A 72,089-nucleotide genomic window follows, 5' to 3' on the forward strand; every position below is an offset into this window, starting at 1 on the left:
CTTACTCATAGCAGAAACAGACTTATAGCTGAACATGCAGAGATGCTTCTGTTCCTTAATAAGAGCTTGCTTTTGAAAAATTACTCTAATTGCTAGATTGCCTGTTATACTGCTAGTTTTCATCTTTCACAATTATACTCAAAACATACTGTACTCTGAGGAACAGCCTTAGCTAGGGCTGGACTGGGAATAAAAAGCAGCCCTGGGAAAATATGAAGACCAGCCCTATTTTCTGTTGAGTCAGTAGAATGCAAATGCCCCATTTTTCTTAAAGAGGATTACTGGGAAACTCCTTCCCCAATATTATTTTCAGAATTAAATTATATTACTTTGTATTAAATACAAATGTCAGATTGATGAGTTATATAAGCACCCTACAACTCAATTGCAACCAGTAATCACCCCTTTAAATTGTAGCTTTCCAGCCCCAGCTGCTGCAGCTGTTAGTTATTGTTGTTATTATTAATATATGTCATTGCAATATTTTTATTTATAAACATGTTCTGTAAACTTTGTAAAACTGTTTTATTATTTCAAAATGTCTTTTGAGATACAGTTCATAATTATAAAGAAGCTATCTTAAATCATTAGTCTGTATTGTGCTTAGTAAACTGTCATGACATAAAAAAGTATCAGTAATTGGTATCAGTGAGTATTTGAAATAACGTATCAGTACTTGTACTCGGTCTTAAAAAAAATGGTATTGGCGCAACCCTAATTGTGATCTAAGAATATCAGCTTTGATATTCGAGTATAATCCTTGCACCATTGGCGCAGCATTGCAAAGTTGAAGAGGCGTCATATGAAAACGAGCAAAGGGAATCGCGTCCGATGCTGCAATCATAAGGCCTAAAACCTCCATACACATAGCCACTGAAGGGTATGATAGAGACTGAAGGTTCAGACAAGCTGAAACTAATTTTATTTGTCTTTTTTCTGTTAGAGAAAGAGTCATGGACACTGTGTCTATTTGGAAACCCTTTGTCTAAGGAATCAATAAACTCTTTAGAAAATTGATCATCCAACCATGATTTTGAAGAAACAACAATAGTTGATTCATGTGAGATTCTGCTAAATGAAAAGATTGAGCTATAACCAAGCTATCATCCAAATAAGGAAACACCACAATACCCTGTTCTCTGATTACAGATAGAAGGGCACCGAGAACCTTTGAAAATATCCTTGGTGCTGTTGCTAGGCCAAACGGAAGAGCAATGAACTGAAAATGCTTTTCTAAAAAAGAAAATCTCAGAAATTGAAAATGATCTGGGTGAATAGGAATGTTAAGATAAGCATCCTGTAAATCTATTGTGGACATATAACGACCTTGCTGAACAAAAGGCAGAATAGTCCTTATAGTTTCCATATTAAAAGTTGGAATTCTCACAAATCTGTTTAGTGTTTTCAGATCCAATATTGGTCTGAAGGAATTCTCCTTCTTTGGTACAATGAATAGATTTGATTAAAAACCCTTTCCTTGTTCCTGTACAGGAACTGGAACAATCACTCCCATAAGTTCTAGATTTGAGACACATGTTAGAAAAGCCTGAGCTTTTACCGGATGTTTTGGAACATGAGTTAGATAAAACCGTCCCCTTGGGGGTTTGATTTTGTGTCAGGGCCTGTATGTTTGGATCTCAACTGCAGTCCGGAACAACCTTCTGAGTGAATATTTCACTTTAGACACTGAACTAATATAGAGAATTAGCCCAGAACGACTTGAGTGACTTTTTATTGAGAGGATATAGAATGTGTTCTTCAATAGTTACTTAAATGTAACAGATTACTATTATGTATCAATACTCCTTTAAGAGCTTGAGGATTCGTTAGCATAGATGTTGGAAGTTGGGGTATGATTCCAACATAGAAGGTAGCTGGTATTTAAGGTTTGAATAACAATTTTTACAGAGTTCCTTTTAATGACCCTGCAGGGAATTTATATATGTTACATCTGATTAAGCAATACGTTATATGCTGCTGAGGAATTCAGATGAGAGAGACTGAGAGGTATTAAGCAATAGCGCAGGAGCAGCAAGGAGATCAATTTGAGAGTTCAGACTACCTCTGGGTTATACTGCTCAGCGTGTTATACTGACATGGTGGTGCTGCTTTCCCAGTAGCGTGAGCTGAGCTGTTTGCAAGAGCAGCTGATGTTTGTGCAGAGAGATCTTGCAGGGGGCGTGGCGAAGGTCCGTTAACGGAACGCTTCTGAGAGAGTCGCCTGAAAAGTCCGATCAGCTGCTTCACTGTCTTCGTGAGGGCTGAGCAGTTGTGAGCCGGTGACGTATGAGAGAGTGATTCCCCTGGAGGCGTGGCACAGTTCCGATATGGAACGCTACAGGCAAAGTCGCTTGATATGTCTGTTGAAGTGGAAATAGACAGGAGTTATATCCAAATGTGACAATCATGCAGATACAGGTAGGCAGGGTGTTCTTACACAGGAGAGCACACAATCATAGGTGACAATTGCACAAGATTGCAGAATTCCTTGCAACAATTCCTCCTAGAGTTGTACTCCAATGTTGTTGAGGTTCAGGGTAATTATAAAGAATCTTTAGACTTTGATATACAATTGTAATCCAAAATAGGTTCTGGTCTGGTGAGACACAGATATGGCGTAGCTTCAGGCTTCTTTGCAGAATAACTAAGCACCTGTTTAAGGTGCTCAGATTACTTAAATAGGGGAGTGGTAAGGCAGTGCAGGAATCTCAGGGAGAAAAGGAAAAGATGGACTGGAATCCTCACATTTTGAAACCAATTCGATATTCCTGAAAGATAATATTCTGAATACAGTGATTTTGGACATATTCTGACCAAATTTTCTGAAAAAGTTTTAATCTGCCCCCTACCAGAAGAGCTCGGTTGGGGGCCGTAACTACATGATGTTTTCTGGACAGGATAAGGTTTCTTGAATTGTTTAGATTTATTCCAATTGGAAGAAGGTCTCCAGGTAGATCCAGGGGCTTTAGGAGGGGAAGGCTTTTGATCTTTGTTTTGAAAAGAACGAAAATGATTTGGAGCCTTGAATTTCCCTTTAAATTTATAGTCTTGAGGCAGAAAAACTGGCTTTCCTCCAGTAATGGAATTAATAATTTAATCTAATTGTGAACCAAATAGATTATTACCTTAAAAACAAAGAGATAGTAATCTCATTTTAGAAACCATATCAGCATTCCAATATTTAAGCCATATTGCTCTTCTTGAAAGAACAGCTAATGACATAGTTTTAATATTAATCTTAATAATGTCAAATACTGCATCACAAATAAAGAGATTTGCCTCTTGTAGTAAATGTAGAAAATTACAACATTCAGGGTCTGAAGAAAATTGCTGAGCAAGATTAGAGAGCTAAAAAGTAGAGGCGGAGGCTACATCAGCATTAGATATAGCTGGCCTAAGGACATAGCCAGTATGTAAATAAGCTCTTCTCAAAAAAGATTCAAGTTTTCTATCCAAAGGATCTTTGAAAGAAGTACTATCCTCTAAGGGAATCGTAGTGCGTTTAGCTAGAGAAGAAATAGCCCCATCTACTTTAGGGATAGTTTCCCATAGCTCCAAATGGGCAACAGGTTAAGGATACAATTTTTAAACCTATACAAAGAGTTAAAAGAAGTACCAGGTTTAGACCATTCCTTAGATATAATATTGGAGACTGCGTTAGGAACAGGAAAAATCTCTGAAATAACAATGTTAGACTTAAAGAAGGAATTTAACTTATTACAAGGAATATCCTCAGAAGGTTTAGCTTCTTCAATTCCTAAAGTGATTAAAACTCCTTTTAAAAGAGAACAAATTAGGGGGAGCATTCAATCCACTCCAGTTACTATATGCAATGTGTATGCCCCTAATGAGAAGCAAGATAGATTTTTAGACAAATCTCACACCTCCTGATGCAATGGTCCCAATCTCGAATCATTTTAGCTGGTGATTTTAATATTTCTTTATCTCCTCATACAGATACAGCGACAACAAAACTAACTAGCAAACAACATAGACATAACAATATTGCGAGAGTCATAAGAGACTCCTTGGCTTTGCACAATATTCTGGATACATGGGAGGCTAAATACGGACCTACACAGGACTATAGATATTACTCATATGCTCTAGGTTGGACTATATTTTTGTAAGTCAGACGCTGATACCTAATATAAAATCTTCTTCTATTCATCCCTGTGTTTGGTCTGACCATTCACTTGTCCAAATTGAACTGACAGACATTATTAACACATACAGGCAGCGCTCTTGGTCCTTGGACCTGATGATAGTTAGCTCCCCAACGATACGTCAGAATATTTCCAAGACATTAGAGGAATACTGGGCTATGAATGAGGCACATAAACCATATCTTAGGGGCTTATTAATTAAGGAAAAATCGATAGTTATTAAAGGAGCTGCTGAGACAATTACTAAACTACAAGCAGAGATAAGGGACTTGGAGATACGTCATCAAAAAACATTATCTACACAGACTTTTCAAGGGCTCCAAACAAAAAGAAAGGCTCTAGCCAAAATCTTAGATTCCAATTCTATCAGAGCCATACAGAAATTAAAAGCCCATTACTACATGTATTACAACAAGCCAGATAGATATTTAGCCTATAAATTATGTGAAAAGGTTAAGAGTTTCTCTATCCCTCTATTACAAAAGGCTGATGGTACACATACATCCCACCCACAAGAGATAGCAGATATATTTGCAGAATATTATACCTCTCTTTATGATGGTAAAAAGGTGGAGTGGACTCCTCATACACAGGATTTACTCAAGAAATTAGTGACTAAGGCCAACCTTAAAAAATTAAGTAATTATGACAGTGAGGAACTGAATGCAGACATTACAGTAGTGGAAATCCAATTGGCAAATTAAATACCTGAAATCGGGTAAAGCACTGGGGCCTGGTGGGTTCCTGGGAGAATATTTAAATTTTTTTAAGTCAGAACTAGTCCCTCATCTGCAGAAATTCTGCAACGATGTTATGCAGGGCAAACCTGTTCCGTCTGAGGTGCTGAGTGCTAAAATTGTTGTAATTCCCAAGCCGGGTAAGAACTCCGAGAAATGTCAGAGCTATAGGCCAATCTCCCTGATAAATCAGGATGTTTATGAAGGCATTTAAAGGTATATATTGTAGCCCAACAGCGACTATTAGGGCAGCGGGATTTCAATTCAAGACTATAGATGTTCTAAATGGCACCCGTCAGAAATGCCCCCTGTCGCCACTCTTGTTTGTCCTGTGTATGGAACCACTAGCTGCATGTATTAGAAATAACCCAGACATTTTGGGAGTGACAGTCAAAGATTCGGAATATAAGTTATCGCTTTTTGCGGATGATGTTCTTTTGACCTTGACTAGACCCCTAATATCATTATCCAACCTATACCAGACATTACAAGACTTTGCAAGGGTTTCAGGGTATAAGATTTACATAGATAAGTGCGAGGCGCTCCCTCTAAATCTTCCACCACATACCAAAAAGCTGATTGAGGCCAACTTTGAATTTATCTGGGCTAAGAGATCAATTACATACTTAGGCATCAAACTCTCAGACACTTACCATAATCTATATGAACTGAATTATGTCCCACTGTATAATACAATCAATAGGGATCTGAAAAAGTGGAGAAATTGTTTATTTTCCTGGTATGGAAGGCTTTCGGTGATTAAAATGAACGTTCTCCCACAAATTTTATACCTCTTATGGGCACTTCCAATAGCAGTACCTAGTTCGGACTTACACAACTTACAAACCTCTTTAAACAGTTACCTCAGAGGGGATAGGGGAGGGAGAATTGCCTCGCATATATTATCTTGGCACAGACAATTAGGAGGAGTAGGCCTTCCAAACCTGATTATTATCATGTGGCACAAGCTTCTCTACTTGAACCGGACTTGAAGCAGATCTGGGGGGATACGATTCCTCAGCAGATATATTATGGGACTTAGCACACGTATATGGTATTCAAGGGGGTAGAATACTAGCTACAGTGGACACAATTAGGGTGTGGAAATCACTTACTGGACCCTTGAGACTCATTCACACAAATTCTAGGACCAAACCAATCAAATTTATTCTGCACCCAGACTTACATAAACAAGTGGGGAAGTGGATTAATAAGGGACTCTATAGGGTAGCTGATTTCCTTAGTGGGAATCACATACAGACATACTCCCAAATTTAGGATAGAATCCGACCACTGAAACTACATTGGTTTCTTTACCTCCAGATCTTCTCTGCCTTACACAAATATTGCAAATATTGCAACCAAATACAACATTGCAACCAAATACAACATTAGAAAGTATTTGCTCCTCACCAGACAGGCTGAAGAAATTGATCTCAATACTATATTTGACTCTTCAGGGAGCTAACTCTCCGACTCACTCGGCAATAGTAGTTAAATGTGAACAGGATACTGGACTGGACCTTCCATGAAATAAATGGGACTTGATCCTGCACGACTCAAGTAAGGGTCTGATCAATGCGGATCTCAGAGAGAACTGTATTAAGACGGCCTTTAGGTGGTACCTAACCCCAGAGAGAACATACCATTTTTCCCCAAATGGAACAAACCAATGTTATAGAGGGTGTGGGGCAAGGGGGTCCTATATACACATGTGGTGGGAATGCCCCGGGGTCAAGGCTATTTGAGAGCAGCTTCAGAGACTCTTGGGCAGAGTTTTGCAGGAACCTATTGCCCTAACAGTAGCTCAAGCTCTTTTAAACCATAGAATCATACCGTATAACAAAGTAATCAATACATTCATTAGGACATTGTGTACTGCGATGAGGATTTGTATAGCCAGACATTGGAAGACATTGGAAGACAGGGGCTCCATCCTGGTCTGAGGTACTAGATAAAATAGAGCACATATATACCATGTCAGAAATAGCATGCTCTATACAAGGGACCAAAGATCAGTTTACTAAAATATGGTTTTATTGGATAATGCGAGAGCAGGTATGATGGAGGAATCTCCAGAGGTCGAGTGTTATTGTATAAGAAGTCACACATAACTAGAGACCCAACCTACTCAGATTCTCAGGTCTCACTCATTAGATTCTACTTCCCTCTGAGAAAGAGACTCGAGCTACGTAAAATACTCTGTAGTTGCCAAATAATAGCACCACAGAAATATTTAAAGTTAAGTTGTGTTTATTATTTATGTTTTATTGTAAGCTTAATAACTGGCAAAGAATTTGAATGTTTTTCATGATACTAGATGTGAGACAAAGGGACTTCAATGTAGCAACTGAATGTATATATAAAGATTGAAATTATGTCCTTGGATTAACAAGAATGTTTTTGATTGTACCTTGAATTCTTTGCTTCTAATAAAGAATTATTTAATATAAAAGAGAACGAATATGATCAATTTTAAACAACAAAAAAAAAGATTTATCTGGTTCAGTATCATATGAGGGAGCCTCAGTATCAGAGGATTCATCATCATGAGAATATATGTCAGTATTAGTTTGATCAGTATATACTTTACTAGATGAAGGTAAAATGTGGGCTGATCTCTTACGCTTATTTGAAGGCGGAATATCAGTCAGGGACTTTTTAAATTGAAGCAGCAATACATTTCTTCATTGCTAATGGTACGCCATCTATCTGTGAAACTGAAACAGAAGGAGCATTTGAAACCATAGGAATATCATTAGGGCGTGATAGGAATATAATACACAATTCACATAAATTTGCTGAAGATGGCACTTCAGAAGTTTTGCAAAAAACACACTTAGCTTTGGTAGAAATTTGTTCAACAGACTCAGGTCCCATGGTGATTTCAGGGACAGGAGCAGAATGTTCCATTATGGCATAGAAATAAATTTGTAGAAAAATAGTAAAACAAATTACAATTTTGTAAAAAAAACTCTTTCTTGCTGAAAAAGAATTTTGAGGATTGGAAAAGTCTTTGTCGAATAAAAAGAGTATATAAAAACACTATATAGAGCGCTTTATAGATTATAAACTTCTTGTCGCATAAAGCCCCTATACTAAATAAGGGCATCTAAGAGATGTTAAGGATTCCTATCTGAAAGGAAAAAAGAGCGCGAAATTTGCAGCAAAAAAGCACGTGAAAAAACGGTGCAAAAACATGACGTCATAAGGGGTGGGTTTAAATGAGACGCTACACGGCGGCGTGCTCATTAGAAAAAAAACAAGCGCTAAGGTGAGTAATCTGATTAGACTAACAGTTTTAAGGTAAGAAACCAATAACACTGCAATATCATTCCCCAAAAAACAAGCTCTGTTTAAGCAAAAAAAGAAAAAAAACTACTACTATCCCAGGGCAGCAATATACACATATATAAAGCAGTAAATGCCCACATTTTTAGCTAAGAGTGTCTGAGAAAAAAATAATACTTACCGTATAATGCTGATAGACACTCGTCCACTGAACGCAGACAGGCAAAACCAGTGCAGGAAATTATCAGCAGAGGAATAAATATATATATGAGAGTAAGTTGAAAACTGTAAAGGGAGACAGGAGATGAATCTCTGTGACCGATTAACAGAAAAGTCACATTAAGGTAAATACAGAGGTAGAAACATGATAACCTTAGCTAATACTCTCCTTACTTCCCTCTGGCAAAAATAAACTTCAATATACACTAAAGCACCTATCTTTGAAGCACACCATACTTTAACCATCTCCAAAGGAGGCAAAGTTTAAATTGAGATATGAGTGAGGTGGGTGGGGTATTTATAGGCTTTGAGGTTTGGTAAACTTTGCTTCCTCCTGCTAGGAATGTATATCCCTTGTGTAACAAATCGTGGACTCTTGCCACCTATATGAAAGAAAGTAAAATACAAAACAAACCAAAACAAGTTTGTCTCACCAGTGTGTCTCTTTACAGGCAGTCAGTCATGCTAACAGGTCTCCAGCCTTTCTTTCACTATGGAAAACAGCGTGCTCCCTGAGACACATACTATTCGTAGAGAGCTGCTTATAAAGGCCTGAGCTAACTTATTTAACTCTTTAGTTGCAGGGGAAAATTGCTCTCTCTAAGCGCCTGCTAATGTACACACCATCTCTCACCCTGTCACATATATATATATATATATATATATAAACTTGAATAAACGAAAATATCCAGAGCGAAGTGTAAAACAAAAGTTCCTTTATTGTATTCCACTTATGGTAAAAACAGACATGGGAGTACCATAAGCATTAAAAGTTTAGACACACGAAAGCATCAGGCTATTAGTATGCATACCTCCAGGACATCCAAGAGCGAAGGTTGGCTCGCATACTTTACACTCTGTGCCAAACAACGATACACTTAACCCCAGTTTGAAACTACCCGGTTGTGACTGAGGAAGGCGCTGGTTGGCTGTTGGAGACCACGTGGGAAGACACGCCTCCCGGCGTCTCGGCGGAACGCCACAATCTGTGTGCACGGCCAGGAGGATATCCCGGTTACATCGGGTCGAAGGAGACACGAAGGAGGCGGTGATTGGGCGCAGCTAAGGCTGTGTTGGGCATGGGCTGTCCTGTAAGGTCCCACTTTAACACTGCTAATGTTGAACATAATGACCGGTGACGTATGGCTGTTTGTTGAGTGAGTCCAGCAGTATATCGCTGTCAGCACACTGGGATACTGTGGGAATAGCAGGGGCCAGAGACTTTCACGTAGAGTGTTTGCTTTATATCATTGTGCAGTTGTGTGAATCCTTTTCTCTTCTGACTATATATATATATATATATATATGTATATAAATAAATCAAAAATAAAATTTTCTTCTAAGTGAACAACATAGGAATTTAGAGAAATCATTACGCACCTTTGACTTTTGCACAGTTTCGGGTTAGCGAGCAATCGATAAAATGAAAAAGCTTTCTTTAGCGTGTGTCAGGGTGCCAGGAATCAGACTGAGACGAGAAGTGCAAAAATAATCACACCTTTATTAATAGCAAAAAATAATAAAAAGTCCACAAATCAAATAACAAGCCAGGAGTCAAAACTAGAGCTGGTAGTCAGACAAGCCGAGTCAGGAGCTGAAGCGAGTAGTCAAATGAGCCGGGAATCAGGAACAAGGAGAACAGCAGAGTCAGGAACAAGCCAGGGATCAGGAACCAGGAGGGTCGTCAGACAGCCAGCTAATACACAGGAGCTCTCACAAACAGGTCTCACATGGATGATGTAAACCAGTCTGGCCATAAAAGGAAGTACAGGAAGTGAGCAGCATCTCCCAGAATGCACCAAAGTCAGCAAGAGAGGTGAGTAAAATGGCTGCCAGCAGCACATGGAAAACAAGTCAGGAAAAAACCCTGACAGCGTGCGCCATAGAATTCTATGGGGAGAGGGAGTTAGTGTGGTTACAATATCTGAAGTCCTGAAATTAGCATTCCTGAGTCTTTCGTTCGCATGCTAACTTTTTATTTAAACGTGTAATACCAGCACTAACTTGAGAGCGATCATTAATTTTACCTTGAGAACCATTAGTACTCATGAGTGATACAAAATTATAGCTCCACTTGTAATCTGGATTATTGACATTTTAATATAAAATATTTAGTTATGCATCATAAAGCAAATTTGCAATATGCTTTCATTATTTATTTTACTGTACCCACCTTTTGTGCATTTTAGCCTTGGAAACTGTATTTTTCAAATTCTCTGAGCTGGAACAAAAAACTCTGACTTTTCAAGGCTAAATATCCTTCCCTAATCACAATCTATCGGGAGCTTCATTTTCAGCTATTTTTGAGTCTGAAAAGGATACTTTTTTATTCTGCCTGATTACAATAGCATAGTTTTGGCTGATTCTCACAATCGCAAACGGTTTTTGGCAGCTCAAAAAAAGACCTACTTACACTATAGAGCCGAAAACTGCCTGGTGAGCTTTACAACTACTTTTGTACCCTGTTTTGGCTTATCAAATTTGGCACCGCAAGGTACTTGATAAATCCTTGGAATGGCTTTTCGTCCACCATTAGACTTTTTTCAAGGCAAATTACAAACATTTACATTGCACCTATGTTAAACATTCTGAAATAGCCACCAGAGACATTCTAAAAGTTTGTTAACATAGGTGGTATCAATTTATTAAAGGGACACTGAACCCAAATTTTTTCTTTTATGATTCAGATAGAGCAGGCAATTTTAAGCAACTTTCTAATTTACTCCTATTATCATTTTTTCTTCATTCTCTTGCTATCTTTATTTGAAAAAGAAGGCATCTAAGCTTTTTTATTAGTTCAGGACTCTGGACAGCATTTTTTTTATTGGTGGATGACTTTATCCACCAATCAGCAAGAACAACCCAGGTTGTTCACCAAAAATGGGTCGGCATCTAAACTTACATTCTTGAATTTCAAATAAAGATACCAAGAGAATAATAACATTTGATAATAGGAGTAAATTAGAAAGTTGCTTAAAATTTCAGGCTCTATCTGAATCACGAAAGAAAAAATTTGGGTTCAGTGTCCCTTTAAAGCTCTATTTACCCTGTTGGAGAGATTTATACAGTCAACAGGGTACATATTTACATATGTATACGGACATATACATATGTAAATGTAACGACTACGTCACACGATGTACAGCTAAGGGCATCTGCAGGAAACCTCACTTCAGTACCCCTACATCTACAAATGGCGGGATTTAATATTTCATACAGGCATACCTCATTTTATTACACCTTGCTTTATTGTGCTTTGCAGAAATTGCATTTTTTACAAATTGAAGATTTGTTGCAACCCTGATTCGAGCAAGTCTATCAGCAACATTTTTCCAAAATAAATACACAAGTATACACATAAGGCTTAGATAAGGCTTAGATGATGGTTAGCAATTTTTTGCCAAAAAATATTTTTTAATAACATTATGCTGATTTTCAGACTCCTAACCAAGCCCCAAATTATCAGATGTAGACCCAGGTCTACAGATTCCAGTTTGTGTAATCTGTCTTTTTATATGCAGGGAAGGGGGGAGTTTCTGCTCTTTCTGCTTTCCCAGCCATTTTCTCTGGGTGTACCAGCCAAACCTCATCAGCAGTGCTAAACTGGGAGCTTCTAAGTGTGTTTTTAAAAGGTTTTATACTGGATTTTTAGATCAATATCTGTTCATATTCTTCTTTATAGTAGTGTCTATTACATGCAGTTATATGAAAATTGGTGTACACTGTCCCTTTAAGGTATGTACACTGCTATGGTATAGCATTGGGATCACTAGGAAAAACTAGACTCCAAATTTGTCCGGTATGATAAAAACATTTTCAGAAGCCGCTGGTCGATAAATATATTTGTGTGCTTGTGTGTGTGTGTGTGTGTGTATATGTGTGCGTGTGTGTTTGGGTGAGTATGTGTGTGTTTTCATATATGTGTATGTGTATGTGTTTTTGTGTATGTGTGTATGTGTTCATGTGTATGTTTGTGTGTGTGTGTGTTTGTGTGTATGTATGTGTATATGGGTGTTTGTGTGTCTGTGTATGTGTGTACGTGTTTGTGTATGTGTTCTTGTGTATGTGTGTGTTTGTGTATGTATGTGTATGTCTGTGTGTTTGTAAGTGTGTGTGTTTGTGTATGTATGTGTGTGTATGTGTTCTTGTGTATGTATGTGTGTGTGGATGTATGTGTGTGTGTGATTTTAGTCTAGAGAGGGTTTCTTGTTACCTTTCAGTAACAATTCAATTAATTTAATCTAATGGCAACTATATCAGTAAAAACATGGTTTATTACATAATTACATGGCTCAGTAACTCCAACAGACTTTGATGTTCTATGTTTTCTTCCTAAATATATTGATTTTAAACTTGAATATCAAAACACACTAATGTAGTTGAGGATGTTACAAAGAAATGGTAAAGGAACCTGTAAAAAATATGTTCACTTGGAATTATATTTTAAAATGACTATAATACTTTAATAATTAGTTTAAAGGAGCTGAGTAGCTGTTTAAGCTATTCCAGAAAATACAAATCAGCAACTGCACGCATATTAATCATGCTTGCTAGAAAATAATTAATTAAACCTTTATTAAAAATACAAAAACAAAACACTTTTTTCCCCAGATATGAAAATCAGCAAAGTAAAAACCTGCCATCCTGCACCGCTACCGTTTAACAAGGTTATTTTTAGAGCATTTTGTAAAATGCCTTGTGGATTTCATTGTGAATGAATCAGTGATACAGCTGCCATGGAAACAGGGTCTTTCTATGATTGGTCATACAGTATCTATGCTCTTGAATTTGAACGAGCCCTCCTGAGCCGCAGAAGATATTAATATTTAATGCAGTGCACAGACATGATGAATCCTAGCAACCCTGTGGTCGTTGTTATGTAATTCTTTATTAAGAGAATAAACAAATTTAGGTCACTTCAATTATTTTATTTCCTCTTGTGCCTGCCATGTTGCCAAAGCAACCTATTTAGCAACATTATATTTATGTCATATCTTGATACCACTGGAACAGTATTTTTAAATATGGTTACTATGCCCAGTACATGATATTGTAGGAATGTCTGCTTACAGTATAAAGATAAATCTGTTAATTTATAATACATTGCATAAACTCAAGAAGGGTGTTGACACAAAACCTACTTCTATCCCCTATGTAATCCCTCAAAGGAAGAGAAGTGTGATAAAACACAATTTTACAACTGAGTTTACTTAAACAATTTTGAAGTAAAAATATTGCAAATAATTCTTCAGCAATAATCCTACTCCTACAAGATTATGTTGCCTCCATAATGTCATTGGTTAAGATTAGGGCTAAAACTAGAGTTGGTGTAAGGGCTTTGTCAGGGAACCGAGAAACAATAAACAGCAATAGGGATTTCCAGGACAAAGTCAGTACAAAGCCGGCGGACAGATGCCAAATCGGGTAGTCAGCTAAGCCAGGTCAGGGAACACATAGAGCAGGAACTACAGGAACAATAGCCTGAGCCAGGAACCAGGGAAAAAGTCAGTCAAAGCCAGAGTCATACACAGAGAACAGGAATAAAATACAGGAGTGCACTTGGTAGATCTAGACTCACGCAAGGGCGGAGACAAAATGGACTGGGTGATGGTTATATAGTAAACTGGCATTACAATGTTCACTGAGGGACAGAAAGTTTCCAGAAGTTGCCAGTAGTTGCAGAGTGATGATGTTAACAAGTTTTCCTATAAGAGGGTGTGTGGGAGGAATGCACAGTGTGAGAAACACTGCAAGAGAAACTAGAAACAGGCCTGCACTCCAAGTAAAACAAAGAAGGGTAAGTAACCCTGACATTATCCCTCCTTCAACGAACCCTCTCCCATGTGGGACAAAAGGCTTATGGAGAAAATGGACATGGAATGCATGGAGAAGTACAGGAGCGTAAACATCAGAAGAGGAAACCCAAGAGCATTCCTCCAGACTGTAATGCTTTCAGTGGACCAGGTACTGGACTTGAACCCTGAACTGTATTTGGTACTCCTCATGGTTGCTAACCTGAATGGGACAAGGATGAAGGGAAGTGGTAGTGTTACTTTTGTACACTAGCAGCTTAAGGAGTGATACATGGAAAACGTTGGAGATAAGCATTTTAGAAGGAAGGTCGAGGGCATAGGCAACCAATTTAAACAGATGGAGAATACGGAAAGGTCCAAAGTAACAAGGTGCCTGTTTCAGAGTAGGCACTCTGATGTTGAGGTTATGGTACGAAAACCACACACTCTCCTTGACTTTATTAGGAAGGAGTGGATAGATGCCTTTGATCCACCTGGAACTTTTGGCACTGCATATAGGCACAAAGGGAATTCTGATTCTGCATCCATAAAGAGCGGAGCACCCAAAGATGATCCTCCAAAACCAGAATGTTTTGGGAAGTAAACGAATCAGATAACACAGATGGCTGAAACCCATAGTTAGCCATGAACTGGGACATTTGGGAGAACAAGTTGATATCACTGTTCCTAGCAAACTCTGCCCAGGGTAGCAGATAAGCATAATTATTATTGTGATCCAAGACATAGCATTAGAGGAACTGCTCCAGGGCTTGGACCTCCCCGCAACACCATTAGACTGTAGATGGTAAGCTGAGGAGGATTCTCAACTGAGTGCAAAAGGCCCGCCAGAACCTAAAGACAAAATGACTGCCCCTATTCAAAAATTTTTCCTTAGGTATATCGTGTAAATGGAAAACCTCCCCAGCAAACAGCGAGACAAGCTCCAGAGCCATGGGCAGCTTTTTTAATGGTATGCAATGGGACATTTTGTAAAAATGACAGACAATCATGAGCATAACGGTAAAACCACAAGCCACAGGAAGGTCAACGATAAAGTCCATGGCTAGGTGGGTGCAGGGATGTTCCCTATTAGGAATGCGTTGTAGTTAGCCCATAGGAAGGTGTTGAGGAGACTTGCTTTGAGCACAAATAAAAGAGGCAGCGACATAAGCAGCAAAATCAGAACGGAGAGTCGGCCCCCAGCACTGATGAGAAATAGCCTGAGTCATCTGATTTTTACAGGATGACCGGCAGTTTTGGAGTTATGGTAGGCTAGAAATAGTTTGATGTGCAATCTCTCAGGTACAAAACATTTATTTAATGGTTTCTCTGGAGGAGCCATAGGTTGAGCGACTAGAATCTGCTCTCGCAAGGGAGAGAAATAACCAGAGTAGCCATGGAGTCTTCTCTGGACAACTCAGAAAATTGGTGAGATAACACGTCATCTTTCACATTTTTAAAACCGTGCAAATATGAGACCACATAAATGAATCATGAAAGAAACAGGGCCCATCTGACTTGGCGTGGCGTTGCAAGAGCCTCTTGGCCTTAGAGGGATAGGTTAAGTTCTTATGATCTGTTAGAGTAAGAACTGGAATGGTAGTACCTTAAAGCAGATGTCACCACTGTTTAAGTGCTAGGATAAAGGCAAAAAATTCTCTATCTCTGATCTCATAATTGCACTCTGCTGGAGATAGTTTCTTGGAATAGAACCTGCAAGGGTATAGGGATCCTTCTGGCATAGGACGTTGATACAAGAGAGCGCCTACTCCTGACTCAGGCGCATGTACCTCAGGGATAAAAGGGTGATACAGGATTGGAGCGGTAGCAAAAGTGGACTTAACGGCGTCAAAAGCTTTAATGACAACAGAAGACCAATGATGAGGATCACTGTCTTCCTTAGTCAGTTCAGAGATAGGTTTAACCAGAGAGGAAACATTTCTGATAAATTTTTGATAATAGATAGAAAAATCAAGCAAACGTTGGATGGCGCGAAGGCCAGCAGGACGAGGCCATTGTAAAACAGCCATCACCTTCTGGGGATCCATGGAGAACCCTTCAAAGGAGATAACGTAGCCCAAAAAGTTGAACTGGGACTAATGAAATTAACATTTCTCAAGCTTGTAGAAAAGCCCATTTTCACGTAAACATTGCAGAACTCGTCTAACGTCCAGACGGTGCGACTCAAGGGAAGAGGAGTGTATTAAAATATCATCTTAAAGGGGGGGATGGAGCTAGCCAGTTAAGGGAACAGATGTGTGTGTCTGGAGCTCCACAGCTGAACCTGATATAAATTGCTCTGTGCATTAAACAACTTGCCTATCCAAAATATACAGACTGTGTGAAGGGGCAAGGTCTAGCAAATTCTCAGAGGCTGAAAGACCAGACATTTGAGTGTTCTAAAGCACCTCCACTGCAAGTGGCCCTGAAGCTGAATAACCCACATCACTGGCTACAGCATAACTATCACCTCTGCTGGACGGCCTTCTACCAGGCTCCAGAGGGTCGGGGATCTGCTCCAGAGTACCATAGGTGTGCGGGGGTGTGAGTTGGATCGAACTGTCAGCAGATAGCCTAAGCCAAAGTTTAGAGATGGAGACGCAGGCCTGGGCCTGCCCGTGCAGAGACATCACTCACCTAATCCAGACTCTACCCGAAGAGGAGTACTGGTCAAGTATCATGCTCCGGAAGGCCGACAACTAATTGGCAGGGGAGAATGGAAGCTAGAAGGTAAAGCATTCAAAGAAGAGTGCCAAGATTCTCAAGCCCTAAGTTGGCGTGAACTGCGGCCATCTTGAGGCCCTGTACCGAGACGCTGTACATACAATCCATGCAGCTGTGGCAGTTGTGACTTGCCCATCCGACCGACCTTTTCCTGACTCCTTCTGTAACTCAACTGCTCAAGCCAAAAGGAACATCCAAGGCTACAGAGGAACATTGCGGTGAGATACATGCCTTTATACACTGTACTTTCAGTGCATTAATGGCCCTAGAATTGCGGGTCTCCTTTTCCCTTTTACCCTCCTCACATACCATCCCGTCGTGCCAACCACAGATCCATCCCCCAAGAGCCCTGAAGCACATTGTGACCTCCCTATATTACTTACTAGGGGCTATTATTATCATTCAGGCCTACCGCATAGTCAGCCTGCCCTGGTGGGACACCTGTGCACACAGTAAGCCCAAACTTTGAGACTGGTGCTTTCATAACAGGGAAACTCCCTGGGCTGCAGCTTCCTCTCTTTACATAGTTTAAACTTTCACATAAAGCTCCGCTGGGCACAGGAACACTCACACTAAACTCTTCCAAACACTTCCTGACATACCTCCTGCCTGAATTTCTCAACAGTTGAAGTGCTGTCTTTCTGCCTGCTGCATACTTACATATGATAGTGGCATACCCCATCATTAAGGTACAGCCATATTTCAGAACTGTATTCACATTCTCTATCAGGGGCGTTCTTGGTCTCAGTGGTTAACAGCAAGATATTTCCAAGAGTACTCCTCGAACATAAAAAGACATTCAGTGTTGCCCATTCAGTGTCCTGTACAACTTCCTACCTCTCTCTGCACCTAAGAGGCCCAACAAAGTCTTACTACTACATAGCCTATTAGCCTTGCCACTCTCAGCCTTATCCGCATACAGGGCCACTAATAAGTTACACCTCAGAAGCGGGAACAAAAGGCGTACTCCCTGCAGACTATTGTAAAATCACAGCCCTAGCAACCTCTCTGACTTGGCAGGACACCCCCTCACCTTAACCACAGTAATCAGCCACACGCTGCCCCCCCATTCCCACTGCCCTCAGTGACAGAGGGTCATATCCCACTCTCCTTGCCTGTGATCGTCCTGTAAGGACATCTTCCTCGAGGAGCAGTGTGTGGTGGTGGCCCCCTCACTCCAAGGAACCACAGCAGTTGTGAGCGGACAGTTTCACTGTAAATCTGAGTTCAGCAGCCTACAACGTATAAGAGCAACAATCTACCCCGCCTGGGGCTTGATTGCACAAGGACAAAATTGTAGCTGATTAAGACACCTGGGCACACAGCAAACCCAAACTTTCAGTCTGGCCCTTTCATAACAGGGAAACTCCCTGGGCTGCAGCTTCCTCTCTTTACATAGTTTAAACTTTCACATAAAGCTCGGCTGGGCACAGGAACACTCATACTAAACTCTGCCAAACACTTCCTGACATACCTCCTGCCTGAATTTCTCAACAGTTGAAGTGCTGTTTTTCTGCCTGCTGCATACTTACATATGATAGTGGCATACCCCATCATTAAGGTACAGCCATATTTCAGAACTGTATTCACACTCTCTATCAGGGGCGTTCTTGGTCTCAGTGGTTAACAGCAAGATATTTACAAGAGTACTCCTCGAACATAAAAAGACATTCAGTGTTGCCCATTCAGTGTCCTGTACAACTTCCTACCTCTCTCTGCACCTAAGAGGCCCAACAAAGTCTTACTACTACAGAGCCTATTAGCCTTGCCACTCTCAGCCTTATCCGCATACAGGGCCACTAATAAGTTACACCTCAGAAGCGGGAACAAAAGGCGTACTCCCTGCAGACTATTGTAAAATCACAGCCCTAGCAACCTCTCTGACTTGGCAGGACACCCCCTCACCTTAACCACAGTAATCAGCCACACGCTGCCCCCCCCATTCCCACTGCCCTCAGTGACAGAGGGTCATATCCCACTCTCCTTGCCTGTGATCGTCCTGTAAGGACATCTTCCTCGAGGAGCAGTGTGTGGTGGAGGCCCCCTCACTCCAAGGAACCACAGCAGTTGTGAGCGGACAGTTTTACTGTAAATCTGAGTTCAGCAGCCTACAACGTATAAGAGCAACAATCTACCCCGCCTGGGGCTTGATTGCACAAGGACAAAATTGTAGCTGATTAAGACACCTGGGCACACAGCAAACCCAAACTTTCAGTCTGGCCCTTTCATAACAGGGAAACTCCCTGGGCTGCAGCTTCCTCTCTTTACATAGTTTAAACTTTCACATAAAGCTCGGCTGGGCACAGGAACACTCACACTAAACTCTGCCAAACACTTCCTGACATACCTCCTGCCTGAATTTCTCAACAGTTGAAGTGCTGTCTCTCTGCCTGCTGCATACTTACATATGATAGTGGCATACCGCATCATTAAGGTACAGCCATATTTCAGAACTGTATTCACACTCTCTATCAGGGGCATTCTTGGTCTCAGTGGTTAACAGCAAGATATTTCCAAGAGTACTCCCCGAACATAAAAAGACAATCAGTGTTGCCCATTCAGTGTCCTGTACAACTTCCTACCTCTCTCTGCACCTAAGAGGCCCAACAACTTACTACTTCAGAGCCTATTAGCCTTGCCACTCTCAGCCTTATCAGCATACAGGGCCACTAATAAGATACACCTCAGAAGCGAGAACAAAAGGCGTACTCCCTGCAGACTATTGTAAAATCACAGCCCTAGCAACCTCTCTGACTCGGCAGGACACCCCCTCACCTTAACCACAGTAATCAGCCACACGTTGTCCCCCCCTTTCCCGCTGCCCTTAGTGACAGTGGGTCAAATCCCACTCTCGTTGCCCGTGATCGTCCTGTGAGGACATCTTCTTCGAGGAGCAGTGTGTGGTGGTGGCCCCCTCACTCCAAGGAACCGCAGCAGTTGTGAGCAGACAGAACCACTGTAAATCTGAGCTCAGCAGCCTACAACGTATAAGAGCAACAACCTACCCCTCCTGGGGCTTGATTGCACAGGGACAAAATGGAAGCTGGCTAAGAATGAAAATGCTCTAAGGCTTGGGCCCTCGGGCTGAATCAGAGTAATTCTACAGCAACACGAGGGCATCATCTAACCCACACCATCTTTCACAATCTATACCAGAGGTGCCCATCATCCACCAGGCTGCCTCACCACAAGCATAACCTTTGTGGGAAAATGGCGCAAGCCCAGAGGAGAAAGTCTAAGGGCCTCATAGGCCCCAAAAAAACAATGAAAGAACACTTCCAGCAACCCCGAGGAGATCTGGAACAATGCTCAGAAGATGATTTATCCGACTCAACCTGCTATTCAGAACCAAGTAACGTCAGAGGCCTTAACGTCACTTCCCAGCCCGCAAGTTTGGCAGACATTGCTGTAGCCAACAACAACATGATAGACCAGATAAAAGCCATGTTGGCATCCCATCATGAATCCATCTGCAAAAGATTTGATAAGTCATGCTCAGAACTGAGGAGAGACATTGCTGCAATCGGAGAACACACTGATACCCTGGAGCGCAAGCAGGAAGATCTCTCAGTTGATCATGCCAACCTTATGTCATACTCAGAATGTCTGGTGGGGCAAATTACATCATTGGAGTCCAAGTCGTTCTCCCCAAGGACTTGTAAGTCTTTCTGCAGGAAGAGTTTACAGCCGCTCTTGGACCTCTAGAAGATCCCAAATCTCTCATTGACGGAGCCCACAGGGCAATTAGACCAAGTGCCATGTCTGATGATAAACCTAGGGACGTAGTAGTGAGACTGCATTACTACACCTTCCGAGAGAAATTTCTGAGGGCAGTTAACTCTGGGTCCCTAAAAGTCTCAAAGTTTGATAGTCTGCAGATTTTTCCAGACCTCTCCCCTCACACCTTGCAACAGCAAAAGGCTTACCAAGATTTTACGAGGATTCTTAGGAACAAGGAAATCAAGTACAGATGGGGCTTCCCAGTACGGATATTCGTTACCAAAGACGACACCCAGCACATAATAACCTCACCAGAGTAAGCCAGAAATCTTCTCTCCAAATGGGACCTTCTTCCAGACAGACCACCCTCCACAACCCCCAGGGCTCCTGCTGGGGAATTGAGGGCAGATGCCCCGCCATGGAAGCAACTTCCCCCAAGAAAAAAAACATAATCTCTCCACAAGCCCCCTCTTCTAAAACCCTATCCTCTGCTTGTGACCCTGAATGAGGCCTGAGGATCACCTCTCCTGACATTTCCACTTAAGTTCCTCACTAAACTGGTACACTTTTTGTTCAGAGCCCAGGACATAGAATTTTGGCCTTCCTGTTCTGGGAGGTCTTGCATACAACTTTTTGTATCCTTTTTGATTGACTGCTTAATTGAGTTAATAACAGTGGACACTTTCAACCTACCATGGGGATATGAGTTCAAAGGTCCCCATACTTGTTTTTGTTGTCCTTGCTCTTTTTTTTCCCCAGGTACAAAGTCTCGGAGCATTGCAGGAATCAAGGGACATTTTGACAGAAAAATTGACCCGGGCCTGAACACTATGAGAGTAAGAGGAGGGGTTTGCAGACCTCAGTGGCCCCTCCAATCAACATGTTTAAAAATGTTTAAGTTATATTGTTCACGTTGTATAATTATTAGGGGTACACAGTTAGGGTGCTGTGGCTGGAGACCTCACAGCCCCTCGCACACACCCCCTTCAAAAGTCCCTTGGGCGGCACTCGACCCTCGGAGTGGGATTGTTTGGCCTTCCCCCACTCCTACCCAGCAGACCTCTCTCAGAAGTCCTGCCCCATAGACTTAACTCCCACCAAGTTTAGGGGCCGCCCCTCCTCCTGATTGTAATTGAGAATGTGGTTTGGGAAGGGGGGAGCAAGGGTTTCACCATCTTAATGGTACAGTTTACCTAGCTGAATCCATGTCACCCTAGATAAGTTACAAGGTTACAAGTGGCACACAAGTAAGGGGCTGCGGCGTGAGACCTCACGGCTCTCCACAAGCCCCCCCCCTACAAGTTCATTGAGTTCCACCTGACCCTCAGAGTAGGACCGCCTGGCCCTCCCCCACACCTACCCTGCAAATCACTCCCAGAGGTAACACCCCACAGTTTTAACCTCCCATCTAGCTTAATGGCCACTTTCCCTTCTAGTTGTACATGAAAAAGAGGGTCGAGAAGGAGGTATAAGGGTTTCATCATATCAATGTTATTGGGTACCTAGGTATGTCTATGTCACCCCAGATTTATTTGTCTTTTTGTTATCCTTATGTTGTTAAATGTGCTCAATGTTATGCACCAACTGGAAACTTACCATCTCAAAGATAGTCAGTGTTTGCTGTTATAAGTGTACATTACAAATGCCCATCCCAACACTTTGATTCACCCCTCTGGGCCCCTGTGGCCTTATACCTATGGAAATTAGCCCAACCTAAATTTCTTTCTGTACCTTCGGTACTCCACCCCCACTTTTGGATCTGCTTTGTTCTTTGCTTTTTAGGGAAGCACAACACAGATTTTGGCTGTGTTCTTCTACCACAGACCTTATTCACTAACTCACATTTGAAGTTCATCATTCATAAACAGAGCCTAGGAAACATCACCTGCGTTAATCTGTAACGTTGCAGATAGAGAAAGCTACTTAGCACTCCTCACCTTCCCTTCCATACATCTCCTCCCCCCCACCTCTTTTTTTTTTTTTTTGTTCAGCATGGCTCTTAAATTTGCCACCCTGAACACCCAAGGTCTGAATTCACCTACTAAGAGGAGCCTTCTCCTCCGATACCTCTTGAAAACTAATATAAGGGTTGCCTTTCTTCAGGAGACCCACTGGCCTCAGGGATCCTCTTTCATGCAGAATTCTAAACTTTTCCCAATCTGCCTGTCGGCCTCTCATCCTACAAAAAAAAGAGGTGTCGCCATTGTGGTCCACAAGTCAGTCACATGCGTGATCCAACATGTAAAGAGGGCCCCGGAGGGCAGGTACTTGCTGGTGGTCTGCACTCTGGATGGAGTTCAATACACTCTGGCCTCATTATATGCCCCAAATGTCAGTCAACTCGCCTTTCTGAAATTGGTTCTTCCCCTGATAGACCAATTAAACAGAGGTACACTCTTGATAGGAGGGGACCTGAATATATTGTGGGTCCCAATCTTGGATTGGAGGACCCCCAAATACAAACCCTTAGATCCTGCAGCCAAGCGGGCTTCAAATCAATTCTGTTCCTTAATGTTCCAGTTTAGCTTGTATGATGCATGGTGGTGTCTGTCTCCTTCGGAGAGAGACTTCACTTTCTATTCAAGTCCCCATCTCTGCTATTCAAGAATCGATTACCTCTTGTGCTACTCCCCTCTCCTTGACAGGCTTTCTCACCCTTCTATTCAGATATGCCCATGGTCAGACCATGACATGGTCTCCATGGTTCTTGCAAACACTCATATTCAGGGATCCTCCTCCTCTAGTTGGAAGCTACACCCCTCGTTAATCTCAGGGCCAGCAGGTGTTGACGCCTCCAAGGCTCTATCTGACTTTTTAATTACCAACGACAACGCAATAACCTATGACACAGTTCTATGGGCAACCCTGAAGGCCTTTATGAGGGGCCACTTTATAAAACAGACCTAAAAAAAACGCAAACTTATGGGAAAGTCCCTAGCTCAACTATATTTGGAGTTATGCTCTTTAGAAAAACATAATAAAGGAGGTCCCTCGAGACAGATAGCTGCGCAGATAGTAGCCATTAAATCCAAAATTAATGTAATCAAAGAAAAAAGGGTCCAATCAAATATTCTGGCTCTCAAACAATTGTATTATTACAAAGGTAATAGAGCAGATCGACTTCTAGCTCATAAGCTCTGAATCCGCACACAGCAACTTCGAATTCCGTTTCTCAAAACCCAAAGAGGGACTGTGCACGCCCAACAAGACATAGCAAACACATTCACTCACTACTACACCGCACTTTACAATTAGGACTCTCTCTAAAGCCCCAAGGCCGCAGATTGAGCAGTTCTTATGCTCGCTTCCTCTCCTGGTCGTATCGGTGGTAGATGCCCAAGGACATTCTAGCCCACTAACTACCGAAGAACTGCAACAAGTGATCTCTTCGCTTCAGTTAAATAAGGCACCGGGACCGGACGGGTTTACCACTCTATTTTATAAAACCTACTCTTCGCAACTAATGCCTCTTTTTACCAGATTTTTCAACTCTGTCTTCAATAGGGGCATGCTCTGCCCAGAATTTCTCGAGGCCTCCATCATCACGCTGCCTAAGGAAGGGAAAGACCACTCTTTATGTGAGAGTTACGCAAAAATACTGGCCACGAGACTAAACAGATTTCTCCCGCAACTAGTAGGCCCAGATCAGGTCGGCTTCATACCAGACAGACAGGGCCCAGATAACACACAGCATCTCCTGAAAATTTTTACTGAGGCTTCAGACATGGGGTTTCCCCTTCTCGCCTTGTCAATGGACGCGGAAAAAGCGTTCGATAGGGTGAGATGGGACTACATGTTCTTAACACTTTCAGCATTTGGACTCCTGGGCCTAGATTTAGAGTTGGGTGGTAGCCGTCAAAACCAGCGTTAGAGGCTCCTAACGCTGGTTTTAGGCTACCGCCGGTATTTGGAGTCAGTCAGGAAAGGGTCTAACGCTCACTTTTCAGCCCCGACTTTTCCATACTGCAGATCCCCTTACGTCAATTGCGTATCCTATCTTTTCAATGGGATCTTTCTAACTCCGGTATTTAGAGTCATGGCTGAAGTGAGCGTTAGAAATCTAACGACAAAAATCCAGCCGCAGAAAAAAGTCTGTAGTTAAGAGCTTTCTGGGCTAACGCCGGTTTATAAGCTCTTAACTACTGTGCTCTAAAGTACACTAACACCCATAAACTACCTATGTACCCCTAAACTGAGGTCCCCCCACATCGCCGCCACTCGATAAAAATGTTTTAACCCCTAATCTGCCGACCGCCACCTCCGTTATACTTATGTACCCCTAATCTGCTGCCCCTAACTCTGCCAACCCCTATATTATATTTATTAACCCCTAACCTGCCCCCCACAACATCGCCGCCAGCTACCTACAATAATTAACCCCTAATCTGCCGACCGCAAAGTGCCGCCACCTACATTATAGCTATGTACCCCTAATCTGCTGCCCCTAACACCGCCGACCCCTATATTATATTTATTAACCCCTAATCTGCCCCCCTCAACGTCGCCTCCACCTGCCTACACTTATTAACCCCTAATCTGCCGAGCGGATCTCACCGCTACTATAATAAAGTTATTAACCCCTAATCCGCCTCACTCCCGCCTCAATAACCCTATAATAAATAGTATTAACCCCTATTCTGCCCTCCTTAACATCGCCGACACCTAACTTCAATTATTAACCCCTAATCTGCCGACCTAATCTCGCCGCTACTGTAATAAATGGATTAACCCCTAAAGCTAAGTCTAACCCTAACACTAACACCCCCCTAAGTTAAATATAATTTAAATCTAACGAAATAAATTAACTCTTATTAAATAAATTATTCCTATTTAAAGCTAAATACTTACCTGTAAAATAAACCCTAATATAGCTACAATATAAATTATAATTATATTATAGCTATTTTAGAATTAATATTTATTTTACAGGCAACTTTGTAATTATTTTAACCAGGTACAATAGCTATTAAATAGTTAATAACTATTTAATAGTTAAATAGTTAAAATAATTACAAAATTACCTGTAAAATAAATCCTAACCTAAGTTACAATTAAACCTAACACTACACTATTAATAAATTAATTAAATACAATACCTACAATTACCTACAATTAAACCTAACACTACACTATCAATAAATTAATTAAATACAATACCTACAATTACCTACAATTAAACCTAACACTACACTATCAATAAATTAATTAAATACAATACCTACAATTATCTACAATTAAACCTAACACTACACTATCAATAAATTAATTAAATACAATTCCTACAAATAAATACAATGAAATAAACTAACTAAAGTACAAAAAATAAAAAAGAACTAAGTTACAAAAAATAAAAAAATATTTAAGAACATTAGAAAAATATTACAACAATTTTAAACTAATTACACCTACTCTAAGCCCCCTAATAAAATAACAAAGCCCCCCAAAATAAAAAAATGCCCTACCCTATTCTAAATTACAAAAGTTCATAGCTCTTTTACCTTACCAGCCCTGAACAGGGCCCTTTGCGGGGCATGCCCCAAAGAATTCAGCTCTTTTGCCTGTAAAAAAAACACATACAATACCCCCCCCACATTACAACCCACCACCCACATACCCCTAATCTAACCCAAACTCCCCTTAAATAAACCTAACACTAAGCCCCTTCCTACCTTATCTTCACCATACCAGGTTCACCGATCGATCCAGAAGAGCTCCTCCGATGTCTTGATCCAAGACCAAGCGGGGGCTGAAGATGTCCATGATCCGCCTGAAGTCTTCATCCAAGCGGGAGCTGAAGAGGTCCATGATCCGGCTGAAGTCTTCTATCAACGGCATCTTCAATCTTCTTTCTTCCGGAGCCATCATCTTCCAGCCGACGCGGAACATTCTCTTCTCCTGACGCCTACTCGCCGAATGACGGTTCCTTTAAATGACGTCATCCAAGATGGCGTCCGTCGAATTCCGATTGGCTGATAGGATTCTATCAGCCAATCGGAATTAAGGTAGGAAAATTCTGATTGGCTGATGGAATCAGCCAATCAGATTCAAGTTCAATCCGATTGGCTGATCCGATCAGCCAATCAGATTGAGCTCGCATTCTATTGGCTGTTCCGATCAGCCAATAGAATGCAAGCTCAATCTGATTGGCTGATTCCATCAGCCAATCAGAATTTTCCTACCTTAATTCCGATTGGATGATAGAATCCTATCAGCCAATCGGAATTCGACGGACGCCATCTTGGATGACGTCATTTAAAGGAACCGTCATTCGGGGAGTAGGCGTCGGGAGAAGAGGATGTTCCGCGTTGGCTGGAAGATGATGGCTCCAGAAGAAAGAAGATTGAAGATGCCGTTGATAGAAGACTTCAGCCGGATCATGGACCTCTTCAGCTCCCGCTTGGATGAAGACTTCAGCAGGATCATGGACATCTTCAGCCCCCCGCTTGGGCTTGGATCAAGACATCGGAGGAGCTCTTCTGGATCGATCGGTGAACCTGGTATGGTGAAGATAAGGTAGGAAGATCTTCAGGGGCTTAGTGTTAGGTTTATTTAAAGGGGGTTTGGGTTAGATTAGGGGTATGTGGGTGGTGGGTTGTAATGTTGGGGGGGTATTGTATGTGTTTTTTTTACAGGCAAAAGAGCTGAATTCTTTGGGGCATGCCCCGCAAAGGGCCCTGTTCAGGGCTGGTAAGGTAAAAGAGCTTTGAACTTTTGTAATTTAGAATAGGGTAGGGCATTTTTTTTATTTTGGGGGCTTTGTTATTTTATTAGGGGGCTTAGAGTAGGTGTAATTAGTTTAAAATTGTTGTAATATTTTTCTGATGTTTGTAAATATTTTTTTATTGTTTGTAACTTAGTTCTTTTTTATTTTTTGTACTTTAGTTAGTTTATTTCATTGTATTTATTTGTAGGAATTGTATTTAATTAATTTATTGATAGTGTAGTGTTAGGTTTAATTGTAGATAATTGTAGGTATTGTATTTAATTAATTTATTGATAGTGTAGTGTTAGGTTTAATTGTAGGTAATTGTAGGTATTGTATTTAATTAATTTATTGATAGTGTAGTGTTAGGTTTAATTGTAACTTAGGTTAGGATTTATTTTACAGGTAATTTTGTAATTATTTTAACTAGGTAACTATTAAATAGTTATTAACTATTTAATAGCTATTGTACCTGGTTAAAATAATTACAAAGTTGCCTGTAAAATAAATATTAATTCTAAAATAGCTATAATATAATTATAATTTATATTGTAGCTATATTAGGGTTTATTTTACAGGTAAGTATTTAGCTTTAAATAGGAATAATTTATTTAATAAGAGTTAATTAATTTCGTTAGATTTAAATTATATTTAATTTAGGGGGGTGTTAGTGTTAGGGTTAGACTTAGCATTTAGTGGTTAATACATTTATTAGAATAGCGGTGAGCTCCAGTCGGCAGATTAGGGGTTAATGTTTGAAGTTAGGTGTCGGCGATGTTAGGGAGGGCAGATTAGGGGTTAATACTATTTATTATAGGGTTAGTGAGGCGGATTAGGGATTAATAACTTTATTATAATAGCGGTGTGGTCCGCTCGGCAGATTAGGGGTTAATAAGTGTAGGCAGGAGGAGGCGACGTTGTGGGGGGAAGATTAGGGGTTAATAAATATAATATAGGGGTCGGCGGTGTTAGGGGCAGCAGATTAGGGGTACATAGGGATAATGTAAGTAGCGGCGGTTTACGGAGCGGCAGATTAGGGGTTAAAAATATGCAGGTGTCAGCGATAGCGGGGGCGGCAGAATAGGGGTTAATAAGTTTAAGGTTAGGGGTGTTTAGACTCGGGGTACATGTTAGAGTGTTAGGTGCAGACGTAGGAAGGGTTTCCCCATAGCAAACAATGGGGCTGCGTTAGGAGCTGAACGCGGCTTTTTTGCAGGTGTTAGGTTTTTTTTTCAGCTCAAACAGCCCCATTGTTTTCTATGGGGGAATCGTGCACGAGCACGTTTTTGAAGCTGGCCGCGTCCGTAAGCACCGCTGGTATCGAGAGTTGAAGTTGCGTTAAATATGCTCTACGCTCCTTTTTTGGAGCCTAACGCAGCCATTCTGTGAACTCTCAATACCAGCGGTATTTAAAAGGTGCGGCCAGAAAAAAGCCAGCATTAGCTACGCACCCCTTTGGCCGCAGAACTCTAAATCTAGGCGTTGGGGTCCTTAATTACAGCAGTGTGATCCTTGTATTCCTGTCCCACAGCGAGGGTGAGAGGCGTGGACTTTTGCTCGGGCATGGTGCAGATCACAAATGGCACAAGACAGGGCTGTCCCCAGTCTTCCCTGCTGTTTGTCCTAGCCATTGAGCCGTTGGCTGCGGTGGTCAGTATATCGACCCAAGTCAAGGGCTTAGTCCTTCATGACACCCCCCAGAAATTAGCCCTCTATGCAGATGATCTGACTCTTTTCATCACAGAGCCGGAAGAGTCCCTTCCAGCAATATTCGATCTTCTGGAAAGGTTTGGCAGCATTTCTTATTGCAAATTGAACTTCAGATGTCTGCCAATAAAAGTCCCACTCTCGCTGCTTAACAAATTCCAAGCAGTAATCAACCAGTACATATGGAACGGGAAGAGGCCTCGTATTGCTGCCTCTTTATTACAACGCCCAGTTCTGGCTGGTGGTCTAGGCCTTCCGAATTATAGGCTCTACTATGAGGCCGCCCTTCTATCCCATATATCAGAATGGAACACTAAAAAGGCCGTCCCCCGCTGGCTAGAGCTAGATTAGGCTTCCTTGCTGGCCCACCTAACATTGATGTATCTTATTTGGATCCCACCTCACTGTGCCTCAGATTTTCTGATTCACAATAACATCGTCCTGCACTGCAGAAACTCCTGGCTACAACTCCATCATCATAACTTGGTCTCTCCACATCCCTCCCCCTGTCACTCTATGTCAGGTCTCCTACTCGGCCTTCCTCTTGCGGGTCTTGCGGTTTGACAAGCTCTCTCTACTCTTAAAATGACGGATCTCTTCTCAGGAGGAAACCCAGTTCCCCCTGATGTCCTGGCCTACACTTACGCAATCCAGCCCAGGTTTAGATTTGACCTGCTAAGGCTTCTTTGTATATTGAAGTCGTGGGGATTTCTGAGCACTACTCCTAGACAGCAGACCCTTTGGGAGACCAGGATACCTTCAGGCTCCCAACACATTTCCCCCTTGTCCTCCCATTATCAAATTCTTCTCGATGCTTCAAAACTTACTAAAACCAGGCAGATGGGGGATTGGGAGAGAGATTGGAGAGTGGATTTGTCTGTAGAGGACTGGACCAATGCAATCCAATACACCAAATTGTCAATTCACTGCATGACGCTGTACGAACTGTTTTACAAGTTACTGACCAGGTGGCATTATGTTCCCTCAAAGCTACATAAAATGTTTCCAGGCAGCTCCCCCCTCTGTTGGAGAGGTTGTCAACAGGTAGGCGACTCCCATCACATCTGGTGGGCTTGCCCTACCATTACACCCCTGTGGAACAAAGTAGAGGTTTTGTGCTGCCACCTGGGATTGGTAGCATCTCTGCCCCCAGAAACAGCCCTGGTGCATGCTAGCCTTCGGCCCCTCTCTACGCCCAGCCGCGCTCTCCTGATAACGATCACAATGGCGGCAAAACTCGTAATCGCCTGAAACAGGAAGAAATCTAACCCCTCTAATTGGCAGGCTTTGATTCAACTTATTTCTTATTTTCGGTCTATGGATAGTCATGTATACAGCTCTTGCCAACAAATAGACCTGTTCACCAAGATCTGGGAGCCCTGGGACACACTGGGGGAAGGCACTGAACTTCCACTCTCATGTAATATTTACTTCTTCAAAACGATTAATATATTCAAAATGTTAAAAACTCTTTACTTTGAGGTTTATTCCTTCAAGGGTTGACTATACGTGGTATTGATTCCTGATCATTGAATGTACTGTATCTACCCGGAAGGTTGTCTTCCCGTCAGCTTTTGTTCTCATTCGGTTATTGAATTACCTTTTGTACAATGTTCTGTTTCTTTGACCTCAATAAAAAAATTATTTATAAAAAAAAAATATCCTCTAAATGGACTACCACACATTGTTGGAACATATCACGGAGGACATCATTTATGAACTTGTAAAAGACAGTGGGAGCATTTCACAATCTGAAAGGCATTACCAGATACTTGTAATGCCCGCTCCTGGTGTTAAATGCTGTCTTTCATTCATGACCCTCTGATCCTCAAGTGATTATATGCACGGTAAAGACCGTTGCTCCCTTAAGGAGGTCAAATAATTCGGTGATTAAAGGAATCGGGTAAGCATTCTTAATCGTGATGCGATTAAGACCCCTGTAATCAAAACAAGGTCTCAACTTGCTAACCTTTTTTTAAAAAAAGAAAAAGTCAGCTCCTGTTGGAGAAGTTGACTTGCCAATTAACCCCCAGGACAGAGCATCCACAATGTACTCCTCCATGGCCTTTTTCTCTGCAACAGAGAGAGGATAAACCCTGCAACGAGGAGGTATTACACCTGGCAGCAATTTGATAGCCAATTGAAGGGACAATGTGGAGGAAGGGTACCAGCACACACCTTATTGAAGACATCCTGGTACTCCAGATAATCGTTAGGTATCAAGGAGGAATTAGCCAGTATATGGAATACTCTACGAAAGGAGGAAATACATTTGGAGTAATTGTATATCACAGATTTATTGTTCTCCCATAGAGGATTCACCTAGGCCAAAGCTTTATCTGAGAGCAATGAAATCAGGAAGCCCACCTTTGACCTATCAGAAGGAAATGCCTGGGGAACCATTTTGAAGTAAATGTCCACTTGGTTATGAAAGCCACAACATTGACTCGAGTTGCCCCATAACGCTGAGGGAGAGGAGCAGAACCGTTCATATCCTTAGCCACTGCTGATTCAGCTGCAGCTGCAGGAGCAGCAATGGTGGAAGCCACCGGCCTAGAAACACCTGGATTAAGATGGGCAGTGCGTGCTAGGAGGGTCTGATATGGTGATCTTCTTGATTCAGCCTATAGACCAACGTGGGAAGTGTAGGAATCAGGATTCATGGCCCTTGCATAATATTAGGGAACCAAGAAACCAGAAGGAAACAGAAAGTGCAGGATAGAAAATAAATTAAATGTTTTTAAAATAACAATAAACAACAATAGTGATTTCCCAGATGAAGTACCAAGTCAGAGGTCAGATGCCAAAGCAGGTAGTGAGTCGAGCCAGGTCAGGGAACACAGAGTGCAGGAACTACAGGAACAATAGCTAGAGCCATGAACCAGGAAAAAACTCATACACAGAGAACAGGAATAAAATACAGTAGTGCACTTGGTAGATCTGGACTCACACAAGGGCAAAGACAAAGTGGACTGGGTGATGGTTATATAGTAAACTGGCGTTACATCATCACTGAGAGACAGGAAGTTACAAGAAGTTGCCAGTAGTTGTAGAGTGAGAATGTTAACAAGTTTGTCCATAAGAGGTTGTATGGGAAAAACACACAGTGTCAGAAACACTACAAGAGAAACTAGAAACAGTTCTGCACTTCAAGTAAAACAAGGAAGGGTAAGTAACCCTGACAAGCTTGTGCTAGTTTAAAAGTTTATGATTAATGCTAGTTCTAGTCTAACAGTTAAGCTTATGGTCAGGTTATGTTTAGTATCAGGGCTAAAAATAGGTTTAGTTAAGTAACGGGTTAGAGAGATTGCTACAGCTAGAGTTAATAGTAGGGCTAGTATTATGTTTAGGTTTAAGGCTAGGGCTAGAATCTTGTTTCAGGCTAGGACTAGGACTATGGATAGGGTTAGAGTTAAAGCTTGGTCTGGGTTATCTTAAGGGTAGGATAGAGTTTGAGCTAATGCTAGGGCTAGATCTTAGGAAAAGCAGTAACCAATTACATTTTTAGGTTTAGTCATCTGACACAAGGGGTTCTTATGTCTTTTCATGAACAAGAAATCATGAAAGTACAATTTTGGGTTTTATGTCCCTTTAAGTCAACAAATAAATATTAGATGGCTGTAAAGTGATTAACACTGTTTATGTTTAGCTGAGCTGTGTGATGTTGTCATTGGCTGTGTCAGACAAAACAAACGTACAGTCTAATCCTGCGAAAATAAGTTTTAATTTACCTAATGCATAAGTTTAAAGCAGTTTTATTTCCTAATACTAAATTTCATTAGAATATATAAAAAATCAAGGTAATTATGTAAATGATAGTAGAATCATAACATATGTACCTGTGTTATAATGATGCCCTGCACTGAACAACTGCCAAGCTAAATGCATTATGAATCCTTCCAGTAAGTAAATACACATTTCCAAGTAAACATGAGAGCATAAGCCACTAAACCTTTTTAAGATATATATATTTAATAAATATTCTTAAGTGCAATCCAACTATGTAAGCATATTTGTGCTATAACTCACAGGCTTGTTTATCCCTTATATTATGGGCTGAAGCCCAGCCAGTGACCTGGTTTTAGCTGGTACACGGACCTCAGTCTGGCCCCGATGTTCAAAACATCGCTGGAATGTTAAAAAAGGGGCATGTTTGAGCGATGCCGGTGAGCGGCGATGTAGCTCCCCTAGAAGTCAATGGGAGTGTGACATCACTGCCAAAATAGACAACACCGCTGCTCGTTGTCATTTTACTGTGGAGGACCCTATTTAAAGTGTGCCTACATGCCACAAACAGTGCACTGAAACTAAAATTAGTTCCGGCGTAGGCACACTTCAAATATTACTGTGGGGACCTACATTTATTTACACCTACACTAACTAACTCAGGCGATGTTGTCTCGGCAGCTGATAGCTGGCAAGACAAACATGGCCACTACTCTACTTACAACCTGTACTTAGCTGCTTTGAACATATCGATCTTGTGTCGTTGTGTCCAAAGCAAAGTGCAGGCTACTCCCACTTGCATGCCTCCCTAACTCCCCCATAATGCCTATAACTATGTCATGCCTAAGCAACACTTACCCTGTTCTGCCTCACTACCTCCCACCGACTGCCTACACCTATGTCACAGCTAACCTACACTCCCCCTGCACCAGCCAACTAACTCCCCCTGACCTCCTACACCTACATCACCTCTAACCTACACAACCCTGGAAAACCCAGCTAAGTCCCTAATACCGCCTACACTTACATCATGTATAAAAAATACTCCCCTAGAATGCCCATCTATCTACCTAATGTCAAAAAATAACTACTAACAATAATAAACCATACTATAAGTAATAAACCTCCTTATTATAGCTATATAGCTATGTTGGTAAAGTTATCATCAATGTTTAAATTAATAGGTCACAGAGATGCGCTAAAATGCCGGAGAACCTGCAAAGCCTCCTCAGCCTATCTGGGCTCCTGGAACTCAGTGCTGGAAAAGAATTGAGCCCTGGACTGAGGACCGGCAAAATCTCTTGGCTGGTGGCAGTGGCGTCTCGTGGGTTATTTAAATGGGGGTTCACAATACATAAATTGTGAAAATTAAATGTATTTGTGGAGAGAGAAAGGTCTGTACAAGTTGGATTTAGAGGTAGAAAAAACATTTGAGTACAATATATTTGTAACTTTTCATATACCAGACAGGGTTATCCTCTGTGCACCACAGCATCTCTGGAAGCAAGGACTTAATCACTTAGGGGTCCTGTTTAAGTAAATTAATTTCTCCCCTGTATTTATCACCATTTCACTGAGGTGCTCAGATATAGTGATGTCGTGAACTTAAAAATGTCGGTTCGCGAACGGCGGACTCGGACTTCTGCTACTGTTTGCGAACCGGCGAACCGCCATTGACTTCAATAGGCAGGCGAACTTTAAAACCCACAAGGACTCTTTCTGGCCACAATAGTGATGGAAAAGTTGTTTCAAGGGTACTAACACCTGGACTGTGGCATGCCGGAGGGGGATCCATTGCAAAACTCCCATGGAAAATTACATAGTTGATGCAGAGTCTGCTTTTAACCCATAAAGGGCCTAAATCACCTAACATTAATAAATTGTTTGCAATAACGTGCTTTAAAACATCAGTTATGATGCTGTATCGATCAGCTAGTGTAAGGGTTACGCCCGCTTCACAGTGACAGACCAAACTCCAAGTGTAACGCACCGCAAACAACTGCAAACAGTCCATTTGCACAACCACGAGAGAGATAGATTTGATAGATAGATACATAGATTACATAGCTCAATAGATGCAATATACATATGATCAATACAAATTACATAGATCAATAGATGCAATATACATTTGATAGATACGAATTACATAGATCAATAGATGCAATATCCATTTGATAGATACGAATGTTATCGATCAAAAGATGCAATATACATTTGATAGATACGAATTACATCGATCAAAAGATGCAATATACATTTGATAGATACGATTGATAGTTAGATAGATTTGATAGATAAATAGATAGATTTGAAAGATATATAATTTCCCTGACAATGTATAATAATAAGACATGCGGTCTGGGACCCGTGGTGTGTTAAGTAGTACTATTCTTAGCAGTTTACTACTACCTGTTACTCCCCCTATCGGGGGAGGTCTATATGGCCTGCATTTGTGGAACAGAGAGATGGAAGAAGATGATTGGTCTGTCCTCCTACTTCAAATTTGTCAAAAACACAAGTGGCTGTCTCAAAACACTCCGGACACGAGATAGATAGATTTGATAGATAGATAGATATACATAGATTGATAGTTAGATAGAATCGATAGAAGATAAATAGATAGATTTGATAGATATATAATTACCCTGACAAAGTATGATAATTAAACATGCGGTCTGGGACCCATGGTAACAAGGTTGTGTTAAGTAGTACTATTTTTAGCACTTTCATCCCTGTAACTCCTCCTATCAGGGGATGTCTATATGGCCTGCATGATTACCATGACAAAGTATAACAACAAGACACGCGGTCTGGGACCCATGGTAACTAGGTTGTGTTAAGTAGTACTTTTCTTAGCAGTTTAATCCCTCTTACGCCCCCTTTTGGTGGAGGTCTATATGGCCTGCATGATTACCCTGACAAAGTATAACAACAAAACATGCGGTCTGGGACCCATGGCAACTAGGTTGTGTTAAGTAGTACTATTCTTAGCACTTTAATCCCTGTTACTCCCCCTATCGGGGGAGGTCTATATGGCGTGCATGATTACCCTGACAAAGTATAACAACAAGACACGCGGTCTGTGACCCAGGATAACTAGGTTGTGTTAAGTAGTACTGTTCTTAGCAGTTTAATCCCTCTTACTCCCCCTATCGGGGGAGGTCTATATGGCCTGCATGATTACCCTGACAAAGTATAACAACAAAACATGCGGTCTGGGACCCATGGTAACTAGGTTGTGTTAAGTAGTACTATTCTTAGCACTTTAATCCCTGTTACTCCCCCTATCGGGGGAGGTCTATATGGCGTGCATGATTACCGAGACAAAGTATAACAACAAGACACGCGGTCTGGGACCCAGGATAACTAGGCTGTGTTAAGTAGTACTGTTCTTAGAAGTTTAATCCCTCTTACTCCCCCTATCGGGGGAGGTCTATATGGCCTGCATGATTACCCTGACAAAGTATAACAACAAAACATGCGGTGTGGGACCCATGGTAACTAGGTTGTGTTAAGTAGTACTATTCTTAGAACTTTAATCCCTGTTACTCCCCCTATCAAGGGAGGTGTATATGGCCTGCATGATTACCCTGACAAAGTATAACAACAAAACATGTGGTGTGGGACCCATGGTTATAACAACAAGACATGCGGTCTGGGAACCACTGTTAATGTTAACTAGGTTGTGTTAAGTTGTACTATTCTTAGCACTTTAATCCCTGTTACTCCCCCTATCAAGGGAGGTGTATATGGCCTGCATGATTACCCTGACAAAGTATAACAACAAAACATGTGGTGTGGGACCCATGGTAACTAGGTTGTGTTAAGTAGTACTATTCTTAGAACTTTAATCCCTGTTACTCCCCCTATCAAGGGAGGTCTATATGGCTTGCATGATTACCCTGACAAAGTATAATAACAAAACATGCGGTCTGAGACCCATGGTAACTAGGTTAGGTTAAGTAGTACTATTATTAGCACTTTAATCCCTGTTACTCCCCCTATTGGGGGAGGTCTATATGGCCTGACTGATTATCCTGACAAAATATAACAACAAGACATGCGGTCTGGGAACCACTGTTAACTAGGTTGTGTTAAGTTGTACTATTCTTAGCACTTTAATCCCTGTTACTCCCCCTATCGGGGGAAGTTCTATATGGCCTGCCTGATTATCCTGACAAAATATAACAACAAGAAATGCGGTCTGGGAACCACTGTTAATGTTAACTAGGTTGTGTTAAGTTGTACTATTCTTAGCACTTTAATCCCTGTTACTCCCCCTATCAAGGGAGGTGTATATGGCCTGCATGATTACCCTGACAAAGTATAACAACAAAACATGTGGTGTGGGACCCATGGTAACTAGGTTGTGTTAAGTAGTACTATTCTTAGAACTTTAATCCCTGTTACTCCCCCTATCAAGGGAGGTCTATATGGCTTGCATGATTACCCTGACAAAGTATAATAACAAAACATGCGGTCTGAGACCCATGGTAACTAGGTTAGGTTAAGTAGTACTATTATTAGCACTTTAATCCCTGTTACTCCCCCTATTGGGGGAGGTCTATATGGCCTGCCTGATTATCCTGACAAAATATAACAACAAGACATGCGGTCTGGGTACCACTGTTAACTAGGTTGTGTTAAGTTGTACTATTCTTAGCACTTTAATCCCTGTTACTCCCCCTATCGGGGGAAGTTCTATATGGCCTGCCTGATTATCCTGACAAAATATAACAACAAGACATGCGGTCTGGGAAACACTGTTAATGTTAACTAGGTTGTGTTAAGTTGTACTATTCTTAGCACTTTAATCCCTGTTACTCCCCCTATCAAGGGAGGTGTATATGGCCTGCATGATTACCCTGACAAAGTATAACAACCAAACATGCGGTCTGGGACCCATGGTGGTACTGGTATAACTAGGTTTTCTTAAGTAGTACTATTCTTAACAGTTTAATCCCTGTGATTGGTCTGTCCTCCTACTTCAAATTTGTCAAAAACACAAGTGGCTGTCTCAAAACAGTCCGGACAGAAGATAGATAGATAGGATAGATAGATATACATAGATTGATAGTTAGATAGAATCGATAGAAGATAAATAGATAGATTTGTTAGATATATAATTACCCTGACAAAGTATAATAATTAAACATGCGGCCTGGGACCCATGGTAACAAGGTTGTGTTAAGTAGTACTGTTCTTAGCAGTTTAATCCCTCTTACTACCCCTATCGGGGGAGGTCTATATGGCCTGCATTTGTGGAACAGAGAGATGGAAGAAGATGATTGGTCTGTCCTCCTACTTCAAATTTGTCAAAAACACAAGTGGCTGTCTCAAAACACTCCGGACACGAGATAGATAGATTTGATAGATAGATAGATATACATAGATTGATAGTTAGATAGAATCGATAGAAGATAAATAGATAGATTTGATAGATATATAATTACCCTGACAAAGTATGATAATTAAACATGCGGTCTGGGACCCATGGTAACAAGGTTGTGTTAAGTAGTACTATTTTTAGCACTTTCATCCCTGTAACTCCTCCTATCGGGGGATGTCTATATGGCCTGCATGATTACCATGACAAAGTATAACAACAAGACACGCGGTCTGGGACCCATGGTAACTAGGTTGTGTTAAGTAGTACTTTTCTTAGCAGTTTAATCCCTCTTACGCCCCCTTTTGGTGGAGGTCTATATGGCCTGCATGATTACCCTGACAAAGTATAACAACAAAACATGCGGTCTGGGACCCATGGCAACTAGGTTGTGTTAAGTAGTACTATTCTTAGCACTTTAATCCCTGTTACTCCCCCTATCGGGGGAGGTCTATATGGCGTGCATGATTACCCTGACAAAGTATAACAACAAGACATGCGGTCTGTGACCCAGGATAACTAGGTTGTGTTAAGTAGTACTGTTCTTAGCAGTTTAATCCCTCTTACTCCCCCTATCGGGGGAGGTCTATATGGCCTGCATGATTACCCTGACAAAGTATAACAACAAAACATGCGGTCTGGGACCCATGGTAACTAGGTTGTGTTAAGTAGTACTATTCTTAGCACTTTAATCCCTGTTACTCCCCCTATCGGGGGAGGTCTATATGGCGTGCATGATTACCGAGACAAAGTATAACAACAAGACACGCGGTCTGGGACCCAGGATAACTAGGCTGTGTTAAGTAGTACTGTTCTTAGAAGTTTAATCCCTCTTACTCCCCCTATCGGGGGAGGTCTATATGGCCTGCATGATTACCCTGACAAAGTATAACAACAAAACATGCGGTGTGGGACCCATGGTAACTAGGTTGTGTTAAGTAGTACTATTCTTAGAACTTTAATCCCTGTTACTCCCCCTATCAAGGGAGGTCTATATGGCTTGCATGATTACCCTGACAAAGTATAATAACAAAACATGCGGTCTGAGACCCATGGTAACTAGGTTAGGTTAAGTAGTACTATTATTAGCACTTTAATCCCTGTTACTCCCCCTATTGGGGGAGGTCTATATGGCCTGCCTGATTATCCTGACAAAATATAACAACAAGACATGCGGTCTGGGAACCACTGTTAACTAGGTTGTGTTAAGTTGTACTATTCTTAGCACTTTAATCCCTGTTACTCCCCCTATCGGGGGAAGTTCTATATGGCCTGCCTGATTATCCTGACAAAATATAACAACAAGACATGCGGTCTGGGAACCACTGTTAATGTTAACTAGGTTGTGTTAAGTTGTACTATTCTTAGCACTTTAATCCCTGTTACTCCCCCTATCAAGGGAGGTGTATATGGCCTGCATGATTACCCTGACAAAGTATAACAACCAAACATGCGGTCTGGGACCCATGGTGGTACTGGTATAACTAGGTTTTCTTAAGTAGTACTATTCTTAACAGTTTAATCCCTGTGATTGGTCTGTCCTCCTACTTCAAATTTGTCAATAACACAAGTGGCTGTCTCAAAACAGTCTGGACAGAAGATAGATAGATAGGATAGATAGATATACATAGATTGATAGTTAGATAGAATCGATAGAAGATAAATAGATAGATTTGTTAGATATATAATTACCCTGACAAAGTATAATAATTAAACATGCGGTCTGGGACCCATGGTAACAAGGTTGTGTTAAGTAGTACTGTTCTTAGCAGTTTAATCCCTCTTACTACCCCTATCGGGGGAGGTCTATATGGCCTGCATGATTACCCTGACAAAGTATAACAACAAAACATGCGTTCTGGGACCCATGGTAACTAGGTTGTGTTAAGTAGTACTATTCTTTGCAGTTTAATCCCTGTTACTCCCCCTATCGAGGGAGGTCTATATGGCCTGCCTGATTATCCTGACAAAATATAACAACAAGACATGTGGTCTGGGAACCACTGTTAACTAGGTTGTGTTAAGTTGTACTATTCTTAGCACTTTAATCCCTGTTACTCCCCCTATCAAGGGAGGTCTATATGGCCTGCATGATTAGCCTAACAAAGTACAACAACAAAACATGTGGTCTGGGACCCATGGTAACTAGGTTGTGTTAAGTAGTACTGTTCTTATTAGTTTAATACCTGTTACAACCCAAAATGGTGGGAGGTCTATATGGCCTGCATGATTAGCCGGACCAAACAAAACAACAAGACATGCGGTCTTGGACTGGGACCCATGGCTAACTAGGTTGTGTAAAGTAGTTCTATTCTTAGCACTTTCATCCCTGTTACTTCCAGACCTCTCGGGGGAGGTCTACATGGCCATCATGATTAGTCTAACAAAGTACAACAACAAAACATGCGGTCTGGGACCCATGGTAACTAGGTTGTGTTAAGTAGTAATGTTCTTATTAGTTTAATACCTGTTACAACCCCTAATGGTGGGAGGTCTATATGGCCTGCATGATTAGTCGCACCAAATAAAACAACAAGACATGTGGCCTTGGACTGGGACCCATGGCTAACTTGGTTGTGTAAAGTAGTACTATTCTTAGCACTTTCATCCCTGTTACTGCCACCTCTTGGGGGAGGTCTACATGGCCATCAAGATTAGCCTAACAAAGTACAACAACAAAACATGCGGTCTTGGACTGGGACCCATGGCTAACTAGGTTGTGTAAAGTAGTTCTATTCTTAGCACTTTCATCCCTGTTACTTCCAGACCTCTCGGGGGAGGTCTACATGGCCATCATGATTAGTCTAACAAAGTACAACAACAAAACATGCGGTCTGGGACCCATGGTAACTAGGTTGTGTTAAGTAGTAATGTTCTTATTAGTTTAATACCTGTTACAACCCCTAATGGTGAGAGGTCTATATGGCCTGCATGAAGAGCCGCACCAAATAAAACTACAAGACATGCGGTCTTGGACTGGGACCCATGGCTAACTCAGTTGTGTAAAGTAGTACTATTATTAGCACTTTCACCCCTGTTACTCCCCCTCTCGGGGGAGGTCTATATAGCCTGCATGATTACCCTCACCAAAATATAACAACAAGATGTGCGGTCAGGGAACCATTGTAAGGCTACTTCCTTTTGCACAATCAAGTATACAAGTTGCAGACAGAGGTTCTGACCCTGCATTATGGCTGCACCTCTCCCTAAAAGAGGCATCTGTTACAGAGTCTGTGGGCATGTATGCAAAGAGCTGGCATGGCTAAAAGGAGCAGCAAGGCAGTACAGGTCGTTCTCCTTCAGCCGTTTTATACGATGGCCCACGACCCTCAACAGCCACAACAGCATGAAACACCACATATGCCATCCTTTTGCACAATAGAGTACAGGTATGGCATTGATTTGCGGAACCCGGAGATAATTTAGAGGAACCGGGAATATTGAACAAAAAACGTGCTTGGACACCCAGTACAGGTCGTTCTCCTTCTGCCTTTGTAGACGAGGGTCCAGGACCCTCCACAGACACAACAGCAGGAAACACCACCTATGCCATCCTTTTGAATAATAGAGTACAGGTATGGCATCGATTTTAGGAACACGGAGATCATTTTTAGGAACCGGGAAATTTAAAAAGAAATATGATTGGACACCCAGTACACTTCATTCTCCTTCAGCCTTTTTATACGAGGGTCCCGGACCCTCAACAGAAACAACAGCAGGAAACACCACATATGTCATCCTTTTGAACAATAGAGTACAGGTATGGCATTGATTTTAGAAACCCGGAGATAATTTTTAGGAACCGGGAAATTGAACCAAAAAATGATTGGACACCCAGTACACGTCGTTCTCCGTCAGCCTTTTTATAAGAGGGTCCAGGACCCTCAACAGAAACAACAGCAGGAAAGAGGACATATGCCATCCTTTTGAAGAATAGAGTACAGGTACGGCATTGATTTTAGAAACCCAGAGATAATTTTTAGGAACCGGGAAATTGAACAAAAAACCATGCTTGGACACCCAGTACAGTACAGGTCGTTCTCCTTCAGCATTTTTATAAGAGGGTCCAGGACCCTCAACAGAAACAACAGCAGGAAACACCACATATGCCATCCTTTTGCACAATAGAGTACAGGTATGGCATCCATTTTAGAAACCCGGAGATAATTTTTAGGAACCGGGAGATGGAAAAAGATGCTTGGACAACCAGTACACTTTGTTCTCCTTCAGCCTTTTTAGACGAGGGTCCCGGACCCTCAACAGAAACAACAGCATGAAACACCACATATGCCACCTTTTTGCACAATCGAGTACAGGTATGGCATTGATTTGAGGAACCCGTAGATAATTTACAGGAACCGGGAATATTGAACAAAAAACGTGTTTGGACACCCAGTACAGGTCGTTCTCCTTCAGCCTTTTTATACGATGGGTCACAACCCTCAACAGGCACAACAGCATGAAACACCACATATGCCACCCTTTTGCACAATTGAGTACAGGTATGGCATTGATTTGAGGAACCCAGAGATAATTTAGAGGAACCGGGAATATTGAAGAAAAAATGTGCTTGGACACCCAGTACAGGTCATTCTCCTTCAGCCTTTTTATACGATGGGCCACAACCCTCAACAGGCACAACAGCATGAAACACCACATATGCCACCCTTTTGCACAATCGAGTACGGGTATGGCATTGATTTGAGGAAACCAGAGATAATTTAGAGGAACCGGGAATATTGAACAAAAAACGTGCTTGGACACCCAGTACAGGTCGTTCTCCTTCAGCCTTTTTATAAGATGGCCCACAAACCTCAACAGGCACAACAGCATGAAACACCACATATGGCATCCTTTTGCACAATAGAGTACAGGTATGGCATAGATGGAACCCGGAGATAATTGATGTTTGTAAAACAGTTAGAAAGTGCCCTAAACCTTGCGGCTTGAACACTAGTTGTTGGCGGATAAGTCACGCAAGTCAGCCTGCATTATAAGAAAAAAAAAGGCAGCGTGTGTACCATTTGTAGCCCAAGGCAGCTCATCTCATCATCAGGCCTTTTTTACTCAAATGTATCGCCCAATGTCAGTCCCTTCGGGATCCATCCCTCATTCATTTTCATAAAGGTGAGATAGTCAAGACTTTTTTGACCTAGGCGACTTCTCTTCTCAGTGACAAAACCTCCTGCTGCACTGAAGGTCCTTTCGGACAGGACACTTGAGGCGGGGCAGGCCAGAAGTTCAATTGCAAATTCGGATAGCTCAGGCCACAGGTCAAGCCTGCACACCCAGTAGTCAAGGGGTCCATCGCTCCTCAGAGTGTCGAGATCTGCAGTTAATGCTAGGTAGTCTGCTACCTGTCGGTTGAGTCTTTCTCTGAGGCTGGATCCCGAAAGGCTCTGGCGATGCATAGGAGTTAAAAAGGTCCGCATGTCCTCCATCAACAAGATGTCAGGAAAGCGTCCTGTCCTTGCCGCCGTGGTTGTGGGAGGAGGAGGAGGATTACTTTCATCTCTTCCCCTGTTAGATTCCCGTTGTGCTGTGACATCACCCTTATACGCTGTGTAAAGCATAGTTTTTAATTTATTTTTAAAATGCTCCATCCTTTACGACTTGCGGGAATTTGGTAACATTTCAGTCACTTATGCTTATACCGGGGGTCTAGTAGCGTGGACACCCAGTACCGGCCGTTCTCCTTCAGCTTTTTTATACGAGGGTCCCTCAACAGGCACGACAGCATGAAAGACCCCATTTGCACAAGGGTGGATGCCGAGCTAATCATGTCCCGTTCCTCATCCTCAATGATGTCACTGAGGGTATCTTCTTACCCCCAGCCACGTACAACACCAAGGGTACCAGAGAGGTGACAACAACGAGCACCCTGGGATGCCTGTTGTGCTTGGTCTTCCTCCTCCTCCTCCTCCTCCTCAAAGCCACATTCCTCCTCTGACTCCTCTTCCTCACAATCCTCTTCCTACGTTGCCGCAGGTCCAGCAAGCGATGCTGATAAGACTCTTCCTCTTCACGCTCATCTACGGCCTGATCCAGCACTCTTCGCAGGGCACGCTCCAGGAAGAAAACAAATGGTATGATGTCGCTGATGGTGTCTTCGGTGCGACTGACAAGGTTTGTCAACTCCTCAAAAGGATGCATGAGCCTACAGGCATTGCGCATGAGCATCCAGTAATTTGGCAAAAAAATCCCCAGCTCCCCAGAGGCTGTCCTAGCACCCCGGTCATACAAATACTCATTAACAGCTTTTTCTTGTTGGAGCAGGCGGTCGAACATTAGGAGTGTTGAATTCCACCGTGTCGTCTGTCGCAAATCAAGCGCCTCACTGGCAGGTTGTTTTGACGCTGGATATCGGACAAGTGCGCCATGGCCGTGTAGGAATGCCTGAAATGGCCACACACCTTCCTGGCCTGCTTCAGGACGTCCTGTAAGCCTGGGTACTTATGCACAAAGCGTTGTACAATCAGATTACACACATGTGCCATGCACGGCACATGTGTCAACTTGCCCAATTTCAATGCCGCCACCAAATTACTTCCATTGTCAGAAACAACCTTGCCAATCTCCAGTTGGTGCAGAGTCAGCCACTGATCCACCTGTGCGTTCAGGGCGATCAGGAGTGCTGGTGCGGTGTGACTCTCCGCTTTCAGGCAAGTCAACCCCAAGATGGCGTGACACTGCCGTATCCGGGATGTTGAATAGTACCTGGGGAGCTGGGGGGTGCCGTTGATGTGGAGCAAGACGCAGAAGAGGACTCAGCCGAGGAAGAGGTTATGGAAGAGGATGGAGTAGGAGGAGTAGAGGAGGTAGCAGCAGGCCTGCCTGCAAGTCGTGGCGGTGTCACCAACTCTTCTGCAGAGCCACGCATTCCATGCTTGTCAGACGTCAGCAGGTTTACCCAATGCGCAGTGTAGGTGATATACCTGCCCTGACCATGCTTTGAAGACCAGCTATCCGTGGTCATATGGACCCTTGCCCCAACGATGTGTGCGAGACATGCCATTACTTCCTTTTGCACAATAGAGTACAGGTTTGGGATTGCCTTTTGTGAAAAGAAATTTCTGCCAGGTACCTTCCACTGCGGTGTCCCAATAGATACAAATTTTTTGAAAGCATCAGACTCCACCAGCTTGTATGGTAAAAGCTGGCGGGCTAAGAGTTCAGACAAGCCAGCTGTCAGACGCCGGGCAAGGGGGTGACTTTGAGAAATTGGCTTCTTACGCTCAAACATGTCCTTGACAGACACCTGACTGTGGGCAGATGACCAGGAACTGCTACGTAAGAGAGACTCAGTGGAGTATGGTTGAGAGGGGGCAAGGAGGACAGCAGTGGTTGACATGGCTGAAGATGCTGGAGCAGGAGGAGGAGGGCGGCTTTGAGTTTGTGTGCTGCTTCTACTCATGTGTTCTTCCCATCGGCGTTTGTGATGTGAGACCATGTGCCTTCGCAAAGCAGTTGTACCTAGGTGGGTGTTGGACTTCCCACGACTCAGTTTCTTTTGGCACAGGTTGCAAATGGCATCACTGTTGTCAGAGGCAGACACACACAAAAAATGCCACACTGCTGAGCTCTGCAATGACGGCATTCTGGTGGTGGCAACAGCATGCGTTGATGGTCGTCGGCGTGCTGTCTGGCTGACCCCGGGTGCCGATGCATGCTGTCTGACTGTGCCACTAGCTCCTTGAGACGACCTCCCCCTGCTTCCAACTCGTCTCCTCCTCCTCCTCTCTGTCTCCCCATCTGAACTTTCCCCCCTCTTCTTCTTCTCTTCTAGCAGGCACCCACGTGAAAAGTTTTTTGTTTTTTTAAACCCAGTCTGGCCTTTTTTGGCTAAGTAATTAAATATAATTTTTCCTATAGGGGGCTATTGGAAAAATTATATTTATTCAGCCAAAAAAAATTGTTCTTCTTTTGTCTTTGGGGGTTCACTGGGGATTCACGTGCGCCTGTGCGCATTTGGAGGAGCCTCCACTGGCTGGCGGTCCATGGCTCGATTCAGGTCTGGCACTGAACTCCAGGAGCCTGGATAGCTTGAGGAGGTTTTGTAGGTCCTCCGTCGGTCGGCCGTCGCTGGTCGCCTGGGTCAGTTTTGGCCTGGCACTGAGTTCCAGGAGTTTGGATAGGCTGAGGAGGTTTAATAGGTGCTGCCGGTGTTTTAGCGCATCTCTGTGACACATTCTTTTAACATTCATGATAACTTTAGTGACATAGCTATATAGTTATAATAAGGATGTTATTACTTATAGTATAGTATTATTATATTTTTTGACATTAGGCAGTTAGATGGGCATACTAGGGGGACTGGCAAAACCTCCTTGACTGGCGGTCCACGGCTCAATTCCAGTCCAGCACTGAGTTCCAGGAGCCCAGATAGACCAATGAGACTTTGACGGTCCTCTTTCCGGCACTGAGTTCCAGGAGCCCTGATAAGCCAAGAAGATTTTGCCGGTCATGTACAATGTAGATTGTGTAAAGTATTGGAGATATCTTAAAAGGCATACATTAAAAGAGAGAAGCGCTCAACCTGGGAATGAACAATAGCATAATAGCTTGTTCTATGGCTAGTTACCACCCTAGAAGCAGCCTCTTTTTGCTCAATGTGTGCCTTTCACAGAAAAGAACTTTCCTGTAGCATATCAGTCTGATCCTGACTTCACAGTACAGTCCAGCCCCGAAATACCAGGCAATCCCTTTCTGAACAAGAGAAACAGCAAAACCCCAGACGTACGTTTCGGCCTATTGTGGGCCTCGTCAGTGAGGTGCAGCCATATCCCTCTAGGCACACTGAGCAACGGGTCCACGTCTGGATTCCCGCATCACACTTAGGGAGACTTCCCTAAGTGTCATAATTTGCATACATTAAAAGAGAGAAGCGCTCAACCTGGGAATGAACAATAGCATAATAGCTTGTTCTATGGCTAGTTACCACCCTAGAAGCAGCCTCTTTTTGCTCAATGTGTGCCTTTCACAGAAAAGAACTTTCCTGTAGCATATCAGTCTGATCCTGACTTCACAGTACAGTCCAGCCCCGAAATACCAGGCAATCCCTTTCTGAACAAGAGAAACAGCAAAACCCCAGACTTACGTTTCGGCCTATTGTGGGCCTCGTCAGTGAGGTGCAGCCATATCCCTCTAGGCACACTGAGCAACGGGTCCACGTCTGGATTCCCGCATCACACTTAGGGAGACTTCCCTAAGTGTCATAATTTGCATACATTAAAAGAGAGAAGCGCTCAACCTGGGAACGAACAATAGCATAATAGCTTGTTCTATGGCTAGTTACCACCCTAGAAGCAGCCTCTTTTTGCTCAATGTGTGCCTTTCACAGAAAAGAACTTTCCTGTAGCATATCAGTCTGATCCTGACTTCACAGTACAGTCCAGCCCCGAAATACCAGGCAATCCCTTACTGAACAAGAGAAACAGCAAAACCCCAAACGTACGTTTCGGCCTATTGTGGGCCTCGTCAGTGAGGTGCAGCCATATCCCTCTAGGCACACTGAGCAACGGGTCCACGTCTGGATTCCCGCATCACACTTAGGGAGACTTCCCTAAGTGTCATAATTTGCATACATTAAAAGAGAGAAGCGCTCAACCTGGGAACGAACAATAGCATAATAGCTTGTTGTATGGCTAGTTACCACCCTAGAAGCAGCCTCTTTTTGCTCAATGTGTGCCTTTCACAGAAAAGAACTTTCCTGTAGCATATCAGTCTGATCCTGACTTCACAGTACAGTCCAGCCCCGAAATACCAGGCAATCCCTTTCTGAACAAGAGAAACAGCAAAACCCCAGACGTACGTTTCGGCCTATTGTGGGCCTCGTCAGTGAGGTGCAGCCATATCCCTCTAGGCACACTGAGCAACGGGTCCACGTCTGGATTCCCGCATCACACTTAGGGAGACTTCCCTAAGTGTCATAATTTGCATACATTGAAAGAGAGAAGCGCTCAACCTGGGAACGAACAATAGCATAATAGCTTGTTCTATGGCTAGTTACCACCCTAGAAGCAGCCTCTTTTTGCTCAATGTGTGCCTTTGACAGAAAAGAACTTTCCTGTAGGATATCAGTCTGATCCTGACTTCACAGTACAGTCCAGCCCCGAAATACCAGGCAATCCCTTACTGAACAAGAGAAACAGCAAAACCCCAGACGTACGTTTCGGCCTATTGTGGGCCTCGTCAGTGAGGTGCAGCCATATCCCTCTAGGCACACTGAGCAACGGGTCCACGTCTGGATTCCCGCATCACACTTAGGGAGACTTCCCTAAGTGTCATAATTTGCATACATTAAAAGAGAGAAGCGCTCAACCTGGGAACGAACAATAGCATAATAGCTTGTTCTATGGCTAGTTACCACCCTAGAAGCAGCCTCTTTTTGCTCAATGTGTGCCTTTCACAGAAAAGAACTTTCCTGTAGCATATCAGTCTGATCCTGACTTCACAGTACAGTCCAGCCCCGAAATACCAGGCAATCCCTTTCTGAACAAGAGAAACAGCAAAACCCCAGACGTACGTTTCGGCCTATTGTGGGCCTCGTCAGTGAGGTGCAGCCATATCCCTCTAGGCACACTGAGCAACGGGTCCACGTCTGGATTCCCGCATCACACTTAGGGAGATTTCCCTAAGTGTCATAATTTGCATACATTGAAAGAGAGAAGCGCTCAACCTGGGAACGAACAATAGCATAATAGCTTGTTCTATGGCTAGTTACCACCCTAGAAGCAGCCTATTTTTGCTCAATGTGTGCCTTTCACAGAAAAAAACTTTCCTGTAGCATATCAGTCTGATCCTGACTTCACAGTACAGTCCAGCCCCGAAATACCAGGCAATCCCTTACTGAACAAGAGAAACAGCAAAACCCCAGACGTACGTTTCGGCCTATTGTGGGCCTCGTCAGTGAGGTGCAGCCATATCCCTCTAGGCACACTGAGCAACGGGTCCACGTCTGGATTCCCGCATCACACTTAGGGAGACTTCCCTAAGTGTCATAATTTGCATACATTAAAAGAGAGAAGCGCTCAACCTGGGAACGAACAATAGCATAATAGCTTGTTCTATGGCTAGTTACCACCCTAGAAGCAGCCTCTTTTTGCTCAATGTGTGCCTTTCACAGAAAAGAACTTTCCTGTAGCATATCAGTCTGATCCTGACTTCACAGTACAGTCCAGCCCCGAAATACCAGGCAATCCCTTTCTGAACAAGAGAAACAGCAAAACCCCAGACGTACGTTTCGGCCTATTGTGGGCCTCGTCAGTGAGGTGCAGCCATATCCCTCTAGGCACACTGAGCAACGGGTCCACGTCTGGATTCCCGCATCACACTTAGGGAGACTTCCCTAAGTGTCATAATTTGCATACATTAAAAGAGAGAAGCGCTCAACCTGGGAACGAACAATAGCATAATAGCTTGTTGTATGGCTAGTTACCACCCTAGAAGCAGCCTCTTTTTGCTCAATGTGTGCCTTTCACAGAAAAGAACTTTCCTGTAGCATATCAGTCTGATCCTGACTTCACAGTACAGTCCAGCCCCGAAATACCAGGCAATCCCTTTCTGAACAAGAGAAACAGCAAAACCCCAGACGTACGTTTCGGCCTATTGTGGGCCTCGTCAGTGAGGTGCAGCCATATCCCTCTAGGCACACTGAGCAACGGGTCCACGTCTGGATTCCCGCATCACACTTAGGGAGACTTCCCTAAGTGTCATAATTTGCATACATTAAAAGAGAGAAGCGCTCAACCTGGGAACGAACAATAGCATAATAGCTTGTTCTATGGCTAGTTACCACCCTAGAAGCAGCCTCTTTTTGCTCAATGTGTGCCTTTCACAGAAAAGAACTTTCCTGTAGCATATCAGTCTGATCCTGACTTCACAGTACAGTCCAGCCCCGAAATACCAGGCAATCCCTCTCTGAACAAGAGAAACAGCAAAACCCCAGACGTACGTTTCGGCCTATTGTGGGCCTCGTCAGTGAGGTGCAGCCATATCCCTCTAGGCACACTGAGCAACGGGTCCACGTCTGGATTCCCGCATCACACTTAGGGAGACTTCCCTAAGTGTCATAATTTGCATACATTAAAAGAGAGAAGCGCTCAACCTGGGAACGAACAATAGCATAATAGCTTGTTCTATGGCTAGTTAACACCCTAGAAGCAGCCTCTTTTTGCTCAATGTGTGCATTTCACAGAAAAGAACTTTCCTGTAGCATATCAGTCTGATCCTGACTTCACAGTACAGTCCAGCCCCGAAATACCAGGCAATCCCTTTCTGAACAAGAGAAACAGCAAAACCCCAGACGTACGTTTCGGCCTATTGTGGGCCTCATCAGTGAGGTGCAGCCATATCCCTCTAGGCACACTGAGCAACGGGTCCACGTCTGGATTCCCGCATCACACTTAGGGAGACTTCCCTAAGTGTCATAATTTGCATACATTAAAAGAGAGAAGCGCTCAACCTGGGAACGAACAATAGCATAATAGCTTGTTCTATGGCTAGTTACCACCCTAGAAGCAGCCTCTTTTTGCTCAATGTGTGCCTTACACAGAAAAGAACTTTCCTGTAGCATATCAGTCTGATCCTGACTTCACAGTACAGTCCAGCCCCGAAATACCAGGCAATCCCTTTCTGAACAAGAGAAACAGCAAAACCCCAGACGTACGTTTCGGCCTATTGTGGGCCTCGTCAGTGAGGTGCAGCCATATCCCTCTAGGCACACTGAGCAACGGGTCCACGTCTGGATTCCCGCATCACACTTAGGGAGACTTAACTAAGTGTCATAATTTGCATACATTAAAAGAGAGAAGCGCTCAACCTGGGAACGAACAATAGCATAATAGCTTGTTGTATGGCTAGTTACCACCCTAGAAGCAGCCTCTTTTTGCTCAATGTGTGCCTTTCACAGAAAAGAACTTTCCTGTAGCATATCAGTCTGATCCTGACTTCACAGTACAGTCCAGCCCCGAAATACCAGGCAATCCCTTTCTGAACAAGAGAAACAGCAAAACCCCAGACGTACGTTTCGGCCTATTGTGGGCCTCGTCAGTGAGGTGCAGCCATATCCCTCTAGGCACACTGAGCAACGGGTCCACGTCTGGATTCCCGCATCACACTTAGGGAGACTTCCCTAAGTGTCATAATTTGCATACATTAAAAGAGAGAAGCGCTCAATCTGGGAACGAACAATAGCATAATAGCTTGTTCTATGGCTAGTTACCACCCTAGAAGCAGCCTCTTTTTGCTCAATGTGTGCCTTTCACAGAAAAGAACTTTCCTGTAGCATATCAGTCTGATCCTGACTTCACAGTACAGTCCAGCCCCGAAATACCAAGCAATCCCTCTCTGAACAAGAGAAACAGCAAAACCCCAGACGTACGTTTCGGCCTATTGTGGGCCTCGTCAGTGAGGTGCAGCCATATCCCTCTAGGCACACTGAGCAACGGGTCCACGTCTGGATTCCCGCATCACACTTAGGGAGACTTCCCTAAGTGTCATAATTTGCATACATTAAAAGAGAGAAGCGCTCAACCTGGGAACGAACAATAGCATAATAGCTTGTTGTATGGCTAGTTACCACCCTAGAAGCAGCCTCTTTTTGCTCAATGTGTGCCTTTCACAGAAAAGAACTTTCCTGTAGCATATCAGTCTGATCCTGACTTCACAGTACAGTCCAGCCCCGAAATACCAGGCAATCCCTTTCTGAACAAGAGAAACAGCAAAACCCCAGACGTACGTTTCGGCCTATTGTGGGCCTCGTCAGTGAGGTGCAGCCATATCCCTCTAGGCACACTGAGCAACGGGTCCACGTCTGGATTCCCGCATCACACTTAGGGAGACTTCCCTAAGTGTCATAATTTGCATACATTAAAAGAGAGAAGCGCTCAACCTGGGAACGAACAATAGCATAATAGCTTGTTCTATGGCTAGTTACCACCCTAGAAGCAGCCTCTTTTTGCTCAATGTGTGCCTTTCACAGAAAAGAACTTTCCTGTAGCATATCAGTCTGATCCTGACTTCACAGTACAGTCCAGCCCCGAAATACCAGGCAATCCCTCTCTGAACAAGAGAAACAGCAAAACCCCAGACGTACGTTTCGGCCTATTGTGGGCCTCGTCAGTGAGGTGCAGCCATATCCCTCTAGGCACACTGAGCAACGGGTCCACGTCTGGATTCCCGCATCACACTTAGGGAGACTTCCCTAAGTGTCATAATTTGCATACATTAAAAGAGAGAAGCGCTCAACCTGGGAACGAACAATAGCATAATAGCTTGTTCTATGGCTAGTTAACACCCTAGAAGCAGCCTCTTTTTGCTCAATGTGTGCATTTCACAGAAAAGAACTTTCCTGTAGCATATCAGTCTGATCCTGACTTCACAGTACAGTCCAGCCCCGAAATACCAGGCAATCCCTTTCTGAACAAGAGAAACAGCAAAACCCCAGACGTACGTTTCGGCCTATTGTGGGCCTCATCAGTGAGGTGCAGCCATATCCCTCTAGGCACACTGAGCAACGGGTCCACGTCTGGATTCCCGCATCACACTTAGGGAGACTTCCCTAAGTGTCATAATTTGCATACATTAAAAGAGAGAAGCGCTCAACCTGGGAACGAACAATAGCATAATAGCTTGTTCTATGGCTAGTTACCACCCTAGAAGCAGCCTCTTTTTGCTCAATGTGTGCCTTACACAGAAAAGAACTTTCCTGTAGCATATCAGTCTGATCCTGACTTCACAGTACAGTCCAGCCCCGAAATACCAGGCAATCCCTTTCTGAACAAGAGAAACAGCAAAACCCCAGACGTACGTTTCGGCCTATTGTGGGCCTCGTCAGTGAGGTGCAGCCATATCCCTCTAGGCACACTGAGCAACGGGTCCACGTCTGGATTCCCGCATCACACTTAGGGAGACTTCCCTAAGTGTCATAATTTGCATACATTAAAAGAGAGAAGCGCTCAACCTGGGAACGAACAATAGCATAATAGCTTGTTCTATGGCTAGTTACCACCCTAGAAGCAGCCTCTTTTTGCTCAATGTGTGCCTTTCACAGAAAAGAACTTTCCTGTAGCATATCAGTCTGATCCTGACTTCACAGTACAGTCCAGCCCCGAAATACCAGGCAATCCCTTTCTGAACAAGAGAAACAGCAAAACCCCAGACGTACGTTTCGGCCTATTGTGGGCCTCGTCAGTGAGGTGCAGCCATATCCCTCTAGGCACACTGAGCAACGGGTCCACGTCTGGATTCCCGCATCACACTTAGGGAGACTTCCCTAAGTGTCATAATTTGCATACATTAAAAAAGAGAAGCGCTCAAACTGGGAACGAACAATAGTATAATAGCTTGTTCTATGGCTAGTTACCACCCTAGAAGCAGCCTCTTTTTGCTCAATGTGAGCCTTTCACAGAAAAGAACTTTCCTGTAGCATATCAGTCTGATCCTGACTTCACAGTACAGTCCAGCCCCGAAATACCAGGCAATCCCTTTCTGAACAAGAGAAACAGCAAAACCCCAGACGTACGTTTCGGCCTATTGTGGGCCTCGTCAGTGAGGTGCAGCCATATCCCTCTAGGCACACTGAGCAACGGGTCCACGTCTGGATTCCCGCATCACACTTAAGGAGACTTCCCTAAGTGTCATAATTTGCATACATTAAAAGAGAGAAGCGCTCAACCTGGGAACGAACAATAGCATAATAGCTTGTTCTATGGCTAGTTACCACCCTAGAAGCAGCCTCTTTTTGCTCAATGTGTGCCTTTCACAGAAAAGAACTTTCCTGTAGCATATCAGTCTGATCCTGACTTCACAGTACAGTCCAGCCCCGAAATACCAGGCAATCCCTTACTGAACAAGAGAAACAGCAAAACCCCAGACGTACGTTTCGGCCTATTGTGGGCCTCGTCAGTGAGGTGCAGCCATATCCCTCTAGGCACACTGAGCAACGGGTCCACGTCTGGATTCCCGCATCACACTTAGGGAGACTTCCCTAAGTGTCATAATTTGCATACATTAAAAGAGAGAAGCGCTCAACCTGGGAACGAACAATAGCATAATAGCTTGTTCTATGGCTAGTTACCACCCTAGAAGCAGCCTCTTTTTGCTCAATGTGAGCCTTTCACAGAAAAGAACTTTCCTGTAGCATATCAGTCTGATCCTGACTTCACAGTACAGTCCAGCCCCGAAATACCAGGCAATCCCTTTCTGAACAAGAGAAACAGCAAAACCCCAGACGTACGTTTCGGCCTATTGTGGGCCTCGTCAGTGAGATGCAGCCATATCCCTCTAGGCACACTGAGCAACGGGTCCACGTCTGGATTCCCGCATCACACTTAGGGAGACTTCCCTAAGTGTCATAATTTGCATACATTAAAAGAGAGAAGCGCTCAACCTGGGAACGAACAATAGCATAATAGCTTGTTCTATGGCTAGTTACCACCCTAGAAGCAGCCTCTTTTTGCTCAATGTGTGCCTTTCACAGAAAAGAACTTTCCTGTAGCATATCAGTCTGATCCTGACTTCACAGTACAGTCCAGCCCCGAAATACCAGGCAATCCCTTTCTGAACAAGAGAAACAGCAAAACCCCAGACGTACGTTTCGGCCTATTGTGGGCCTCGTCAGTGAGGTGCAGCCATATCCCTCTAGGCACACTGAGCAACGGGTCCACGTCTGGATTCCCGCATCACACTTAAGGAGACTTCCCTAAGTGTCATAATTTGCATACATTAAAAGAGAGAAGCGCTCAACCTGGGAACGAACAATAGCATAATAGCTTGTTCTATGGCTAGTTGCCACCCTAGAAGCAGCCTCTTTTTGCTCAATGTGTGCCTTTCACAGAAAAGAACTTTCCTGTAGCATATCAGTCTGATCCTGACTTCACAGTACAGTCCAGCCCCGAAATACCAGGCAATCCCTTTCTGAACAAGAGAAACAGCAAAACCCCAGATGTACGTTTCGGCCTATTGTGGGCCTCGTCAGTGAGGTGCAGCCATATCCCTCTAGGCACACTGAGCAACGGGTCCACGTCTGGATTCCCGCATCACACTTAGGGAGACTTCCCTAAGTGTCATAATTTGCATACATTAAAAGAGAGAAGCGCTCAACCTGGGAACGAACAATAGCATAATAGCTTGTTCTATGGCTAGTTACCACCCTAGAAGCAGCCTCTTTTTGCTCAATGTGTGCCTTTCACAGAAAAGAACTTTCCTGTAGCATATCAGTCTGATCCTGACTTCACAGTACAGTCCAGCCCCGAAATACCAGGCAATCCCTTTCTGAACAAGAGAAACAGCAAAACCCCAGACGTACGTTTCGGCCTATTGTGGGCCTCGTCAGTGAGGTGCAGCCATATCCCTCTAGGCACACTGAGCAACAGGTCCAGAGAGCGCTTCTCTCTTTGTATGCAAATTATTATGACCCTGGGGAAGTCTCCCTATGGGTGATGGGGGAACCAGACGTGGACTCCTTGCCCAGTGTGCTTAGAGGAATGTGGCTGCACCTCACTGACGAGGCCCATAGGAGACTGAAACGATCGTCTGGGGTTGTCATGTTCCTTGTTCAGAGGAGAATTGCCTGGTATTTCGGGGCTGGACTGACCTTACTTGGCGGGATCAGACTGATATACTTCAGGAAAGTTTTCTTCTGTGAAAAGCACACTGGTCTAAAAGAGGCTACTTCCGGGTGGTAAATCGCCATAGAACAAGCCACTGAGCTGTTGTTCGTTCCTGGTAGAGCGCTTCTCTCTTTGTATGCAAATTATTATGACCCTGGGGAAGTCTCCCTATGGGTGATGGGGGAACCAGACGTGGACTCCTTGCCCAGTGTGCTTAGAGGAATGTGGCTGCACCTCACTGACGAGGCCCATAGGAGGCCGAAACGATCGTCTGGGGTTGTCATGTTCCTTGTTCAGAGGAGAATTGCCTGGTATTTCGGGGCTGGACTGACCTTACTTGGCGGGATCAGACTGATATACTTCAGGAAAGTTTTCTTCTGTGAAAAGCACACTGGTCTAAAAAAGGCTACTTCCGGGTGGTAAATCGCCATAGAACAAGCCACTGAGCTGTTGTTCGTTCCTGGTAGAGCGCTTCTCTCTTTGTATGCAAATTATTATGACCCTGGGGAAGTCTCCCTATGGGTGATGGGGGAACCAGACGTGGACTCCTTGCCCAGTGTGCTTAGAGGAATGTGGCTGCACCTCACTGACGAGGCCCATAGGAGGCCGAAACGATCGTCTGGGGTTGTCATGTTCCTTGTTCAGAGGAGAATTGCCTGGTATTTCGGGGCTGGACTGACCTTACTTGGCGGGATCAGACTGATATACTTCAGGAAAGTTTTCTTCTGTGAAAAGCACACTGGTCTAAAAGAGGCTGCCTCCGGGTGGTAAATCGCCATAGAACAAGCCACTGAGCTGTTGTTCGTTCCTGGTAGAGCGCTTCTCTCTTCGTATGCAAATTATTATGACCCTGGGGAAGTCTCCCTATGGGTGATGGGGGAACCAGACGTGGACTCCTTGCCCAGTGTGCTTAGAGGAATGTGGCTGCACCTCACTGACGAGGCCCATAGGAGGCCGAAACGATCGTCTGGGGTTGTCATGTTCCTTGTTCAGAGGAGAATTGCCTGGTATTTCGGGGCTGGACTGACCTTACTTGGCGGGATCAGACTGATATACTTCAGGAAAGTTTTCTTCTGTGAAAAGCACACTGGTCTAAAAGAGGCTACTTCCGGGTGGTAAATCGCCATAGAACAAGCCACTGAGCTGTTGTTCGTTCCTGGTAGAGCCCTTCTCTCTTTGTATGCAAATTATTATGACCCTGGGGAAGTCTCCCTATGGGTGATGGGGGAACCAGACGTGGACTCCTTGCCCAGTGTGCTTAGAGGAATGTGGCTGCACCTCACTGACGAGGCCCATAGGAGGCCGAAACGATCGTCTGGGGTTGTCATGTTCCTTGTTCAGAGGAGAATTGCCTGGTATTTCGGGGCTGGACTGACCTTACTTGGCGGGATCAGACTGATATACTTCAGGAAAGTTTTCTTCTGTGAAAAGCACACTGGTCTAAAAGAGGCTACTTCCGGGTGGTAAATCGCCATAGAACAAGCCACTGAGCTGTTGTTCGTTCCTGGTAGAGCGCTTCTCTCTTTGTATGCAAATTATTATGACCCTGGGGAAGTCTCCCTATGGGTGATGGGGGAACCAGACGTGGACTCCTTGCCCAGTGTGCTTAGAGGAATGTGGCTGCACCTCACTGACGAGGCCCATAGGAGGCCGAAACGATCGTCTGGGGTTGTCATGTTCCTTGTTCAGAGGAGAATTGCCTGGTATTTCGGGGCTGGACTGACCTTACTTGGCGGGATCAGACTGATATACTTCAGGAAAGTTTTCTTCTGTGAAAAGCACACTGGTCTAAAAGAGGCTACTTCCGGGTGGTAAATCGCCATAGAACAAGCCACTGAGCTGTTGTTCGTTCCTGGTAGAGCGCTTCTCTCTTTGTATGCAAATTATTATGACCCTGGGGAAGTCTCCCTATGGGTGATGGGGGAACCAGACGTGGACTCCTTGCCCAGTGTGCTTAGAGGAATGTGGCTGCACCTCACTGACGAGGCCCATAGGAGGCCGAAACGATCGTCTGGGGTTGTCATGTTCCTTGTTCAGAGGAGAATTGCCTGGTATTTCGGGGCTGGACTGACCTTACTTGGCGGGATCAGACTGATATACTTCAGGAAAGTTTTCTTCTGTGAAAAGCACACTGGTCTAAAAGAGGCTACTTCCGGGTGGTAAATCGCCATAGAACAAGCCACTGAGCTGTTGTTCGTTCCTGGTAGAGCGCTTCTCTCTTTGTATGCAAATTATTATGACCCTGGGGAAGTCTCCCTATGGGTGATGGGGTAACCAGACGTGGACTCCTTGCCCAGTGTGCTTAGAGGAATGTGGCTGCACCTCACTGACGAGGCCCATAGGAGGCCGAAACGATCGTCTGGGGTTGTCATGTTCCTTGTTCAGAGGAGAATTGCCTGGTATTTCGGGGCTGGACTGACCTTACTTGGCGGGATCAGACTGATATACTTCAGGAAAGTTTTCTTCTGTGAAAAGCACACTGGTCTAAAAGAGGCTACTTCCGGGTGGTAAATCGCCATAGAACAAGCCACTGAGCTGTTGTTCGTTCCTGGTAGAGCGCTTATCTCTTTGTATGCAAATTATTATGACCCTGGGGAAGTCTCCCTATGGGTGATGGGGGAACCAGACATGGACTCCTTGCCCAGTGTGCTTAGAGGAATGTGGCTGCACCTCACTGACGAGGCCCATAGGAGGCCGAAACGATCATCTGGGGTTGTCATGTTCCTTGTTCAGAGGAGAATTGCCTGGTATTTCGGGGCTGGACTGACCTTACTTGGCGGGATCAGACTGATATACTTCAGGAAAGTTTTCTTCTGTGAAAAGCACACTGGTCTAAAAGAGGCTACTTCCGGGTGGTAAATCGCCATAGAACAAGCCACTGAGCTGTTGTTCGTTCCTGGTAGAGCGCTTCTCTCTTTGTATGCAAATTATTATGACCCTGGGGAAGTCTCCCTATGCATGATGGGGGAACCAGACGTGGACTCCTTGCCCAGTGTGCTTAGAGGAATGTGGCTGCACCTCACTGACGAGGCCCATAGGAGGCCGAAACGATCGTCTGGGGTTGTCATGTTCCTTGTTCAGAGGAGAATTGCCTGGTATTTCGGGGCTGGACTGACCTTACTTGGCGGGATCAGACTGATATACTTCAGGAAAGTTTTCTTCTGTGAAAAGCACACTGGTCTAAAAGAGGCTACTTCCGGGTGGTAAATAGCCATAGAACAAGCCACTGAGCTGTTGTTCGTTCCTGGTAGAGCGCTTCTCTCTTTGTATGCAAATTATTATGACCCTGGGGAAGTCTCCCTATGGGTGATGGGGGAACCAGACGTGGACTCCTTGCCCAGTTTGCTTAGAGGAATGTGGCTGCACCTCACTGACGAGGCCCATAGGAGGCCGAAACGATCGTCTGGGGTTGTCATGTTCCTTGTTCAGAGGAGAATTGCCTGGTATTTCGGGGCTGGACTGACCTTACTTGGCGGGATCAGACTGATATACTTCAGGAAAGTTTTCTTCTGTGAAAAGCACACTGGTCTAAAAGAGGCTACTTCCGGGTGGTAAATCGCCATAGAACAAGCCACTGAGCTGTTGTTCGTTCCTGGTAGAGCGCTTCTCTCTTTGTATGCAAATTATTATGACCCTGGGGAAGTCTCCCTATGGGTGATGGGGGAACCAGACGTGGACTCCTTGCCCAGTGTGCTTAGAGGAATGTGGCTGCACCTCACTGACGAGGCCCATAGGAGGCCGAAACGATCGTCTGGGGTTGTCATGTTCCTTGTTCAGAGGAGAATTGCCTGGTATTTCGGGGCTGGACTGACCTTACTTGGCGGGATCAGACTGATATACTTCAGGAAAGTTTTCTTCTGTGAAAAGCACACTGGTCTAAAAGAGGCTACTTCCGGGTGGTAAATCGCCATAGAACAAGCCACTGAGCTGTTGTTCGTTCCTGGTAGAGCGCTTCTCTCTTTGTATGCAAATTATTATGACCCTGGGGAAGTCTCCCTATGGGTGATGGGGGAACCAGACGTGGACTCCTTGCCCAGTGTGCTTAGAGGAATGTGGCTGCACCTCACTGACGAGGCCCATAGGAGGCCGAAACGATTGTCTGGGGTTGTCATGTTCCTTGTTCAGAGGAGAATTGCCTGGTATTTCGGGGCTGGACTGACCTTACTTGGCGGGATCAGACTGATATACTTCAGGAAAGTTTTCTTCTGTGAAAAGCACACTGGTCTAAAAGAGGCTACTTCCGGGTGGTAAATAGCCATAGAACAAGCCACTGAGCTGTTGTTCGTTCCTGGTAGAGCGCTTCTCTCTTTGTATGCAAATTATTATGACCCTGGGGAAGTCTCCCTATGGGTGATGGGGGAACCAGACGTGGACTCCTTGCCCAGTGTGCTTAGAGGAATGTGGCTGCACCTCACTGACGAGGCCCATAGGAGGCCGAAACGATCGTCTGGGGTTGTCATGTTCCTTGTTCAGAGGAGAATTGCCTGGTATTTCGGGGCTGGACTGACCTTACTTGGCGGGATCAGACTGATATACTTCAGGAAAGTTTTCTTCTGTGAAAAGCACACTGGTCTAAAAGAGGCTACTTCCGGGTGGTAAATCGCCATAGAACAAGCCACTGAGCTGTTGTTCGTTCCTGGTAGAGCGCTTCTCTCTTTGTATGCAAATTATTATGACCCTGGGGAAGTCTCCCTATGGGTGATGGGGGAACCAGACGTGGACTCCTTGCCCAGTGTGCTTAGAGGAATGTGGCTGCACCTCACTGACGAGGCCCATAGGAGGCCGAAACGATCGTCTGGGGTTGTCATGTTCCTTGTTCAGAGGAGAATTGCCTGGTATTTCGGGGCTGGACTGACCTTACTTGGCGGGATCAGACTGATATACTTCAGGAAAGTTTTCTTCTGTGAAAAGCACACTGGTCTAAAAGAGGCTACTTCCGGGTGGTAAATCGCCATAGAACAAGCCACTGAGCTGTTGTTCGTTCCTGGTAGAGCGCTTCTCTCTTTGTATGCAAATTATTATGACCCTGGGGAAGTCTCCCTATGGGTGATGGGGGAACCAGACGTGGACTCCTTGCCCAGTGTGCTTAGAGGAATGTGGCTGCACCTCACTGACGAGGCCCATAGGAGGCCGAAACGATCGTCTGGGGTTGTCATGTTCCTTGTTCAGAGGAGAATTGCCTGGTATTTCGGGGCTGGACTGACCTTACTTGGCGGGATCAGACTGATATACTTCAGGAAAGTTTTCTTCTGTGAAAAGCACACTGGTCTAAAAGAGGCTACTTCCGGGTGGTAAATCGCCATAGAACAAGCCACTGAGCTGTTGTTCGTTCCTGGTAGAGCGCTTCTCTCTTTGTATGCAAATTATTATGACCCTGGGGAAGTCTCCCTATGGGTGATGGGGGAACCAGACGTGGACTCCTTGCCCAGTGTGCTTAGAGGAATGTGGCTGCACCTCACTGACGAGGCCCATAGGAGGCCGAAACGATCGTCTGGGGTTGTCATGTTCCTTGTTCAGAGGAGAATTGCCTGGTATTTCGGGGCTGGACTGACCTTACTTGGCGGGATCAGACTGATATACTTCAGGAAAGTTTTCTTCTGTGAAAAGCACACTGGTCTAAAAGAGGCTACTTCCGGGTGGTAAATCGCCATAGAACAAGCCACTGAGCTGTTATTCGTTCCTGGTAGAGCGCTTCTCTCTTTGTATGCAAATTATTATGACCCTGGGGAAGTCTCCCTATGGGTGATGGGGGAACCAGATGTGGACTCCTTGCCCAGTGTGCTTAGAGGAATGTGGCTGCACCTCACTGACGAGGCCCATAGGAGGCCGAAACGATCGTCTGGGGTTGTCATGTTCCTTGTTCAGAGGAGAATTGCCTGGTATTTCGGGGCTGGACTGACCTTACTTGGCGGGATCAGACTGATATACTTCAGGAAAGTTTTCTTCTGTGAAAAGCACACTGGTCTAAAAGAGGCTACTTCCGGGTGGTAAATCGCCATAGAACAAGCCACTGAGCTGTTGTTTGTTCCTGGTAGAGCGCTTCTCTCTTTGTATGCAAATTATTATGACCCTGGGGAAGTCTCCCTATGGGTGATGGGGGAACCAGACGTGGACTCCTTGCCCAGTGTGCTTAGAGGAATGTGGCTGCACCTCACTGACGAGGCCCATAGGAGGCCGAAACGATTGTCTGGGGTTGTCATGTTCCTTGTTCAGAGGAGAATTGCCTGGTATTTCGGGGCTGGACTGACCTTACTTGGCGGGATCAGACTGATATACTTCAGGAAAGTTTTCTTCTGTGAAAAGCACACTGGTCTAAAAGAGGCTACTTCCGGGTGGTAAATCGCCATAGAACAAGCCACTGAGCTGTTGTTCGTTCCTGGTAGAGCGCTTCTCTCTTTGTATGCAAATTATTATGACCCTGGGGAAGTCTCCCTATGGGTGATGGGGGAACCAGACGTGGACTCCTTGCCCAGTGTGCTTAGAGGAATGTGGCTGCACCTCACTGACGAGGCCCATAGGAGGCCGAAACGATCGTCTGGGGTTGTCATGTTCCTTGTTCAGAGGAGAATTGCCTGGTATTTCGGGGCTGGACTGACCTTACTTGGCGGGATCAGACTGATATACTTCAGGAAAGTTTTCTTCTGTGAAAAGCACACTGGTCTAAAAGAGGCTACTTCCGGGTGGTAAATCGCCATAGAACAAGTCACTGAGCTGTTGTTCGTTCCTGGTAGAGCGCTTCTCTCTTTGTATGCAAATTATTATGACCCTGGGGAAGTCTCCCTATGGGTGATGGGGGAACCAGACGTGGACTCCTTGCCCAGTGTGCTTAGAGGAATGTGGCTGCACCTCACTGACGAGGCCCATAGGAGGCCGAAACGATCGTCTGGGGCTGTCATGTTCCTTGTTCAGAGGAGAATTGCCTGGTATTTCTGGGCTGGACTGACCTTACTTGGCGGGATCAGACTGATATACTTCAGGAAAGTTTTCTTCTGTGACGAGCACACTGGTCTAAAAGAGGCTACTTCCGGGTGGTAAATCGCCATAGAACAAGCCACTGAGCTGTTGTTCGTTCCTGGTAGAGCGCTTCTCTCTTTGTATGCAAATTATTATGACCCTGGGGAAGTCTCCCTATGGGTGATGGGGGAACCAGACGTGGACTCCTTGCCCAGTGTGCTTAGAGGAATGTGGCTGCACCTCACTGACGAGGCCCATAGGAGGCCGAAACGATCGTCTGGGGTTGTCATGTTCCTTGTTCAGAGGAGAATTGCCTGGTATTTCGGGGCTGGACTGACCTTACTTGGCGGGATCAGACTGATATACTTCAGGAAAGTTTTCTTCTGTGAAAAGCACACTGGTCTAAAAGAGGCTACTTCCGGGTGGTAAATCGCCATAGAACAAGCCACTGAGCTGTTGTTCGTTCCTGGTAGAGCGCTTCTCTCTTTGTATGCAAATTATTATGACCCTGGGGAAGTCTCCCTATGGGTGATGGGGGAACCAGACGTGGACTCCTTGCCCAGTGTGCTTAGAGGAATGTGGCTGCACCTCACTGACGAGGCCCATAGGAGGCCGAAACGATCGTCTGGGGTTGTCATGTTCCTTGTTCAGAGGAGAATTGCCTGGTATTTCGGGGCTGGACTGACCTTACTTGGCGGGATCAGACTGATATACTTCAGGAAAGTTTTCTTCTGTGAAAAGCACACTGGTCTAAAAGAGGCTACTTCCGGGTGGTAAATCGCCATAGAACAAGCCACTGAGCTGTTGTTCGTTCCTGGTAGAGCGCTTCTCTCTTTGTATGCAAATTATTATGACCCTGGGGAAGTCTCCCTATGGGTGATGGGGGAACCAGACGTGGACTCCTTGCCCAGTGTGCTTAGAGGAATGTGGCTGCACCTCACTGACGAGGCCCATAGGAGGCCGAAACGATCGTCTGGGGTTGTCATGTTCCTTGTTCAGAGGAGAATTGCCTGGTATTTCGGGGCTGGACTGACCTTACTTGGCGGGATCAGACTGATATACTTCAGGAAAGTTTTCTTCTGTGAAAAGCACACTGGTCTAAAAGAGGCTACTTCCGGGTGGTAAATCGCCATAGAACAAGCCACTGAGCTGTTGTTCGTTCCTGGTAGAGCGCTTCTCTCTTTGTATGCAAATTATTATGACCCTGGGGAAGTCTCCCTATGGGTGATGGGGGAACCAGACGTGGACTCCTTGCCCAGTGTGCTTAGAGGAATGTGGCTGCACCTCACTGACGAGGCCCATAGAAGGCCGAAACGATCGTCTGGGGTTGTCATGTTCCTTGTTCAGAGGAGAATTGCCTGGTATTTCGGGGCTGGACTGACCTTACTTGGCGGGATCAGACTGATATACTTCAGGAAAGTTTTCTTCTGTGAAAAGCACACTGGTCTAAAAGAGGCTACTTCCGGGTGGTAAATCGCCATAGAACAAGCCACTGAGCTGTTGTTCGTTCCTGGTAGAGCGCTTCTCTCTTTGTATGCAAATTATTATGACCCTGGGGAAGTCTCCCTATGGGTGATGGGGGAACCAGACGTGGACTCCTTGCCCAGTGTGCTTAGAGGAATGTGGCTGCACCTCACTGACGAGGCCCATAGGAGGCCGAAACGATCGTCTGGGGTTGTCATGTTCCTTGTTCAGAGGAGAATTGCCTGGTATTTCGGGGCTGGACTGACCTTACTTGGCGGGATCAGACTGATATACTTCAGGAAAGTTTTCTTCTGTGAAAAGCACACTGGTCTAAAAGAGGCTGCTTCCGGGTGGTAAATCGCCATAGAACAAGCCACTGAGCTGTTGTTCGTTCCTGGTAGAGCGCTTCTCTCTTTGTATGCAAATTATTATGACCCTGGGGAAGTCTCCCTATGGGTGATGGGGGAACCAGACGTGGACTCCTTGCCCAGTGTGCTTAGAGGAATGTGGCTGCACCTCACTGACGAGGCCCATAGGAGGCCGAAACGATCGTCTGGGGTTGTCATGTTCCTTGTTCAGAGGAGAATTGCCTGGTATTTCGGGGCTGGACTGACCTTACTTGGCGGGATCAGACTGATATACTTCAGGAAAGTTTTCTTCTGTGAAAAGCACACTGGTCTAAAAGAGGCTACTTCCGGGTGGTAAATCGCCATAGAACAAGCCACTGAGCTGTTGTTCGTTCCTGGTAGAGCGCTTCTCTCTTTGTATGCAAATTATTATGACCCTGGGGAAGTCTCCCTATGCATGATGGGGGAACCAGACGTGGACTCCTTGCCCAGTGTGCTTAGAGGAATGTGGCTGCACCTCACTGACGAGGCCCATAGGAGGCCGAAACGATCGTCTGGGGTTGTCATGTTCCTTGTTCAGAGGAGAATTGCCTGGTATTTCGGGGCTGGACTGACCTTACTTGGCGGGATCAGACTGATATACTTCAGGAAAGTTTTCTTCTGTGAAAAGCACACTGGTCTAAAAGAGGCTACTTCCGGGTGGTAAATAGCCATAGAACAAGCCACTGAGCTGTTGTTCGTTCCTGGTAGAGCGCTTCTCTCTTTGTATGCAAATTATTATGACCCTGGGGAAGTCTCCCTATGGGTGATGGGGGAACCAGACGTGGACTCCTTGCCCAGTTTGCTTAGAGGAATGTGGCTGCACCTCACTGACGAGGCCCATAGGAGGCCGAAACGATCGTCTGGGGTTGTCATGTTCCTTGTTCAGAGGAGAATTGCCTGGTATTTCGGGGCTGGACTGACCTTACTTGGCGGGATCAGACTGATATACTTCAGGAAAGTTTTCTTCTGTGAAAAGCACACTGGTCTAAAAGAGGCTACTTCCGGGTGGTAAATCGCCATAGAACAAGCCACTGAGCTGTTGTTCGTTCCTGGTAGAGCGCTTCTCTCTTTGTATGCAAATTATTATGACCCTGGGGAAGTCTCCCTATGGGTGATGGGGGAACCAGACGTGGACTCCTTGCCCAGTGTGCTTAGAGGAATGTGGCTGCACCTCACTGACGAGGCCCATAGGAGGCCGAAACGATCGTCTGGGGTTGTCATGTTCCTTGTTCAGAGGAGAATTGCCTGGTATTTCGGGGCTGGACTGACCTTACTTGGCGGGATCAGACTGATATACTTCAGGAAAGTTTTCTTCTGTGAAAAGCACACTGGTCTAAAAGAGGCTACTTCCGGGTGGTAAATCGCCATAGAACAAGCCACTGAGCTGTTGTTCGTTCCTGGTAGAGCGCTTCTCTCTTTGTATGCAAATTATTATGACCCTGGGGAAGTCTCCCTATGGGTGATGGGGGAACCAGACGTGGACTCCTTGCCCAGTGTGCTTAGAGGAATGTGGCTGCACCTCACTGACGAGGCCCATAGGAGGCCGAAACGATTGTCTGGGGTTGTCATGTTCCTTGTTCAGAGGAGAATTGCCTGGTATTTCGGGGCTGGACTGACCTTACTTGGCGGGATCAGACTGATATACTTCAGGAAAGTTTTCTTCTGTGAAAAGCACACTGGTCTAAAAGAGGCTACTTCCGGGTGGTAAATAGCCATAGAACAAGCCACTGAGCTGTTGTTCGTTCCTGGTAGAGCGCTTCTCTCTTTGTATGCAAATTATTATGACCCTGGGGAAGTCTCCCTATGGGTGATGGGGGAACCAGACGTGGACTCCTTGCCCAGTGTGCTTAGAGGAATGTGGCTGCACCTCACTGACGAGGCCCATAGGAGGCCGAAACGATCGTCTGGGGTTGTCATGTTCCTTGTTCAGAGGAGAATTGCCTGGTATTTCGGGGCTGGACTGACCTTACTTGGCGGGATCAGACTGATATACTTCAGGAAAGTTTTCTTCTGTGAAAAGCACACTGGTCTAAAAGAGGCTACTTCCGGGTGGTAAATCGCCATAGAACAAGCCACTGAGCTGTTGTTCGTTCCTGGTAGAGCGCTTCTCTCTTTGTATGCAAATTATTATGACCCTGGGGAAGTCTCCCTATGGGTGATGGGGGAACCAGACGTGGACTCCTTGCCCAGTGTGCTTAGAGGAATGTGGCTGCACCTCACTGACGAGGCCCATAGGAGGCCGAAACGATCGTCTGGGGTTGTCATGTTCCTTGTTCAGAGGAGAATTGCCTGGTATTTCGGGGCTGGACTGACCTTACTTGGCGGGATCAGACTGATATACTTCAGGAAAGTTTTCTTCTGTGAAAAGCACACTGGTCTAAAAGAGGCTACTTCCGGGTGGTAAATCGCCATAGAACAAGCCACTGAGCTGTTGTTCGTTCCTGGTAGAGCGCTTCTCTCTTTGTATGCAAATTATTATGACCCTGGGGAAGTCTCCCTATGGGTGATGGGGGAACCAGACGTGGACTCCTTGCCCAGTGTGCTTAGAGGAATGTGGCTGCACCTCACTGACGAGGCCCATAGGAGGCCGAAACGATCGTCTGGGGTTGTCATGTTCCTTGTTCAGAGGAGAATTGCCTGGTATTTCGGGGCTGGACTGACCTTACTTGGCGGGATCAGACTGATATACTTCAGGAAAGTTTTCTTCTGTGAAAAGCACACTGGTCTAAAAGAGGCTACTTCCGGGTGGTAAATCGCCATAGAACAAGCCACTGAGCTGTTGTTCGTTCCTGGTAGAGCGCTTCTCTCTTTGTATGCAAATTATTATGACCCTGGGGAAGTCTCCCTATGGGTGATGGGGGAACCAGACGTGGACTCCTTGCCCAGTGTGCTTAGAGGAATGTGGCTGCACCTCACTGACGAGGCCCATAGGAGGCCGAAACGATCGTCTGGGGTTGTCATGTTCCTTGTTCAGAGGAGAATTGCCTGGTATTTCGGGGCTGGACTGACCTTACTTGGCGGGATCAGACTGATATACTTCAGGAAAGTTTTCTTCTGTGAAAAGCACACTGGTCTAAAAGAGGCTACTTCCGGGTGGTAAATCGCCATAGAACAAGCCACTGAGCTGTTATTCGTTCCTGGTAGAGCGCTTCTCTCTTTGTATGCAAATTATTATGACCCTGGGGAAGTCTCCCTATGGGTGATGGGGGAACCAGATGTGGACTCCTTGCCCAGTGTGCTTAGAGGAATGTGGCTGCACCTCACTGACGAGGCCCATAGGAGGCCGAAACGATCGTCTGGGGTTGTCATGTTCCTTGTTCAGAGGAGAATTGCCTGGTATTTCGGGGCTGGACTGACCTTACTTGGCGGGATCAGACTGATATACTTCAGGAAAGTTTTCTTCTGTGAAAAGCACACTGGTCTAAAAGAGGCTACTTCCGGGTGGTAAATCGCCATAGAACAAGCCACTGAGCTGTTGTTTGTTCCTGGTAGAGCGCTTCTCTCTTTGTATGCAAATTATTATGACCCTGGGGAAGTCTCCCTATGGGTGATGGGGGAACCAGACGTGGACTCCTTGCCCAGTGTGCTTAGAGGAATGTGGCTGCACCTCACTGACGAGGCCCATAGGAGGCCGAAACGATTGTCTGGGGTTGTCATGTTCCTTGTTCAGAGGAGAATTGCCTGGTATTTCGGGGCTGGACTGACCTTACTTGGCGGGATCAGACTGATATACTTCAGGAAAGTTTTCTTCTGTGAAAAGCACACTGGTCTAAAAGAGGCTACTTCCGGGTGGTAAATCGCCATAGAACAAGCCACTGAGCTGTTGTTCGTTCCTGGTAGAGCGCTTCTCTCTTTGTATGCAAATTATTATGACCCTGGGGAAGTCTCCCTATGGGTGATGGGGGAACCAGACGTGGACTCCTTGCCCAGTGTGCTTAGAGGAATGTGGCTGCACCTCACTGACGAGGCCCATAGGAGGCCGAAACGATCGTCTGGGGTTGTCATGTTCCTTGTTCAGAGGAGAATTGCCTGGTATTTCGGGGCTGGACTGACCTTACTTGGCGGGATCAGACTGATATACTTCAGGAAAGTTTTCTTCTGTGAAAAGCACACTGGTCTAAAAGAGGCTACTTCCGGGTGGTAAATCGCCATAGAACAAGTCACTGAGCTGTTGTTCGTTCCTGGTAGAGCGCTTCTCTCTTTGTATGCAAATTATTATGACCCTGGGGAAGTCTCCCTATGGGTGATGGGGGAACCAGACGTGGACTCCTTGCCCAGTGTGCTTAGAGGAATGTGGCTGCACCTCACTGACGAGGCCCATAGGAGGCCGAAACGATCGTCTGGGGCTGTCATGTTCCTTGTTCAGAGGAGAATTGCCTGGTATTTCTGGGCTGGACTGACCTTACTTGGCGGGATCAGACTGATATACTTCAGGAAAGTTTTCTTCTGTGACGAGCACACTGGTCTAAAAGAGGCTACTTCCGGGTGGTAAATCGCCATAGAACAAGCCACTGAGCTGTTGTTCGTTCCTGGTAGAGCGCTTCTCTCTTTGTATGCAAATTATTATGACCCTAGGGAAGTCTCCCTATGGGTGATGGGGGAACCAGACGTGGACTCCTTGCCCAGTGTGCTTAGAGGAATGTGGCTGCACCTCACTGACGAGGCCCATAGGAGGCCGAAACGATCGTCTGGGGTTGTCATGTTCCTTGTTCAGAGGAGAATTGCCTGGTATTTCGGGGCTGGACTGACCTTACTTGGCAGGATCAGACTGATATACTTCAGGAAAGTTTTCTTCTGTGAAAAGCACACTGGTCTAAAAGAGGCTGCTTCCGGGTGGTAAATCGCCATAGAACAAGCCACTGAGCTGTTGTTCGTTCCTGGTAGAGCGCTTCTCTCTTTGTATGCAAATTATTATGACCCTGGGGAAGTCTCCCTATGGGTGATGGGGGAACCAGACGTGGACTCCTTGCCCAGTGTGCTTAGAGGAATGTGGCTGCACCTCACTGACGAGGCCCATAGGAGGCCGAAACGATCGTCTGGGGTTGTCATGTTCCTTGTTCAGAGGAGAATTGCCTGGTATTTCGGGGCTGGACTGACCTTACTTGGCGGGATCAGACTGATATACTTCAGGAAAGTTTTCTTCTGTGAAAAGCACACTGGTCTAAAAGAGGCTACTTCCGGGTGGTAAATCGCCATAGAACAAGCCACTGAGCTGTTGTTCGTTCCTGGTAGAGCGCTTCTCTCTTTGTATGCAAATTATTATGACCCTGGGGAAGTCTCCCTATGGGTGATGGGGGAACCAGACGTGGACTCCTTGCCCAGTGTGCTTAGAGGAATGTGGCTGCACCTCACTGACGAGGCCCATAGGAGGCCGAAACGATCGTCTGGGGTTGTCATGTTCCTTGTTCAGAGGAGAATTGCCTGGTATTTCGGGGCTGGACTGACCTTACTTGGCGGGATCAGACTGATATACTTCAGGAAAGTTTTCTTCTGTGAAAAGCACACTGGTCTAAAAGAGGCTGCTTCCGGGTGGTAAATCGCCATAGAACAAGCCACTGAGCTGTTGTTCGTTCCTGGTAGAGCGCTTCTCTCTTTGTATGCAAATTATTATGACCCTGGGGAAGTCTCCCTATGGGTGATGGGGGAACCAGACGTGGACTCCTTGCCCAGTGTGCTTAGAGGAATGTGGCTGCACCTCACTGACGAGGCCCATAGGAGGCCGAAACGATCGTCTGGGGTTGTCATGTTCCTTGTTCAGAGGAGAATTGCCTGGTATTTCGGGGCTGGACTGACCTTACTTGGCAGGATCAGACTGATATACTTCAGGAAAGTTTTCTTCTGTGAAAAGCACACTGGTCTAAAAGAGGCTGCTTCCGGGTGGTAAATCGCCATAGAACAAGCCACTGAGCTGTTGTTCGTTCCTGGTAGAGCGCTTCTCTCTTTGTATGCAAATTATTATGACCCTGGGGAAGTCTCCCTATGGGTGATGGGGGAACCAGACGTGGACTCCTTGCCCAGTGTGCTTAGAGGAATGTGGCTGCACCTCACTGACGAGGCCCATAGGAGGCCGAAACGATCGTCTGGGGTTGTCATGTTCCTTGTTCAGAGGAGAATTGCCTGGTATTTCGGGGCTGGACTGACCTTACTTGGCGGGATCAGACTGATATACTTCAGGAAAGTTTTCTTCTGTGAAAAGCACACTGGTCTAAAAGAGGCTACTTCCGGGTGGTAAATCGCCATAGAACAAGCCACTGAGCTGTTGTTCGTTCCTGGTAGAGCGCTTCTCTCTTTGTATGCAAATATCTTAAAAGGCATTTAATAGTTGCTTGCTATTTCAAACATAAATATATATATTTGAAAATATATGTTTATGTTGAAAATAATATTAAAAAACCCCCCATTAAATACATTTTAAGATATCTACAATAATTTAAACAATATGCATTGTACACGATGAAGCATATTATTTAAACATAGACCCCTAATCTGACATAACATACAACTTACTGTATAAGCTAAGACCCAAAACATAAATATTCAATATTCAAATAATGCATTGTTATGTACAATGCATAATGTTTAAATATTTGCATATAAATTAAAATGTGATTAACGTTGCTTGCTGTGTTTTATTATTTCTAATTAAAGACAGTATAATTAACATTATAGATAAACATACCTGCATGCCTATTGTGTAAATATATATTTTAATGATATTGACTACTATAACATAAATATATGTTAACACATATATATATATATATATATATATATATATATATATATATATATATATATATATATATATATATATATATATATATATATGTTATCAATAACAAACGCAACAAGCTTACAGAAACACATTTTAATTTACATGCAATACTTAAAACATTATGCAATATGCATGCATTCCTGTTTAAATATTGAATATCAATACAAGGCCTCACTACATTATATCTACAATCTTAGAAATAAAATGCATGGTCAAGTATAATTCATATTAGTTTAAGTATTGGATATATAAATTAAAATGTAGATATTCTTGCTTGATGCATTTATTATTGTAAATAAAAATATATTTTTAAAAGACAGTTGCATTATAATTATAGTGTCACTTAAAGGGACAGTCTAGTCCAAAATAAACTTTCCTGAATCAGAGTTTTCCAATTTACTTTTATCACCAATTTTGCTTTGTTCTCTTGGTATACTTACTTGAAAGCTAAACCTAGGAGGTTCATATGCTAATTTCTAAACCCTTGAAGGGCACCTCTTCTCTCAGGGCATTTTGACTGGTTTTCACCACTAGAGGGTGTTAGTTCATGTGTGTCATATAGATAACACTGTGCTCACGCACGTGGAGTTCAGGTGAGCCAGCTCTGATTGGCTAAAATGGATTTCTGTCAAAAGAACTAAAATAAAGGGGCAGTTTGCAGAGGCTTAGATACAAGGTAATCACAGAGGTAAAAAGTGTATTTATATAGCTGTGTTGGTTA

This window comes from Bombina bombina, chromosome 4, assembly GCF_027579735.1.
Source record: "Bombina bombina isolate aBomBom1 chromosome 4, aBomBom1.pri, whole genome shotgun sequence".
Classification (NCBI taxonomy): domain Eukaryota; kingdom Metazoa; phylum Chordata; class Amphibia; order Anura; family Bombinatoridae; genus Bombina; species Bombina bombina.